Source organism: Elaeis guineensis, chromosome 9, assembly GCF_000442705.2.
Source record: "Elaeis guineensis isolate ETL-2024a chromosome 9, EG11, whole genome shotgun sequence".
NCBI lineage: Eukaryota > Viridiplantae > Streptophyta > Magnoliopsida > Arecales > Arecaceae > Elaeis > Elaeis guineensis.
Window position 1 is genome coordinate 4,546,950 of NC_026001.2, and position 54,068 is coordinate 4,601,017.

A 54,068-nucleotide genomic window follows, 5' to 3' on the forward strand; every position below is an offset into this window, starting at 1 on the left:
GTCGCCTCCATTTCACTACACCTTGCTTTATACAAACCGGTTTGGTCTGGCTAGCTAATGTAGTAGGCTGCAGTGCTAAATGAGTTTTTTTTTTTTTTTGAAGGGAAAAGGGAGGCAACAGAAAGCTACCCCCTAATTTACTTTGCAACAAGAAACATATACGGATTACATAATATATACAAGAGGGTGCTGCTAAGAAAAAGAAAAAAAAATAGATTCTGAAAGATGATGCCAAGCTTTCAAGTCTCTTCCAAAGGCTCTGTACCTCAAAATATGTCTTAGAAGGACAAAGAATGCTTCAGCTTCTCAAAGCTTGGACCTTTCGTGCTATATGAGTTGAGCTCAAGAAACACAAGATTGGACCTTTCGTGGACTCCATTACACTATCTAAATATCACCCTTCCATTGATGCAACTGTTGGGACAACTGTTACGCGTTAAGTTTGGTATGGAGCATTCATGCCCACTCAAATATAGGAAAAGGAGAGGTAACCAACGAGAGAGACCTCAGCCCAGAAAAGGAGGAACCAGGGATACCCACCATGGTTGAATACTTGAGCACTAACCCAATGGGGACACAAAAAAAGCAGCCATGATTAGAAAAACACCCAATCCCGAATTGATAAATTTGGGCTGGTGGCAGTCGCGTGGAATGCATACTCCCTTCCCATTTACTAATGTAAGCTGTTCATGCATTATCTTTACAAGGTGCTCATCTATTCAGCAATCCATGAACACTTATATATATGGGCAAATTGGCAATTCAAAAAAAGCCTTTTGACCAGAAAAGATAAAAAGAAGGAAACGATAAGAAACCATGTTCTTTAAGCTCCGAATACGTTTATTCTTTTTTGGTTGTTTGCCCCAAAAGATGTTGAGCAACTTGCTACCTGCTCATTTGGTTGTGGCAGATGTAAAGGAGATGAAAACAATCACTTGATATCAATTTCAGAAGGCCACAAATATGTTAAAGCTAAAACATTAATGTTTTGAGAAGAAAAAGAAAATGAAATATGACTTGGTCACTACTCAAATGTTTATTTGATTTGCTTTGCCATGAGTGTGCTGCTCCATCTCACCATTAGTAATGTGATGCTCCTTAGTCGTGCTGGAATTGTTCAGGAAGGAGTTGTTGCTTGCTGCGTTTCCATAGCTGCAGGCATGAAGCCATATTCATAAACCGCCGTTTCTTAACTTTACTAGATTTTTCTTGAATAAAAACAGATAAAGATATGGGTTTTAAGAGCCTATAGGAGTTTAGGGTGTTGGACCATATTTTGTCTACCCAATGACGTGTTCAATTTTCAAAGATGTGGTAGATAACTGCAATCATGACCTAGCGATCTAAGACATACGATCCGAACAACATCATGTGATCCGAATAATGTCACAGACATTGGCATCTAGTCGATTACTTCTGGGAGATCGGTAACTCGACTAGGTCAACATCGTTAGATATATACCGATCCCATACCATTTCTGTTTTAGTTCTCTACATGCCATTCTTCAGTTCGGACACCGCAAGAAGCTTCTTGGCACACGAAATCTACTGAGTTGGCATTCTGTTATAACGGCCTACTACTTCTTCAGACGTGAGCAATAAATTCTGTAATAATCTGCTGATAGCCACTACTCTGGCTCAGACTAACACTAACCGCCTCATAAATTTTTCTATAAAAGGAAACGGTAGGAAAAAAAAGAGGATTTTGGACACTCGACTCTTGTTTTCACTATCTTTCTTTTACTATTCTTTCTTTCCGACACTCTTTGACTTAACCATCGGAGGACCTTCCCACTAGAGAACCTCAACTTTTTCTCCGATGCGTGCAGACTTTTTTGCAGGTTGTTGCAGCTTGGAGTGGTGCCATGTCTACTCCAGTTTGATAGATGATTTACGTCATCCCACCACCTCATCACTTTGTCAGAGAGGAGCAGCAATATAGGGTATCTATCATTTGCTTTTAGGTGTGCAGTTAAAGATGCGAGTTTTTAGATATCTACTTATGCACTTAATGAAAATGAAAAAGGAAATGATATAAAATAGACAATCCACCCGGATTCACTCTCTTTCTCACATATTATCTCATCCATCTGCTACAAATTATTATTATTATTTTGCTATGATGAATGATTCGCACTAGTTTAATATATATATATCCAAAAATATCAGAAAATAAAATATCTTCATAGTCTTTTGGAGCAGACACCAAGTCGGTTTACAACATCTTCCCAGAGTGCTTAATCACGAAGGAGGCTATCCAATCTATGCCACGTTTGTCTTACGATAAATGTGTCTTGTGAAGTAAAATGTCTTGTAGCAAGGGATGATAACCTTCGCTTATACTTTGCCTTTGAATCCATTCATTCATCGTGACAAAGTCACCCACCATAAGGATGAAGTCAGCTCTCAACACTTGTCAGGCATGGTTAATACTCATCCAGGCTGCCCTCAATTCCGCTCTTGAAATGAGGTATCAAAAATTGGACTTCCACTTGCCATTATAAACATGGAGATAGAGCTCTTGATCACAAAATCAATTTGCCTCTGCTCCATCATTTATCACATTGTCATTAAAGTTAATCTTAAGGAAACTCGAGGATGAAAGCTCTTAGGTGAAGAACACTAATCGAGTCGCTACAAGGGCTGAGGAGTCATAGGTGACCCTAACTATCAAAGGCTCTCTAATATCATGTGATTGGTTGATCTTAATGGCCTATACCAGGATCCTCTCTAAGATGAATCTCAGCAGTTGGCTGTTCTCTTCCAAGACCAGGTATTCCAAGCCAATCAAATATAATAGGCCACGTAAGCAGTCCGAATGCCAAAAAAAGTTTGGATGAGGTCCTTCAAAGCTAGTCCTCATGTATGCATGAAAGCATCAACCGAGGTCACCGACTGAATCACCTCCTAAGGAGCATCGGCAAGCCTCTACATTAGCACAACTTTTCTACACTAGAGTAAGACATGAGCAACAGACTCGGCCTCATAAATATGACAAGCTGGTGGGATACCCATACCTTGTTTGCTTGTGATACTTTTGGTCGGTAGGTAGCCTGAGTTAACCTTTCAGATGAATAAGATTGCTTTGGGATGGACATCAAGTCTCTAGATCTAAGCATAGTTATGCCTCTGAGTAGACTCATCTCTAAATAGATCATACAAATCCTACAAATTATTTTTTGTGAGAAAATTCCATCTACCATAAATTATAGTGATATTTTTTCTGTCAGAAAAAAAAAAAGAGAAAAAAATTACTATATTGCCTTAATCATTGGCAAATTTATTGTATTGTCATAATTGCTTGCAAATTCCTCCATTGCAATTATTGAAAATGCAAATCCTTTAAGACTTTACACAGCTCAAAAGCACACGCAAAGGCTAAATTCAATTGCATTTCAAGAAAAATAATATAAATTGATTTTTAGTGATAGCGGACCTAACGTGTAGCGCTCTCCGCACGCGCGCACACGCACATATATATACACACACATACATACATATATACATTATGAAAAAATATTCATTGCAACATCTTGTCAAATTTGTAAACAAATTAATGAAAATTTTTATATTTCATGTATTTTATCGATTTCTGTACCATGTATTATCCCTCTGTATTTTACCCTTCTCCGACTGTTGGTAGTAACGGTCAAGTGGCGGATAATTAACCAAAGGGTTTGATTTTAACTTTCATTCTATCTTTCCTCCGTGGCTCCACTACGGATTGTTAACAGTACGTCCACCAACCACTATATAACACCCATTCAGTCCGTGTGTCTGCCACACTCTCACACCTTCTCCACTCCCTCGTTATACGTTACACCTCCAATTCTTCTTCCTTCTTACCCCTGTATCCCTTCATGGCCCGTAACGACACCAAGCTGACAATTGATGGCATCGAGGACTCCGTACCAAAAGGCGACGACCCGAACAATTCGCAGAGGGGACAGTGGCTTCGAGCTGCCATCCTTGGGGCAAACGACGGCCTGGTCTCCACCGCCTCGTTGATGATGGGAGTTGGAGCTGTGAAACCCGACGCGAAGGCCATGCTGCTCTCGGGCTTTGCAGGCCTTGTGGCCGGGGCATGCAGCATGGCTATCGGAGAATTCGTCTCGGTGTATTCCCAGCTGGACATCGAGGTGGCCCAGATGAAGAGGGAGCAACGGATCAAGGGTGGAGGAGAGGTCGAGCAGGATGGGCTGCCGAGCCCGGTGCAGGCGGCGGCGGCCTCGGCCCTGGCATTCTCGGCGGGGGCGATGGTGCCGCTGCTGGCGGCTGGGTTCATAAGCAGCTATAAGGTGAGGTTGGGGGTGGTGGCGGCGGCGGCAACTGTGGCATTGGTGGTGTTTGGGTCTGTCGGGGCGCTGCTTGGCCGGGCTCCGGTGGTGAGGTCTGCTGTTAGAGTGTTGGTAGGAGGCTGGATGGCCATGGCTGTCACCTTTGCAGTCATGAAGATCTTTGGATCCACTGCAATGTAAAGACCATTAGTGGACCTCTTTCTCTCTATCTATCTATCTCTATCTCTCTCTCCCCAATGAACACGAAGCAGTAGATGCGTTTCTGTAAGTGCGTGGAAAAGAACCAATAGGTATTTATGTTTTCTGCATGAGATGACAGAATGAAAGCTACTTCTTAATTTGTACCAAAAAAAAAAAAAAAAAGAAAAAGCGTCCATTGGATATGCTAAACATGCAAGATATTTTTAAATATGCATGCAAGATTATTTTAACGGGAAGTTGGGGGAGGATATAAATAACGTAGGACCGGATATGATGATTGATGAGTATAGCCCTTCTGCTCGTATGGAATAACTAGAAGGCGGAGGCAGAGGTTTCACTGTTTGGATTCATTCAATCATGTGAACCTGGGCTTCACATCCTGTTACTGTATGGTGGAAGATAGGTGTGCACCGGAGATCCAAAGTGGAATACGGTTTTAATTCACTGTTAAACACGTCCCACTTCATGTCACCAACATCCAAAGGTTGTGCAACCCATGGCCTTCTTTCTAAAAATAAAAAAAGAAACAAAATAATAAAATTATCTCCGAGCATTTTCTTTGATGGTAGCATCTGTTGCTACTTGGGCTAGAGTTTGAAAGTTCGATTTTGGTTGGGATCAGACCTCAAAGGAGTGGGGTGAGTATAAGGTGAAGATTGGTTCCTCCTAATTTTCAAAAAATAAAAGAAGAGAAGCACATCTGGCAGCCATGTTCTCTTATTGGGTGGGGTGGTTGTAAGGTGGATATTGGCCCCTCCCAGTTTCAGGAAAAATTAACAGACAAACAAACAAACAGAAAAGCACATCTAACAGTAATTTTCTCTTAGCCTCGGCTATATATACCAGGTTCAACAGGTTCAAAAATAATAGCATGTCTTAAGTCTAACTGGGTAAATGAGGTTGGCTAGAAATAGAGAGAACTCATTCTCTTGGAATTTGCCCCCCATATGGAGCCTAATTCGAAATACGGGGGTTGGGTTTGAGCCCCGAATTAGGGTTCAATTGATAAGGAAGTGTCTGTCAAACAGGATCAACCATATTGGACCAATTGCGGACACAACGTAAACAGGACGTAGGCATAACCGTGGATTTGAACAGCCAAGTACGTGTCCTCAAAGAGATTTCAGAATCTCCTCAAATGGAAATTAGTCATATTTTCTTAGAGAAGAAGTAATATTTCTCAAGAATTTGATTGTGATGTCGTAGAAACTACCTCATAATACTCAGATTTAAAAGCATCCTATTTCGTTTGACGAGAATTTCTCGCATACAGAACTCTGCAAAAGAAATAGCATGAGCGCCCCCATTGATATATAGGTTGATTAACAAACGGGCAATACATGCTATAATTTCCTATATGCAACATCTGCCCAACCAACAGCTACTATTACAGTAACAATCTCATGAACCCCATGACACAAGTAACTTCAATGCAACTTCATTATATTAGATAACAACCCAAAATAGCTAAAAATAACAGTATATCAAAGGTGCCAAGTCACAGTTATAAAATGTACCACCAAGCTACTGACTTTAAATGACATTTGTCAGCACAAGAACATACATAACTTCACGGAGGAAGTAGACGATGCAATGAGCAAACCTATCATGAACTATATGTTAAATATACATGTCAATTCTGCTATATTTATATTTTCATAAGCTGCTTCAAAATAACAGTGCCAAAAACACCTCAAGTTGTATGCTAGGATTCAGCTTCCTTGGCAAAATCAAACACTCTACATATGTACATGAAGGAATTGGGACGGTTAGCATTATGAAGAATCTCTATCTGCAGACTTGTCTTTACAGTTGTCATCCGATGATTGAGATCCACCTTGTTTAACTAATAATTCTTTCATCTCCTTGTAACTCCTCAGCTCTGCTAATGCGTCTGCTGTAGTCCTTGGCTTAGGGAGCCCTGAAGCTGTAATTCCTGAACTTGAAACAGGGCTTTCAGATTTCTCCACTTCAGCTTCCATGTCTTCTTTATGCTGGATCCTGGGGATCCAAGATTCATCCCTGAAGACTTGAGAAGATCTGACCGAGTTGGAAAGATCTTGCCGCAGAGGTGGTGCAGTGTTGAGCATTCGCACAAGTGCACCAACGACAGCATCTGGAGACCTTGGGACTGGTACCAGGCCTCTGGTTTCCAAATTCAAGCTGACTTGATCCTTGCCTTCAGAAAGCTCCAACCTAGAAGAGGAAAATTGAGGAGTTTCAGATTGTGCATGTACAGATTGATTGTTTGTAAAATGGAATTTATAGGTTACCTTCGAGTGTATAATTTGTATGGTAATTTACATCAAAATCTGAAGTTTTTGCACCAAAACTTCGACAACAAAACCATTGTAGAGAAGAGAATCTTCTCATCAAAATAACCTCCCAAAAAGGCAACAGTACCTGGCCTTTTTGTGTGTGTGAGTTTTTGGGGTTTGGGGGGGAGGGTGGTTATGGGATTGGAAAATTTATACATGTGAAAAATAGTTGTTCAATGGTACCACTACAAACTTCATAATGAATTATCAATCTTGACATCCTTCTTCATGCTTTATATAATGATCAAATGAGTAATCATGTGGTTCTCATTGGATAAGTTGAACAAAGACTTATACAGGATATTTATATCTTCTAACATATAAAAAATTATGCTAGGAGGGTCAAACAGTTGAAGTTAGTCCCTCTGCAGACAAGACACTATGAGATGAGAAAAATTGCGCTGATATTGTTTTGTCTTCAAAATTTTAACTTGTACTTTGCGTCAGAAGAGCTATTTGGCACATGCTCCAAAGCAAGGCTTCCCCAATAGGCTCATTGTTGCTCAAAGGAATAAGTGCAAATAAAATAAATAAATAAAAACTGCAAGATAGGAAATATTTCAATTTTCATGGGACCTTATCAAATTGGTCAAACCAGTTTGGCAGACATTCAATTTCCACAACCAAAACCCTCAACTTATCCTATTGCACAGGCGCACATCTAAATCTTTCTGCACAACACAATCTTACTTAGGGCTGCTTCCTTTATCAGTAAGTTTTTGATAAATCCTTTCTCCCAGGCCTCTATCCTCATCTTTTTATTAAGACCTCCACTCCTCTCTCCTTACCTTAAATTTCAGACCTTCTCGTAAAACAATCCTCCTTTAACCTGTGTTGCACATGCCTTAACATTTCACCTGGTTCTCTTGTTACCAATCTTATATTTGTTCAATGAATTACCCTGAGAGATGCATCAACACTATCATTCCTCCCAGCATATTTCTATCTCAGCATTTTGATTTGCAACCATCCATATTTGCATCTATCATCTCTACTGCTTAATATTCTAATTCATAGAACAATCGTAATCCTAATGTTATTGGAAAAGATTTATTTTGCCTCCTAAAGGTGCTTATAGAATTTATGGAAAGAGATAATTATGTAAAAATATATATGTGGACAGAGGTCTGACTCCACATTCATGGTATACATGATACAAACTATTTCAACAATATCACTCCAAATATATGAAATATAAAAATAATGAATCTGGTAAAACTAAATCTCCAATGATGATGCTGTAATGTTTTGTAGTGTTCTACAATTGCCACGTGCAACCAAGATTGCAAGAAAGTTTTATAAGATATTGAAGGATGAGCTGTTTTATGGATTGAATGTTGGGTAGTAACTAAGGTACATGCATGTAAGGATGCTGCAAATCAGGTTGTTAAGGATGGATACTTGATAAAATCAAGAAGAATGAAACAAGAAACATGAGAAATATATACAGACTGAAAAGTCACTTCAATCAAGGATAGTGAAATTGCTAGAGACATGGATTGTGCCCCCAATGAAATCAAGATGCAGATTGATATTGAACTGTGTTTGAGCTTCCATTGTCAAATCAGATACTTAAATTGCCCGTTCGTATCATCTTTAGCCGTCCCCTTCTCTTTGTTAACACAGTCCTCAATCGTCATCAAGTTGTCCATGAAACGGACATGAAACTCCATTGTAAATGACATACAATTTAAGCAGGTTCACCACTAACCAATTGGTGCAACTCCTTTTTACCCTTGCATGAAGTCATTTCCCGCTCTATGCTTCATAGGATGCCAATCATATCAGAACTCTCAGATTCGTTGTGCTCACCTTGTGGTACAATTTCGTAATGGCTGGAATCCAGATACATATATAACCATGCCCTTGTTAGCATATCAATGTCAAATCAAAATTTCCTCAATTAAAGGAATGCATACATCACATAAAACGGCAAAAACATCTCCCCATTTCATCCACCAACATCTGATTCTATCAAAGCCCTTGTTCACGTAACAATATTTGTTCAAATTAACCTCAAGCCCCAAAGGCATGCATCCACCATATAAAAGCACAAAAACACCTCTCCACTGCATTCATTGAGCTCTGATTCTATCAATTATGTCTTCATCTATCCCTCCATTTTTTCTGTATAATACACTTGAGATAAACAGAAGAGATCATAATGTTGTTTCGCTTAGCTAATGGATAGAGACTGATTTTATAGAGGGCCGTGCTATTGCATGCAAACAATGAATTCAAAAATTGAAAAAGGATCTTAAATAAGATGTCCATCAATAAACAAGAGATATTGGTATGTGGATACATGATCCTTTGCGGTGCGTGTTTTGCAATAACAGTACAATGCTCGATGGCCACCATCAAGAGATGGATGGCTATCAACAGCGATGAGTCATGTATGGCACTTAAGGCCACCCTATTTGATAGCCATCCATTTCCATGATCGGATGATGTGGCGATTATTGAGTGCTATACAGCACCCGATGGTGCAAACCGTGCAGCACGGAGGATCTATGCTTTGGTAAGTGCCCTCCCCAAAAAATTGAAGATTCCTAATTCCTATCATGTGGGAACATGTGAATATTGGATAACAAAAAGATTCAGACATGCATCATAAACTTAATAAATAGGAGAATATTCGGATAGACGCATGGCAGACTTGGAAGGTCAAAGCTATGTGAGTACATTAAAGAAAAAGGGCAGTTGACATGGTATGCTCATGCACAACTAGGTCAAGGAGGCTTGGGCAAGGTCTCAAACTTGTGAATGGTCAGCTAGGGTGAAGTTTAACATGAGCTGGGGGAAAGACACAAAAAGATGTCTGCAAGACATTATTGAATCAGATTAATCCATGTGTGATGAATGGACAATAGCAACTCAGAAGCCAACCAGTCATATAACAAGGAAAATTACCGACCGGCACTGATCATATGTATTATTAAATATGAATATGTCTTCTTGCACTATCATGTCATATTGTTATAGGTGCTCCTTCTCAAGTTCTAAATAAAGGATGCATAACGATGATGCAACATTGCTCCAAGCATTTGCTTTATTTTTCCCAAAATTGTTGATGAGAAATCTTGTAGCTAAGTGCAGCTGGAGCACCCTGTTGTTTTTATGTAAATCATTTGTGGAGGAGCTCAAACAGTTAAGTGGAGGACTCCAAAGTTATGACTATTAAAAGTGCATAATTAGAAGAAACATACTCAGCAAAGAAAAGAGAGAAGGAAAAGCATCTGCAATTAATTACTGCTTTGGTACTAACAAGTTCCCCTGACTTGGTGGGTCAGCATTATCATATCAAAAGTAAGGTTTCAGAATGAATATAACAAATTAGACATTACCATCCAAAGATAAACATTAGCTTTATCTGTCAGTCATCTAGAACAGAAAGAGAATATATGAATAAGGTGCTTAATTGGAGCAACTTGGTATAATGATTAATTATATCAAAAGAAACCTGTCTTGGAACTCACATAATATGAAATATAAACAGATGTCTCTTATATGGAGGTCCAAAGTTCATATAGTATCAACTAATGTAGCATTGACAAAAAGACTTGTATTAATCATGCACATTGCAAAATATGATGCAAAACCCAACAGCAAAACTATCAGTCCACAGAAAGCAAATGCACACATAAAAGAAATTTGCATTTAAATCTGACCATTTCAAGCCATAAGAAATCACTCTCAAAACTAACAATATACCAACACTTAAGATACATCAGTAGACAACATCAGAAAAATGACAGATAGCCAACATGTGGCCAGTGATCACGAGAGAGTATAGAAACTAGGAGTACAACAAAGTGTTACAATTCTCTTTTTTTACAAGGGAATCTGTAGGAAAAGTTGTGTAAAATGACGTATCAAACAATAAACATGGCTAAGTGATTTGTTCCAAAGGTTCAAGGCCCAAGCTGTGAAGTTTGGACATAAAAAAGACCATCTCAATTTTTATGGCATTTTCTTGATAATGTTCATTAAATATGCATCAGTGAAAATATAAATTTGGTCCCACTTTATAACACAGAACGAAAAAGCACAGAACTGATATTGTTCAGGTTTAACAAAACTTCTAGTAAAGAAAAGACAGAAGCTCTTGAATCCACCAGAAATCAGAGAAAAGAAAATATTATTAAATCTCTATCTCAATTATAGTAGCCTGCACCAACTCCTCTTACAAGAAAACCATATCTGACTTGATTATAAGCAAACTACTATAGTAGCAATAAATAAATAAATAAAAGACAACCTTATTTGACTAAAACTTTGACTTAATTACCGAACTAAAGAATGCTAAATAAACAAATACAAGGAGACCCAAAGTCTAACAGTTTCAGATAAACGTGCTTCTCAGGTACTTATTTCATCCCTGTTCTGCATCACTTAAGCAAATATAAAACTACAAGAGCTAGCAAATTTTGCAGACCCAACTCAAAAGGCACTTAAGCAAATATAAAACTACAAGAGACAGCAAATTTTGCAGAACCAACTCAAAAGGCCCATGTACAACAAAAGGTTATCACAATTTTCGCCGTAGTGGCTGCAAGAAATCCATCCTAGCACTCACTTACATAGTCAATGTCCGTTGACTAACCAATGCATTTCTCTATGACCATTCCCATTTCTCTATAACCTCCTTATTCATCATACCTTGCAATAAGGTTCGCTGAACTGGTATATACCACCCTATACCAAACAGACTGTATTGTACTAGTACCAAACCAAGACTCGGTACAGGTGTGTATTGAGTCTTGCTGTTTTGGCATGCTGATCCAACCCTAATACCGGGCATATCAACATTGTATCAGCATGGTACCAGTACAAGATCCAATACCACAATGGCGAACCTTGCCTTGAAAGGAGGGCAAAATCACGGACTAAAGATTGCTGAATAATACATCTAGAGGTACAAATTATAAATAACAGAACTCTAAGCTGGAAAAAGCTGTTATAATGTTCATGATCACCTTTAGATAAGCAAGGATCTTGAACTTGGCCTCAACCATTCATCCTTTCCTCTTTCTTCTACACCAACTACAAAACTGAATGAGGGAATAAATGATGCAATCCAATGCTATCATTCCACCAATCAACAATGACGACAAATTTTGATTAAATAATAACTGCACAAGGTCTGATGATTATGATGATGATAATCATGATATGTAACACAAGATTCAAGGTTGTCCACTTCCACATCAACATTTTAATCAAGCTAATTTCTTTCACCTTTGTGGATTCAGTGTTAAGACTCTGGAAGGCTTACCACCAATCGGTTTCAGGTTGAAAAAGATTCAAGTATAGACAATCACATGACCTTATGCTTAAAACTATCCCAGACCCAGCCAAGTCTGGACTTCAACATTTCTGTTTAGCATTATGAACGCCATAGTAAAGAGGTTAATATTTTATGATTTTTTTAACTCATGACAACTGCCAAATTATTCACTTTCACCAAGCATCTATGTCGTCAAGCTGATTGCAGTAGCATGGATAATTTGGTCATCAAAATACATAATTAACATGCTTGGGGTTTTCACTAGTAAAGATTCAAACTAATGCACATTAGCAGTCAGGATTTCCAAAGAGTATATTAGTAGCCCTCCTATGATGGATCATAGTGCAGTTATGCAGTGTTTGAATCACATGCAAGTCAAGCTAATGGAAGGACCTAAGCTAGTCGAGGGAATTACATGGTATCTTATGACCACATACTAATCATGACCACAAGGTCTATGATTAGGATAACTGCCAAAGAACTGCTCCTGACCAACCATGTGCAGTCTAATCTGGCTGAGAGGCCACAGATTGAATAAAATGGTGTCCAGTCCCTAGCTTAAAATGTATAAGATACACCTGCACTTGCATTAATAAGGAAGATCAAAGCTTCGCCATAATGCAGCGATGCAACAAATATTTGTGCAACATATGATTTAACTTTCGATCTTCCAAACAAAAATAAAATCATTTGCACTACATTTTGAGAGATAATAGCAGACTTAGAGAGCTTCATGGCACAGATGTTTTGTACGATAAGTGGAAGAAATAAACCATTTTTGATAACTGAAGTTTCCAAGCAGCAGGTTGCAGCATCTAGAAAAGCTGAAGTTGGATCACTGATATGCAAAGATACAGATTTGCCAACTCACATGCATGAAACTAGCATATTATCCATTGAGTGAAGAACCAAAGCAAGAAAACAGCCTCTTATGCCAGCAAGAACAATTATGCATCCTATAAAATCAACTGAATCATAGATACGCAGAAACAAAACTAAAATCTAGTCTAACTTGATAATCATAATGTTTACAATGATGTACAGTACATTAGAACACATTTTTGCATCATGTTTAAAACATCAAATGATAGGTCACATTAGCAATAAAAAATCACGTAATGGAACAATACCTGTTGCATGACTCTGTCGTATCTTCGTCATCAGCAAATGGATAATCAAATTCAGAATCATCAAACCCATCCAGGAGAGACAACCTACTAGAACTTCTAGACAAAGGGATGCATGTTGAACTGCACTTGAGTCCAGGTAAGGTTCCAGCTTCATCTTTCCCAAAAGAAAATGCCTACAATAGAAACACCAGAACTTCACTTAAAAGCCAAAATTAAGATTGCAATTTTGCTTCCATTTAAATATTTAATAGTTTTAGAATTTAAATCCAAATTTCCTGTGCTAAGGTGAAATATAAGATACTACCTTTGCCGATGATATGCCAGTCTGAAAGTCCCCCAAGCTCAATGGATCCTTCTTGGTTTGTAGCTTACCTTCAGGGGAAGAAGTCCGAGATGCAGAGGTATTTTGAGCTCTGAGGAGATCAGTTTGAGAAGAATACCCAGGCCTTGTAGGCTTAGAAGAAGATGGAGGCAGGGCCTGATCAAGTAAGCCACAATTTCTTCCATGCCTGGATGAAGGAATACTGACCGGAGCACTCCCAGAGCGTAGGAGAGAATTTGGTAAATGGCCACCATAAAAATGGGTTGGTGTAAAAGGGGAAGATGCAGCCGAAAATGGAAATGATGATAAGTAATCTTCAAAACTTGTGTTTTTCTTACGGGCTGCTAAAGCATTGCGCGGGATTGAGATTGCTGAACGAGGCTGATCATGCAGGTGATGAGGAGGGAGGTGTACAGTAGGGTTATAATGCACAGCTTGAGAATCAGAGTATGTAGGTGATGGAGAGGGAGATCCCGAAGGCATGCCTCCATGGTCATTGCTCCAACTATGTCGCCGTGCCAGTCCTGCTGAAGGGAGTGACTGGAATCTCTTAAAAGGATCAGTTGTTGGACTACCAACATAATCCATTATAAACTGTGTAGACAAGGGTGTAGAAGGCTCTGAACTCACATCTTCCAATATTGGGAGGTATGAGACACACAGACACAATCTGCCACATGGAGTGTCAATTGGCACAAAACTAAATTGGTTCATCTCAGCATCCTCTGCCTGAGTAAAAGGCTCAATAAAAAAATTGATTCTGTGGGAAAGGCTAAGCGGGCGGATTCGGCCTGAGGAATTGAGTTCACGGAAAAGTTTGTATGCAGGTAACAGCCTAACAAACAGATACAAAGACCGAAGCATTACGGTAGTTCTCTTGTATGTTTTCTTGTACAAAGTTGGGATTTCAGAAGAGTGATGAGACACACCGCTACTTTTCCTACTACCCAAGTACATTTCCTTTCCAAAGTTGCTGTTCTTTCGACTCTCATACTGAACAATCCATCTCTCTATGATCTTCTCACTTCTAGTTCCAAGCTCATCCTGCCTGGGACTCATTGGGAACTTATCCTTCCCCGAGGGATTCCGCAGCAGGCACCTACCAGGAGACAGGCGAGTCATATCCATGGTTGAGGATTGACGGACCAAGAGCACATCAACAACCAATGGTTCAAGATTGCTCTGCCGCCAGAGGTCAAAATTCTCAAGTGCCGCCGGGCAGCCTCGTAAAGCCAAATTGAACCACTTATCCCTCGGCCGGCTGCTCGATGATGAGGAAGAGGAGGAAGGTGAGGAGGCAAAATGATCCAAACTATAATTACGAGAGGAGACAAAAGGAGACCTCGACTCAAGTATGATATGGAGGCTCTTGGCAAAGAATTCGGTGATCACTTGCTCGATTATTGGAGGTTCAGAGTAGGAATTGCATGGAGATGAAGCCATATCGTACCAGAGATTCAAAAACAGCTCCGAATCTATGAACTCTATAAATTTCAAATTCGATCCTTCTGGACGCAAGCAATAAGATCATCACAACTTGAAGTAGAATACAAAGTTAATACCTTTCAAGTAATTCGAGTTCTTGCAGCTATGAATCAAGAGAAAAGAGTTGCATGGATTTTTCAAGATTACCAGCTCAAAAATCTAGGGTTTTAGAAGGAACCACACTCGTGATTCCGCAGTAAAAGCTAGAATCCCCACAAAAACGAAGAACCAACTCAAATCAAACCCTCTGAACATAAAAAAAGAACAGAGCACGCGAATTTGATCATGCGATTAAAAAACAATCAAAGAATACACGCTCAAGAACCTTGTAATTAACAAAAAGAAAATCCAAAAAAGGCGGATTCAGAAGCTAAGTTGTAACAACTGGAGAAAGTTTCAGTAGTCTCGAAGGGGTGAAGATCGAGAGAAAGGGACTACCTCGAAGAATTCTATACACTTCGGTGTTTGAAATCTCGGAGCCGTTGGAATCGAAGTCTTTATAGATTGATTTCCCCCCTTTTATTTTCCAAAATCGGGAAACCTAGGTCGATGGATTTCGGCGCAGAAGGGGCAGGAGAGCTCCAATGATGCCGGATATGCCACGACCTATTTATAGGAATTACGGATGGGCCCCGGCGTTCGGCCAGGCGAGGAGGAGTAGAATGGGTGGGGCTGGAAGTGGAAAGCTTCGGCTTCACTTGGGATGCCATTTATTAATGTGCCATGCTGCACAAGCAAAGAGTTTATTAATGTCGACATAATAAATTAATTTATAAATAACGCTTTCATTATAAGATCTAGAATGTTCATCTTTTTCTTTTTTTTTTTTTTTAGACTTGTGTATCAAATAGTGAAGTTAATATATGACTTATTTTTGATGTATAATTACTCTCTCTCTCTCTCTCTCACACACACACACACACAATATATATATATATATATATATATATATATATATATATATATATATATATATATATCTTTTTCTCTCTCTCTCTCTCTCTCTCTCTCTCTCTCTCTCTCTATATATATATATATATATATGAGATTTTGCTATACATATGCTAATGAAAAATTAGATGAAAAATGTCAATCATTGATGTGAAAGATTTGATATCTTTTTATTTAAAAAATAAAATTATTGTTTGCCCAAACAACCTTGAAGATATTCTAAACCATGATTCTTTAAAAAATATCAATAACAAAATCATACTCGGATCGTCAAAGCTCTTCATATATTAAATCAAGTTTAGATTCCTTCCACAAACATTCTTAATAAATGCAGCACCAAAGCCCTTCACGTATGGTGCAAGTTTATTCCATATATAAATGTATATAAAATATATTTGTTGTGTTTTTATGCTTTGTTTTATGCTTCATCTCTTTATTATTATTTAAAATTTATTGGGTTATAGGTGAATATCCTCGATCACTGTCATCATTTAGACCTTTCATCGATTAAAATAGAGTTTGTTATGAAGTAGGATTAGGGATGCCATAGAACATATGCAACTAGAAACGCTAACATCTTTTACCCATTAATACGGCCCAGCCAAAAACTAGCTCAACCCAACAAGCAATGGGCCAGGCATAGCCCAAATTTAATACTCTTTCTTGGGAACATAAGGTAATTGTCATCATCTTATTATTCATTATTCATTATCCCTTCACTCCTTTGTTTACTAATTAGTTTTGGTAAAGGGCTCATGCGCTACATGACGGGGGATAGCTTTCTCTGAAGACCTCTAATCCATAAAAGCAAGATTTGAGCACAAGTCTTTGGTACAACTAGCAATAGACTCTACTAGCTTGGTGAGGTAACATTTAGTTTCAGCTTCCGTTTAGTGTCGCCTAAATGATTTTCTCCTGGAATACATCATCAACCAATCCCTCTTATAAGTACATCAAAGGCAAGTAGGTACTTAAGCTTCCATCAAGGGATGGGTAGATGATTATTCCTTTATTTTGACATTTTCCATGTAAAATTGGTGTTGCATAAATCAGGTATCTTTTTCTTTTTTTCTTTCAATGGCAATGCAATTGCAAATTTTGTCATCTCTATATGAGAGATGCAACTCAAAAATTGATTAGTAACTATACACTTTGGGACCTATCAATAATTTCCTCTTCAATTTTTTGTGATCTTTTAGGACTTGGACAATTGTTGTACAATTGACAGGGATGCAGAGTGAAGCAAGAACCTAAAATTTATCATTGTTCAGAAACTGAGACAACGTACAGCAGAACTCCAAGATATGTCACTCTTCTTCATGGAAAGAGAGTATAAATTCATGTTCTAGAATAAACTGTTGGCACTCCACATATTGACGTCTGCACAAATGTAAACCTTGCATTCTTAGCTTCTTCATTAACTTCTAGAGAAGGCCCATTGTAACTACATGTGTTCTATTTCTTTTTATGACAACAAGATGACTGCTAGGTCAGCTCTAGATCTGATGGCATGTAAGAAGAATACTGAAACTGAGGGTTTGAAATGTTGTAAAACAAGAGGATGCAACTACGCTGCATTTGGCGAATTTCTGAGGCTTCTTAAATCTCTCGCCATTCTATCAACTTTCCCCACATTAACTATTAATAAGAAGCTTTTCTCTAACCATAAGGCAGTAAGCTGCATAGTTTCTGATTTTTTTTTTTTTTCCTGTAGATCATAATAACCTAGAGTCAAGGTTGAACCATCAGAAGGTGGTGGAAGTTAAATTTGAAGAGCTGTTCAGAGCACATTCCATTTTGAAACAGAATCTGCTTAGATTTCAGATAATGATAGTCATGTGTAAACATAGATATAGATATAGATACTGATACATATCAACCCTTATTGCATTAATCTGAAGCTGGGTGTACTGGTCCCTCTTCACCCAGTACTACTAATTTAGGCTTAAGTCTTTGAAATAGCATGCTTTTCAAACTATGTTTCTATAACTCCATCCTGGTTTTTGTTGATCTTCCTTCTCCTTTATGATCCTTCAATCCCTATTTGGCACTTATCAAAATAGTTGTTCTGGCCTACACTGTACATGTGCAAAGGATGCTAGATGTTCTCTCTCATTCCTCTGCATGTCCCACTTTTAAGTTTTAAGCTTCACATGATCATATCAATTTGAACTGGATCTCTGGAGTTTTATTGGACATCCTTGACATCCTTCTTGTTGGATCAGAATATTGGTTGGACAGAGGAAGCAGTATATATATATATATATATATATATATATAAAGCTGGTCATATAATGGTACAATAAAATTTTCTTGAATTCCTGAGCCATTCAATAATTTCATCACCCCGTGATAGCATCTCAACTTCATTTTGCTCTGGTGACCTAAAGATGCAGCAAGTATGGGGCTCTATTTATCAGACACGGGATCCTTTAGGTCAATGAAGTTGATAGATTGGTGCTAAAGTATGCCACCATGCTATCATGAGACCGTTACAGTTAAGATAAGACTGTGGCACTTTGGTGAGAAAGGACCACTGAAATTTGGATATTCGATGATGACATCTTGAATTAGTTAGTGTCACGCCCCGAACCCAACATCCGGGTCGGATACGTAATGGCCGCATACTCTTTAGAGCAAGCCCTAAAGAATATGTGAGGCCAAATTAAATCGTTACAACTTTAACATCCATAATAATTTATTTCAACAATAAATTATAAAATTTTTTCTCTCTCCTCTCTCTACCTTCTCTCTCTATATTTTCTCTCTCTAGATTCTCTCTCTAGACTTTTCTCTCTCTTTATGGATTTTGTCTCTCTAGGATCTTTTCTTCCTCTCTGATTGCATCATGAACCATAGGATAAAACTGAGATGAAAATAAGATGATCTGAGATTGCTCCGAAATTCGTGCGGTAGATCTGATCCCAGTCCGATCCTATTCGAAATTTGTAACACTTGATTCATATTGAGTCATCCTGATAGGACCTCTGATGATCTCGACCATGATTGCCTCATCGGAAGGATACGAAGGTTTCTCTCTCCACTTTCTCTCTCTACTTTCTCTCTCTAGAATTTTTTCTCTCTTCATGGATTTTCTTTCTCTAGAAGTCTTTTGGATCAGTGAAAAATTCAGATACTTAGATAAATCCTAATTTTGATTAATCCTAAGAGAAGTCCTTGATTTGTGTTATTAGGATCGATTATCAGTAATTTTCTCCATATATGAATTTTTATATTTGATCAGGATCATGAAGAGATATGATTGTCTGCATAAGATGTCGAGTGGAACATCTTGTTTGTGAAATTTATAAATCAAAGAAGAACATTGATTTCTGTGCTTGGATCAGTCACCGGTAAAGGTAAGAATCCCTGTACATGATCACTATTATATATATGTTATTTTACTGTTGGTCTTGCATCGTTGGTTTTGCATCATCGGATTTGAAATTGATGAATTTATTATACTTGAGATACTGTTATTTGATTTTGAGCATAAGTATGTATGTCAATATATATATGTATCAGAGATTGATGGTATGATTATATGGATATGACATATCTGAATTGATCATAATGTAAGTCAGAATTGATTTGATGAAATCAACACATAATGATTTAATGAAAAGAAAGAGATATATGGTATGGACTAGTCTTGTCATGTGGAACAGCCCGCCAGGAGCTTATGCCTGGGACAACCCCCACTGGCTTACAGGTGGATCAGCCGGCCAGGAGCTCATGCCTGGGACAGCTCGTCAGGAGCTTATGCCTGGGACAGCCTCTCATGGGCTTTCGTACGTGGGACAGCCGGCCAGGAGCTCATCTTGGGACAGTCTTGAAAGACTTTTTAAATGGATTCGATTCGGATGATGACTGAGGTATAGAATTGGATAGTCCAGAACCAGAAAGAAAAGGTTAAAAATCATGTGATTATGAAAGGAGAAATGAAAGATAAGACATGAAATAATTGTTGAACAAAAGTGTTTCACCTGTTAACATATGATGATGCATCTATTTTGACAAGACAGAAAATTTATGAATGTTTGCATTATTCTGGACATTGAACATGAGATTTTATATTTTATTGCTTATTCTTATTTTCAGACTATATTACTATATCAGTGTGATATGGGAATTCTTACTGGGCTGTAAAGCTCACACCCCTTCATCTTTCTTTTTTCTTCTCAGAGTTACAGGATGACTTAAATTGGCTATGGCTTGGATTTACGGGTGAGCAGAAGGATAAATAGAGTGTCATAGTATCTGATCAGAGAATTGAAGAAATTTAAATTGTAATTATGCAAGATTTTATGAATTATATTTGAAATTAATTGTTATGGATGTTAAAGTTGTAATATTTATTTTGGCCTTGCATATTCTTTAGGGTTTGCTCTAAGGAGTGTGCGGCCATCACGTATCCGATCCGGATGTTGGGTTTGGGGTGTGACAGTTAGCTAAAGCAATAAAAGATGATTAAAACAGCAGGTCCTGGATAACAAATTTCCATGGACACCGGCAAAATGAATCTTGTCCTAGACAGTCAATTTGTGCTTATTGTGTATGTCAAAACTGGTGTGAACTAAAGGCTACCGACATCCAGTTAAATTTTACAACTCATGAAAAAAAAATCCTTGCATGGATAATGAAGCCATTCTTCAAAAAGGAATTCTGAGACTATATTAACTCAAAACATATTATATGATAATTTGTAATTTTCTTGGCATCCACATGAAAGGAACTTTATTATATTTTAAACACATTTGTTCTGCTTCTTTACATGAATCTTTTTTTCTACCGTGTTTTAAATGGTTGGAAGTCTAATTGTGTTCCGTTCTCATCTCCTACAATCCTGGATTTCTTTGAAACTTGGGACTGGAAGCCGACTCTGGATGTACCAAGGGCATGACAACCATGTTCTAATATTCATGACATCTTTGGCTATGACATTCTTTTTTGTGTGTATGGATCAGAATAGCCGTCATATATGTTGCCTACCATCATAAAAGGATGGTAGGATTGCGTGCTCGCGACCATATAAATCTCTGGCATACATCCATTTATAATTCATTTGATATTTCTGGAATTTCCTGTCCTAAAAATTCTAGCCTTTTGAGTTATCAATTTTCTTTTTGTCAAATCACTCAGTATAAATGCTTAATATGTTTGGAATTTGAAAGCAACCATTCAGCCGACAGTAAAGGATTATGAGCACATTTCTTGCATCCAGTCCTTCGATATTCCTATGCTGAAAAGAACAAAATGATGTTTGTAATTCGTCTTCATGTTTTTTTTTTTTTTTTTTTTGGAGTAATATGGGAAGCAAAATGCCACACAATTTTATTCATAAAAGAATATTTACCAAAGAGGATAACATTAAGAAGTCACAGCTGAGAATAGAACAAAAGATATAAGGTGTAAATGAGAATACAGAGGCTCATTCAAAACGGAACAAGAGATAAGTTTTGAACTTCAGAAATTTCAAGCATTGGGGGAATAACAAAGGAAGGTCGAAGCATCTCAAATTCTGTTTCATGGTCCCAGAGAGCCAGGTCCCATTCTGATTGCTGCCGGTCCTGGGCGTCCTGCAGTAGGTTAGAGAAAGAAGGCTTCTCCATAAGTTCTGATGACAAACCCATTTTAGGAGGACAGAGAAAGGTGAAACAATTGCAGAGCCTTTTGAAGAACAGTGTAAACAGAACAATTTTTCCTGAGAAATATTCTTGCATTTCCCTCACGACAAACTGCTGCGATCAACTGATCTGCTGCTTTTCTTGCTGAAGATTGCAAATTTCTGTTTCTCCATTTGGTCCATAGATGATGCAAATTTGAAGGCCAACTCCTGAGGTTCAACTGTATTTTGATAGAATTCCAGGTACCCCGGGTGAAAGAACACTTTGGGAATAGATGAGACCCCGATTCCTGTACATAACCACATAGCAAGAGCTTAATAGGAATCCTTTTTTTTGCAAGGTTATCCCTGGCTCGCATTCTGTTTCTTAGAGCCAACCAAAGCAAATTATTTTGTAATAAGGGCAGATAAGGCCGCCATTGGGGAGATGAAGTGGTAGTAAGAGTCCATAGTGAAAGTGCTGGTCTGAGTGAGCATCCAGGATGGCACATCACCAAGTCTAGATGGTCTAATGTTACAGAGGAAATCCCAAAGAACTTCCAGTTGAGATCCCTCAGATGAGGTTACCCCCTCCAGTAACAAAATAATAAGAACAACTTTTGTGAATCTACCGAGCCTTGCGTAGTCCAAAACTGGAGTAATAGATGCAGGAGGTCGAAGGCCAATTCTCGCTAACAATTCTATTACATTTACTCTCCCCCTAACTTGTTTTTGGTTGACCGAATGGTGGATTTTTCTGTGCTGGAGTAATGAAAGATATGCAAGCATTTAGCTAGGTTGCAAGATGTCAAAAGCAACTGAAGACTCGAGTACTCGAATCTTTTATCAAAAAAGGAACCAAAAAAACAAAAAAATGGAAATCCTCAAATCTAGAAAACTTGTTTGTTAGGCAAAGGACACTGGACTCAAGCATCTGAAGTTCATGCTAACTCGTTTGGTGCAACGTGAGTTGAACAATATCAAGTCTGTAGAGGGACAGCATCAAAAGCTTTTAACTTTTACAAGTAGGCAGCAACTCTTAGATAATCCTATTGTATCATGGTGTATATATATATAACAAAATCTTAATGAAGATCTTCAGAATCTAAGCCAAAAGGCCCTAAAGATGTACTCGAGAGAACACATGCTTGCATGCCACGAGTTTCCCACTAAAGGACAAATGGATCCAAGCCTATGAGTTAAACAACAGGTAGCTCCCACTTGCGTGTCTTACTTATGATAAGGGTTGTGCTACCTTATATGATTGTGATCTCTGCAGCAAACCATCTCCAGCTAAGCGGATAGACTTGAATGGTCATCAGACCGTTCTATCTGAGAGTTTTGTGCTTTTATTCTGTTCTTTAGTTTACTTTATACTGAACGACTAGTTCAGTGGCCGTTGCTGCAATTTGGAGCTACACGTAAGACTAAGTAGTCCCTCTACAACCTGATTAATACTGCAGCAACACTTGATTTGGGTCGAAGAGACTATGAAGTCCTTTGGATCCAAGCTCATATCATGGTTGCCGTTGCTGCAATTCTTCTCTAAGTTCTTGTCCAAATAATGCAAAGGACTAGGGACCAAGGATCAAGAGAGATTAATACTTTCTAGCATCAGAAAAATACAGCATCATATTGATGCACAACATAACATTAAGATCAATGCTCTATAAAACTTTCGTATGCATGGACAGCAACCATGGGGAATCGATTTGAACCAGTCAAGTAGGCATGGGTCTAGCTTATAGCTTGCTCTGGCCAGCTCCCACCAGATAAGAAACTGAGTGATAGTTGGATGACTAATTCAATACCTATCTATCTATTTATTTATCTAGCTCGAAATCTTCTAGACATGAATTCATAGCCATGGATCAGCTCAAATTATGTTCAACCAAATCCAACCTGACTAGCCCCCATCAATGGAAATATCCAATGTTATGACACGTTTTCACACAGAGATGGAGAATCTAGAGCTTGATGCTGTGATCCATCGTGAGTCGTGACGCCACCAGTGAAGTTTGATGTCGGGCACTTGGCCAAAAGGTCACGTGCGCCCGTTGGAGCCAGCACTACCAGCAAAGCTTTTCCCCTACATCCCACTAATGGCACTTTCCAACTCAAACCCAGATAGGACTCTTGTGGGATGGGGCCCCAGCTTTCCAATCAAATGATAACACGTACATAATTATTGCGCTCTCTGCAATTCATTCGTGACACGTGGTACTGTCTGCTGCTTTAATGGGGGGAGGTCCCACGGGCAAAAGCCATTGGATATGGGGGATGAGCTCTGTAGCGGAGGCTGTAAACTATGCTCCCTTTCTTTTGGTGCTTATAAACAATGACCCCTTTAAGGATATGTGCTTCTTTAGCTTGGGTGTGAGGTTGATCTCTTTGAATATTCGGAAAATAAGTTTTATAGTATATAGTATATTGCACTAAGATACAGTGTGCCACAGTTGTTATTATTTTTACAAAGTCACCTTACAGATCCAAAAGACCCAGGTAGATCAAGTTTGCTGGAATTATGCACGGCAGATAAATACAAGTATGAATATATAAACAATTATCTTTACACAATTATAATTTATATAGATAAGGGAGACAAGATTTGATGGCTATAATTATACTCATGCATACATGCATATAAAGAATACACGTACACTTACTAAAATTATTATGACATCAACACCCTCTAAAGCACCTAAAAATGATACTACCACTTGCGTCCTTGTAAGCTGAATATTAGCTTCCGTTTTTCTAGCACCACCATGATAAAGGAAAAGTAGGGGGAAAGGAGAAAGAATGAGAACTCTTGCATTTGAGAAACCCTACCATAACAGGAAAAAAAAAATCCCAAAAAAAAAAAGAAAAGAAAAATCATATTACTATTGTAAAACTTCCTTATTAGTTATTACTGTATTTTTGAATTATCTATTAACTTCATACAAGCTGACAGAGATGGAAAATAGGAAATTTCAAACTGTATTATCTAATCTTTTTGTGAGATGTAAATTGTTTAAATGCTTGTCTAGCGGATAAGACCTACTATTTTTTTTGTGTTTGTGTGCACTAACCATGAATCATACAGCAATGTAAAGGATAACCTTCTCTGTGGCTTCTATACTACATTAATATCAAAGAATTTTTCTTTAAAAAGGGAGAAAAGAAAACCTATCACAATAACAATAAAACTCTCAGCCTCCACAAAAGTTTTTTGTACTTAAAATTGAGAAAACTACACCAAGAAGTATTACCAGCAACCTAGCTAATAGCTTTCAAAAGCAATAGTTAGCTTAGTGCTACCCTCCATCCTAGAAGCCACAAAGTTAGTCTAGCTGAAGGTACAAGTTACCCATAACCCACCCACCATAAACTAATATAAAAGCTAAGCCACTTTTATCAATCCCCTCTATATATATATTAATACCCCATTTGAACAAGTCCACCAGAACTCGTCTCCAAATTACCACCCTTTCACTAAAACCCCACAACCATGCCTTCTACTTCCACTTCTCCACCCATCATCCAATCTCTGATCATAGACATCTACTATAGAAGATTTCTGCTCCAAACTCCCCTCTACAAACAACCCACTCAACTAAGACCATCTTTGACCGGTCCGGCTGGTTCTGAGCCGGATTCCGGCATGCCGGGAACTAGCTTCGATGGCAACGTCGTCATGATCCTCGCCGTCCTCCTATGTGCTTTAATTTGTGCACTAGGACTCAAGTCCATCGTCCGATGTGCACTACGGTGCTCGACCAGGATGGCGGTCGACGCCGAGCCGAACCCGGTGGCCCGGTTCGCTCAGACCGGCATGAGGAGGAAGGCACTCCGGGCCATGCCCACCCTGGTCTACTCGGCCGGTCTCAAGCTCCATCGAGCTAACCCAGAGTGCGCCATCTGTCTCTCGGATTTCGTGCCCGGGGAACGGGTCCGTGTCCTACCCAAGTGCAACCATGGCTTCCATATTGGGTGCATCGACCGGTGGCTCATGGCTCGGTCATCGTGCCCAACCTGCCGGCGATGTTTGTTTGGTTCGAGCCCGAAGTCCCCGGGTTGCGCCGCGATGAACCGTCCGGCTCCTGTGCCAGTTCAGTCGGTCCTGGTACCCTTGGAACCAGAAGGTTTGGTTACCAATTATGAATCATAGCATGGGAATTATTAGTTAGAGTCAAAACTTTTTTTGAGCAAATCAGTGCTGTTAAATACTAGAATTTACTTCAGTGTCCAAATGTAGGCAAATTGTATATACTTGGCCACTGAAAAGTTTTAGTTATGTTCGTCAAAATATTATATGTCAAGAGAGAAGTGTGGTTCTAAATTTTTAGATGACTTGCAACTTGCGGTCTTATTTTCCTACATTATGTTGTTTTTTAATCTAATTTTCTTTTAGATGTACTTAAAATGTGGAGGTGTGGTTTGATATTCCAGTACCTTGTTCCTACCTTTGGCTACAATGGAAATAGCCACAGCTGGTAGCATGTTTTCCTATTTAATTAGCTACCCCCCACACGAGAATTGTGGTGGGTATCACAAACCTTATGAATGTTGAGAAATTCTTGAATGATTTTCCACTGGCACTACTTGTCCATCACAAATCTTTCTGCCTAATGTCTTCCACTGCATCCAATACCCCAACTAAGGCAGCATCAAAAGCATTAAGCTCTTGGCCCCCACAAAGTCACACAGCGTATTGTAGCATTAGTAGTAGCGGTGGAGATATTTAGCTGAATTCTAGCTATCAAATAAGAGCGGCAACAGAGAAACTAATTGGGGTCTCCTGAGCCAATGAAGTTAGAGATGAATGCGAATCTGAAGTGAAGGCCACTACGCACCTCTGAAGGTGGCATCTTGAAAGGGATTTATCTGAATCTCTTCCACCAAACGATAGCTTAAGAGATTTACCATCAACCAACCCTCAGAGACTTGAGTGGAAGAATGACACAGCACCGCGTTCTAATAAACTAATGGTATTTTTCCTCTTTTTTTTCCTTTCTTTTGACGTTTTTATTTTTTTAAAGCAAAAGGAAGTTCAATCCAGCACGTAAAAGTAAATGGTCATTATCAAATTAGTGACTCAACACATCCCGTGACACTGGGATTCAACGGCTGAAAGAAGAGGATATACGGATACCAATTCATCAGTAATGTATCCAGTTCTTAAGGCTATAGCTGGTCCACAAGCATGAAATCCTGTCACCTTCAAAGAAACCAATTAATGAGCTGATGGGTCCTCTACAAGGCTTTCCTTGTTGGACTAGAAAAATATCAGAACTAAAATGCTCAAATATCATGCATCGAGTGAGATGTTGCGACTAATATTGCTTCTCAAAACAAATTACAGAGCAACAAATTCAAATAACGCCTATCTAAAGCTGGACGCCTCATCTTGGTGAACGGGAAGCCTCCATTGGGATAGCTCAAACAACAGGTTGAGGAACCGCACGCCGGCCCCAGAGCATGACAGGCTTTTGACTCAGATACACCTTCATCACCATCCTACAGGCCATGTAGGTGAGCGAAGGATTTGGCATTACATGAATCCCTCCGTAAAGCAGAGATGGTGGGATGAGTAGCCTGCTATGCATGCTCCTCATTTGTGCAGGCGTCCAACCGAAATTCTAGCATCACATGTGAATTTTGCTAGTCATCTTCCCATTCCTGCAGGACATATAAGGTATAACCAACTTCTGGTCTTGCAAGTAATCTTTCTATGAATTCATCTTCAGACTTGTTTCCAACCAGAACCTTACATGCACACTTTCAGCAATATTGCTCAACTCTTCAAACAAAATATAATTAGTAAATGTGATTGCAAGCATGTCTAGATCAGCATCATGGTAAGTTAAAACATAGATACTGAATTAGCAAGCTAGAATATTGAACCTTCCACTTTTAGGCGCAATTGATTGGGCCTGTAACACTCCCACAATCATCTAAGAAGCTGACATTTTTTAGAGTGGACGTGCCGATATTGACACAATCCAACAACCACTCTGAATATCTTATCTCATGAAAAATCGACAGGCTCTACTCACACCTGTTTTATGGAACCTTCATTCACAAGATTTAATTAAGTTTCAAACAGAAAAGCTTGTAAGAAGGCGGAGGATTTCTGAAGCAAATAGCATATCGTCCTTCCCATTATAGACAAAATTATCAGGATGTTCTTCGTGTACAGAATACTTTTTTAAGGTGAGCATAACACATTAATGCATATTTCCACTGCAATCACATCGGCCACAATTAACAGTACTATTGACATTTGAGCAGTTTAATATGGAGACCGTCATTAGTGGTAACAATTGACTAACAAATAACCTGTTGTACAAAATCTTTTAAGCAAGAATAAGCAAGAATAGGACCTTACAAACATGCATAGTTCAGGCATGTGGTGGCCAGAAGATGAGTTTATTTGAGGTTAATGAAAAAAGAAGCAGCACAAATTTTCATCCACCAAATGTAGCATCCCTTTATCATTTTAGTTTATCAAAAAGCTTCTCAGCAACCTGCATCAACCACAAATATTCAACATAAAGCAATCTCTCTATAAATTAAAATGCATAATGAAGTTAGTACATTGCATTTTGCTGTGATATTATACTATGTGAAAAATAGAAAACAAAGAGGAGATTTACTTACACATTTATCAATGCATTTCCAATAGTCAAAGTATTGGCCAGTGCAGTGCTTGTGCCCAGTTTCATCATCCTTGATTCTCTTGACACACTCCTGTATATCATGAGAATAATTTAAACAATAATTCTAGACAAAATTGTGTTAAATAGGAAATAAGCAAAGGGATAAAGATTCATGACTGTATAAATCTTAAGAAAACTGCTTTTGAATCACAGGATCGGTAAAATCCTGGAAATGGCATAGAGCAAGGGGAATTTTAACCCTTATGCCAAAGTAAAAAGCTGATGATGAACCTCAAAAATCAGATTCAAGCATCATAAAAATTTTAAACTATAACACAGGCATGTGTGAGAGGCTTTCAATAGAAGGGAAGGGAGAAGCACAGGAATTGCCTAACAAGGTTTCCTTCATGTATGGTGGGTCAGTCAATCAGTGGACTTTGGTTACAAGTCTATGTGAAAAACAAAAAAGTCAATTTTTTTAAACACTGATGCAAGTGGAGATTATAAAAATGAAAATGATTAGATTTGCAAGTATATTATTAGTACAAATAGCATGCGAGCAAAAAGAGATAATAGTGTTGATAATCTTTCACCAACCATGTAATCTATTCATCACAATATTAAATCATCTAAATTCTTAGAATTACACCAGAAAATACATCCAGTTTCTAGTCAGACATCAACTTTCAAAGGAACAAATCAATTTTCATTGTTTTCATTTTAATATCACAGTTCAGTTAATAATAATTTCTTTAGATTAATAATTATCATGAAGTTTTCCATCATTTCAGTACAGATGCAGTAAAAGAATATAAAAAATGTGCGCTAGAATCTACAAAAGAAGAAACTACTGGTCATGAAGCATCCACAAACTAGGAGAACAGGAAAACTCCCAGCTAGTGGAAATCAAGTTATGCTGATGCTGGAAGAAGCTGAAGGCTTTCATGATCAAGGACAAGGACACTAATAGCACATGCAACAAAATCATTAAAATTTATAAGCATTATGCTTGGGATTGGTGGACATAGATTTGAAGAAAAATGATGAGGAGAAAAATGAGCAGGCACAGGCAATAAGAAGCTGAAAAGAAAAACTATGGCTGCAAAATTTAAAGCCAGCATAAGCTACCTTCCTTGAAAACAAATCAAATTGAAGCTAATGAAAGCAACAATAGACCTGGATTATTGCTAAGGAAAACCAGAAAATACAATAACTAAGAATTAATTTGACGGAGTCCCAACTGATACCTAAACCACTTCTGGTACACATCAACAACTAGAACAGCATGAGATCTTGTCTCTAACACTTATATCAATTGGTATGAAGATTTCAAAAAAAAAAAAACATTTCCTAAATAAATAAGTGATTGCATATAGCAGGGCTTGATCCTGTCTTACATTGAAAATATTGTTCTAAAGATGAGAGCATTTTTTTTTTTTTTTGTTAAAAAAAGACAAGGAACAGCAATTATCATTTTTGTCCTGATTAAACACAATTAGAACAGGATTCAAGTCATGCAATTTCACCAATTTATGTCAGGCATCACGATACAAATATTAAGCAGGCAAGCTGTACCCCAGAAGTGTGATGCTAGCCAGCTCAATGCTTTTAAGTTCTGTGAACCAAAGACAACTTGCCATTTTATTTTATGCATCACCGGCAACTTCCAACCTAAAATTATCAGCAAAAATATAACAGCCAAGTATATGCTCGATAGATCATTTAATGGCAATGGAAATGGAACATGCTGCATCAACCATATATGGTTTTTCTCAAATCCTGCTCTTTGAAGGTGCCAGCCTATCAAGTTTGGGGATTAAGGGATCAAATCCCACCTTTGTATTGGGACCAAATGACATGGAATTGAATCCCACCTTCACCAAGGCTTGGGGATGAGAGGGAGAACTACCCCCTCTACAGAGGCCCTTCTGTCCAACAAAAAAAGGCCTGCCCTTTCCATTTTTGTTTCTTTTCTTGCATATTTTGTATCCCCTCGAGTTGGCAAGACCAAAATCACTATATAACGCTCATGTGATCATTTAGTAGAAACACCAATGAGCAGATCAAAGTTAGAGTGAATTTCACGCAAATTTCAATTTCTGTCCAATAATTATTAAAGTAGCTTACCTTTTGCCTTTTATTCTTAATATCTGTTGCTCTTAGGGTTTCATTCTTGGGTCCAAAGGAAATGCTTAGTCAGCTAATGGATAAGCTGTTCCTAAAATTACAAGGATTCGGGCAGGCCACAAGGATCAACCTGTGTTCAGAAAGTATTTGGCAATTGCCCCCTTTGGATTTTACGCTCCTTACTTAGTATGGCCCGGTTAGTTAATAGCACTTGCTGCCAACCACACGCCCCCCCCAACACACACGCATGCGAAAAAAAGGAAAAAAAAAAGACTTTGGCGTTAATTACCGGAAAAGACAAGTCTTGTGGACCGATACTAAAATTGTAACAAAGTTTCTCCCTATAATCATGGAATGTGTTTTTACTGATGATCCTGTGGTCCTTCAGATTGATTCTTCACCTTATATTTGAAATTGAAATATTTGGATTTATGCTAATTGTGACTGCAGACTCTCTTTTTTCTTTTTTTTTCAAAAGATGAGCTCCAGACTCGTTCAATAATAGCCATCTATCTAGAGGAACATAGATAGATGTCTACATACAAGGAATCGCATGAAAGTTTCCTTTAGGTTTAGCACAGAGGTGGGAAAAGGGGGAAAAACCTGTTTGTCAAACTCCCATGTCATGACGAGAAAATTTGTTGATAGCACCCTCCCAAGCCACAACACCAGGGAAGGGACAATAGTGGTGTGCTTCCATCATAGCACATCATGACATGAAATTTAAACTACCAAGCTCATCATTCCCAAATCCGATGCCATACATGCTCAGCTGGCAGCAGGAAGATAAATAGTCCTCCTAATTACCATCTAGAAGGCATGTATTTTTTTTCTCTGTTTTTTTAACCATCTAATCTTTATTTTCACATATCCTATCCCTTAGTAGAAATGTTGTAAATTGAAATCCTGCTCAGGATCTTACTACTGTTTTTATGAAGAAAATAAATCCTTACATATTAACTAAGGAAGCATATAGAACTATAGAAGCATTAAAACAATGGGTTACCTCTTCATCTAAACTTTACTTTTAGTTGGTATTTTTCTCTTTGAATCTACTTGAATATATGTATAGGAAGCTGACTGAGCTGTTACTTGCCATTGAGAGGAACATATTTTGGGTTGGGCTTGTTAATTGTGGTTAGTTGGGAACTAGATAGAAAGCCTAAATATCAAAATGGATGGCAATTTAGCTTAAGTTTAAAATGAATTACTGATTACCCTTAATATGCTTTTATTGGATGACTAAGAACATAATTGGTTACTGTCTCCTACAAGTGAAAAGATTATTATTTAACTGAATAAAAACTTGCAACTGAAAAGCATCTTTAAGTACCTTAAAAATGAATTTTCCAGCATATGAGATGATAAGAAGCCCCTGAGTTTTCACAGTTAAAAGACAAATATAGAATGACCAAATCTCAAGAAATGAGGTCACCAATGGCTCATGTAGTTACCAATGACTCAGCATTCTAATGGACAAACACAATTGAGTGGGTGAGACAATAATTGTCATTTTTTCAGACCGCATGCAAAGTTTATTTAAACTTTAAGCATCAGGTGATTATGATAATTGAATGTGCTTAAGTGACTAAAAAAAAACTGACTACTGTCAATTCAGCAACTATAACAACTTGACTTCAATAATATGGCAATACTTTCGAGCAATCCATATTTTGGGCAAGTTTCTTGCACAGCCTATCTTTCTATGACAATAGAAGCATCAAAGGCGATCTAGAAAACAATACTCAAATCAAATTTTTTCTTCCTTTTCTTTTTATTTGCATACTACAGAATCTCTTTTCGAGGTAGCAAAAAGGTAATCTCGTATGACAATGTTGCATAGGGATCTTGGCACCTTTTGCACTATGTTAACTTTATAAGCGGGTGTTCTCATGCGAAACTCACTGACTTTAACTCATCCAATGACTACTACAAAATCATGCACAGTTCACCTTCTAGGAATACCACCCAAGAATGGTCCACCAAATGCTCTAACACTATAATACTGAACCCGTTTAAACAACAGCAACCTTTGCTTGATGCTGATGCCATACCATCTCTATAAAATGGAGGCATTCATGATTGTTGGATCCAAGATCCTGTGAACATCCTGTCATAATCTATTAGAGAAAAAACTTGATCTCATTCAAGAACATCTGCTCATCAAGATGCAAATTCTACTAGGCATGCTTATGTTCAACCATCTTCCATCCTGCATATTGTAACAATAAATAAGCAGAGTCACAATTGTTAGATTCCTACTGGATTGCAAAGCTCCACATGCTCAAGAGCCCCTTGAGGGAAGGCTAGCACTCTGTGTGCCAGAGATGAGGAAAATTAAAAAGCTTCATCATGTACTTTAAGATATCAGCAATTCTAGACAGTGTGCAACATGACAAGCAGTTGTTACCGGATTGATTTAATGATCATATAGCAAGGGTAGTCAATGGACAAAAAAATGCATTTACTTGGCCAGTGGAAAATTACTTGATCCAAGTCAATGATCTAGTATCATTGATGGTACAGTCTAGTTGAAAACCTTATCATTTGATGTTATGAGTGAGAAAGAAAATAGAACCAAAGGTCAATCAAATGTACATTATTTTCTATCATGTATTTTAATTATGATTTGGTACTTGAAGTGCCAAATTATCAGCTATATTTAGCAATCATGTAAGCTGCATGGCAGTAGCCATCAGATAGAACATCCCACTGCTAACTGACAGTTAGTAGGCAAGGCAGCACTAAGATTGCCTGGTAGCCATTGAGTAGAAAACTTGGGGTGTCGAAGCAGTTTCAGATATGTGAAATTACAACCACACTTAATTGCAATGAGCTTTATAAGTATCATGGCATTGCAAAGTACCGGTTCACTTCATAGGGAATAGAGTTGCATAAATGAAACAGTTAGGAGCAAAACCAAGTGGATCTCACATACAAGAACCTTGACCATGTCTTTGGGTACTGATCCTTCTTTATTGGCATATTGAATGTTTGCTTTCCGATAACATTATTTATGTCAAAGTAACTTGTTTAATAAGTCCAAGGAACTATGACAATGCAGAATAAAGATGTTCTCAAACGCACTCATCAGAAGTTTATTTCAATGAATCTACATATTTATATAGTCGGAACTAAGAAATAGAAGCACCATGCTTTAGCTCCAACAAATGCATAAACAAGACCAATTGAAACAACTGAAAAGGAGAAACTATCTCATACTCATAGAGAGCTATTTAAGAAAATATCATCTATTACCCGATATTCATATAAAGCTTTTACACATCTAGGCTGGCAACGTTCCTCAAGATACTTCTTTGGATCAACAAGCTCCTCATCTGCCCTGAACATACACCAAAAAAAAAAAGGCAACATATCAATACAAAGCACAAAAAGAAGTAGGCGTACATGCATTCGTGCTGAATGATCATACGATATATAACAATTCTTATCACAGCTATACAAAGCTACCTCTATGGATTTATTTACAGAATTTAACTGCTACCTTAGGGTGCCTTCAAAGGAAAGGAACAATAATTTGCCAGGTCTGAGATGTTTGCAGTCATCTAATTATAACTAGTTTAGTCAAAAGCCATGGCCAGTTTAAAGCAATATCTAATGGTTGCTGGAGGAAGCCATGAGTTCATTAAGTACAACAGCAAGAGAGATCAACTCCAGAACATGAACGCACAAGAATCAATCCCATCTGATCCTCTATGCTTGAGTCAACCTATAAAGAGTTCTCATGACATCGAATACTTCCTTTCAGATTCATGCAACAATAGAAGATCCTCGTTGTCAGTTCTCATGTCCGAGGTGTACATTAGATTCGCTTGTGCTGAATCTCTAATCGCAATAGATCAGAATTCACAAATCGCATCCTATAATAACTACTGAATTCATGATAGTTGTCTTTTGTTTGATCTAAATTCAATTGGCTATTCTAACCATGGCTATAGGTTCAAGAAAATGACTGGAAAAATATATGCTCGAAAAATTTTTTAAAAAAAATCAATCAACAATGGAAAATACGCGGCCAAATTTTATTATAAAACATGAGCTAGATTTATACACTCACATGGAGAACAAACTCGAGAACTGGCTATTGATTCAGAGACCCCTCCTGAAAATTCAAGCAAAAAAATTCACTTACTTTACGGCCTAAACATCAAAATCTATGATAATTTCGCAAAAAAATAAAAATAAAAAAAAAACACTCGATCTGCACAAATCTGAGGTCGCCGGAATCACGATCCGCGGAAAGAAAGGGTGTGAGGGATTTAGATCGTGGATCGGGCTGATCCGATCCATCGATTCGTGGAATGCTTACCTTTTCGGCTGTATCTTTAGACGGGAAGCTTTGGGCGCGGACTTTTTGGACGGCTCCTGGGCTTCTGGGAGGGGAGGCGCCGAGAAGAACCCTAGAAAGCGCGAGCGATTTCTTTTTCCCGTTTGGGCGTTCCAATTCAGCGGTGCTCCATCTGGACCGTCCAATCCGTGGGTTTTCAGATCTGTAAGGACACCGTGCGGCCGCAGGAAGGCGGAGCGGACCAAGCCGACTTATCTTTTAACTTTTTGGCAAACTAGCTTTATCAAATCCTATTAGAGTGGCGAGATTGATTGCCACTAATTTTGGAAAAATCCTTTTTTTTGGCTCATGCTTCGAAATCTTACAATTCAAGAGTAAGAAAACAAAAAAATCATTTGATTGAATATCCAAAATTTATTTTCTTATGCTTTTATACGCAACCATAGTTACTGTACTCGAAAAGTTTGAAGTGTAGTTGCCATCTATTCGGAGAGTAAGGAATTGGGAGTTCATTTCATTCATTTTTTTCTAATATGTCTTGTAAGATTCAGCATTATACACATGGGATGCAGAAAGCATCGCATGGATGCTTTCGACATTTTCATTTGGCCCAAACTTCAATAAAAGATGGATGTATTGAACAATATCTCACTTACACATAATGTGTGAAAGACTTGAAGGCCACCTTACATAACGAACTTCGAACCTTTATTATTCTATATAAATAAGAGATGCTTGGGTGGTGACAATTAAATGCTTCTTAAAATCTTTTCTTTCTTATGGAGCTCGGTTCCCTCGCTCATGCCATGTTCAATCTAATGCATGCATTCTTCAATTAGGCCTGATAAGTCATAGGCATTCCATGAATTTATACATGCTATGCACATCACATGAAATGGCTTTGCAGGACTTGGAATTCAAGAATTTCAACTAGGTTCATCATGGTTCGAATACAAGCAGCACTAACTCAAGCTTTGTATGACTAGCATATGCTGTATGATTTTTGATTCATTGCTAAATTGATTATATCATTCAAGGTTTTTTTCTTTTTGATCCAATCTGTATAAATCGATAGAAAAGGAACATCGAATCGGGTTTGGTTATTGACAGGGTGAGCATGTTAGCTCTTTCAATATATTCATATAAACCAAATCAATAAGAGTTCAGTTCATCAATTATAACAAACGAAACAAAATTAGTTATATTATTTCTTGGTAGAACATGATTAGTTATATTGTGTTGGAGTAGTTTGTTTGTAGGTTACTCCTTTTTTTCCCTTTGTTTGACTTCAAGATTTGGCATATTATGGGCTGGGGTGTATAGACCCAGTTAATATGAATTTGACTTAAAAACAACTTGTACATCACGCAACAATGTAAACTCTATGAAAAAATACAATAAGTATGTTAAGTAGGAATCATAGTCTTTTTTTTGATAAGAAATACAATCATAGTCTGTTGAGAAGCTACACGGACAATACATTCTTGCTCTTTAGCCTCTCTTCCATGAAGTTTCAACATGTCTTTTATGAGAATACATAATGAAGTTGATATAATTATCATCACTCAAAACCCAATCTAAAAGGTGGATAAGTTGACGAGCAATGTTGCTGTATTTTATTGGGTTGTGTTGGAAGAAATGATATGTAATTATAGAAAATGATCAGAGGATTATCTAAATGTATTCGGTTCAGGACCCTCCATGCTTAAGCCAAACAAAGTTTCAAAATGAAAAAAGAAAGATGAAAAGAGATTGAAGTATGCAAATGTGATTTGTGCATTAACTGTTGAGTACTTTTCACATCCCTTACTCAGGATGGCTAGGATATAGGAAGTTGAAGGATGTGGAGACTTCGCTTCCTTCAATCTCTCATACATGAACCATTTATTTTAGAATTGTAGGGATGCAGCTAAGCTCTCTTTTGCTAAATATGTTAAGTCATTAGATAACATAATCCTATATTCTGTGCTTTTGTCGAGACTAGGCTTTTTATGCATTTCTTGCCTCGTTTTCAACACATTTTGGGTCCCTCTTGGAAGTACTATATGGCTCCTTCCAGTAGGCTTCCTGGTGGAACTATAGTTAGTTGAAAAAAAATTTTGGGTCAGGTCACCTTTCTTCATGTTGATCGCCAAATTTGTTTTGGTCTTATTACTCTTGATCAAGGTCCAAGTTGGATTGTTGCTATTGTCTATGCTAGCACTTGTGGAATTCAAAGACGTATTATATGGGATCTTATTTCTAGAGCCTTGCAAATTCAGCTTTTTTTACTATTGATCGGAGATTTTAATGTTATCTTAGTAGAAGATAACAGAGAAGGTAAATATTTTAAAGTTGATAGAGATATTAGAGAATTTAAGTCTTTTATTCAGAATACTGGTTTAATTGATCGAGGATTTGATGATCGTAAATATACTTGGTGCAATAATAGGATGGGATTGGCTAGAGTATGAAAAAAAATTGATCGAACATTTGCCTTTGAAAGATTGTTTGACCTGTATCCTGAATCTCATATTGCTCATCTCATAAGATTTGTTTCAGATCATTGTCCTCTTCTTCTCTCCGTTGCTGCTAAATGGTGTAGACGTTCTTCTCCATTTAGATTGGAGAAATTTTAGATGATGTACGGTGAAATAAGAGAAATGGTTGCAGATGCTTGGTCCACTGATATCCAACGCTCCCCCACTGATGGGCTTTCTTTGCTCTTTGACAATGTAAGGAACGAGGTGGGCTATTGGAACATGAAGAAGATTGGTAATCTGTTTCGAACTACTGATTTTCTAAATTCTCATGTACTTTCTCTTTAAGAGCTTGAAGCTCAACATGGGGGTCTTTCCCATGATCAATATTTTTTCTTGTTTTCATACATATTGGTAATCTTGAGCTTAAAGCTCAAGGATCTTTCGTAAAACTCTGTGCATGTAAGAAATCTTTTGGTAGCAGAAGTCTCGCATTTAGTGGCTCGAAGAGGGAGATGCTTACACTCGTTTCTTTCATAGATCCACCTTACTAAAGCATCAACAAAATAGGATTTATTAGTTGAAAATTGGTGCTGGGAATATTGTTGACACCGAACAAGATATTCAGCATCTTCTTGTGCAACATTTTAAAGCTAGGTAGAATATTGAATGGCTGCCTCATAGCACATCCATCCCTCAATTGTCTCATACTTTATCAACGGATAGCAATGCTGAGTTAATTGCTGATATTACTCAAGCTCAAATCGAGGCAGCTATATTTTTCTTTCATCCAGATAAATCGTCAGGTCCTGATGGTTGTCAATCCTTTTTCTTTCAAGCATTTTGAGATCCAATCAAGCAAGATATTATTACAGCTATTTAAATTTTCTTTGAAACCACTACTATGCCATCTTCTTAGAAGCAAACATATATAGCACTTGTTCTAAAAATCTCTAGCCCTTTTCAGGCCCATAAGTCTTACTAATACTATTTATAAAATTGCTGCTAAAATCTTGATTAACTGTGTGTCCAAGATTATGCCTAATCTGATTTCTTCTCCTCAAGCTGTCTTTGTTCCTGGAAACAACATTATGGATAATACATTGCTAGCTCAAGAGTTGATGCATTCTTTTTCAAGAGCTTCTCCTTCTCATAGTCTTATATTTCTTAAGATTGACATGGAAAAAGCTTTTGATCGATTTCAAAGAAGTTATCTACTTCATCTACTCCAAGATTTTGAATTTAATGATAAAGTCGTGGCTTAAATCCTTGCTTGTGTAGTACATCCTCAGTTTGCTTCACTCATAAATAGATCCCCCTCTGAATAGTTCTCGATTTCCTGTGGATTATGTCAAGGATGCCCTTTATCCCTGTTGGGGGATACCGACCGACCGACCGACCGACTATCGGAGGGCCCGACCGGCTGGCGGCCCGACCGACCGACCGACTATCGGAGGGCCCGACCGGCTGGCGGCCCGACCACCGACCGACCGACCGACTATCGGAGGGCCCGACCAGCTGGCGGCCCGACCGACTAACCGACGGCCCGACGAACGACTCTGACTGGCCGATCGTAAGTCGGGCGACAGGCCAACGGACGCCATCAGCGGCTAACCGCGGCCATTCCACGGTCCATTCCCGACCGACTGAACCCAGAGGTCCGGTAGCCGACCCACTTGAAGCTCGCCGACCGACGGAGGAGTCCGACGCCACTCTGCTGGCCACCGACCTTGGGTCGGCCGACTCCACCAACCGCCGTACGGCCGCCAGACGTTGTCAGCTCTGACACGGACATGCGGCACAGTTACCTAGGGGCATTGTCCCACCGAGAGCCGGGTCAACCCTGGTGATTAGACGGCTACACGGCGACATGACGTTTTCACGGCGGCTCTGACAGCCTACAGTGAGTTGACAGTTCCTCACTTGTCCGCGCCATTAATGATGGCGCCATGCCACGCTCCACTATATATACCGGGGAAGGCAACAGTGCAAGGGATCGATCCGCCCGTCTCTCCCACATACGCAGGCTCGCTCCTCTCTCTTCCTCTCCCTCTCTCCTTCTCAGAGCTCTTTGTCTGCATTTCACTGTTGCCCAGTCACCTCTCTGACTTGACCGTCGGAGGGTCCCCGCCGGAGCCGCCTCCGGTCAGTGCGGACTTCCTTTTGCAGGTGCACGCTTCCCGACGATCGGGCGACGAGGCGATTGGCCGCAACAGATTGGCGCGCCAGGAAGGGGACAGCATGACAAAGACAAGAGCTCAACGATCGAGAGTCACTGGGTCGGCAAGGCGCTCTTCCTGCCGGGAAGAGGCCTCTCCACCACCACCGGCGGCGGAGCCTAGCTCTCCGCACCTTGCAGTGACCACGGAGGCCCAGATTGCGGCCATCGTACGGCAGATGACCGTATTGACCGACGCAGTCAAAAGCCTCCAGCAACAACCGGCGGCCCGACCTATGCCTTCCAGGAGCAGCCGCCGACAGCCGCGCCGACCCCTGTCGCCTCCATGCGAGCGCTCTCAACAGCGCTCCCACGGAGAAGAGGAGGGGCGACCACGGTGCGACGACCGACGGTCTCAGCGGCCCTCTCCTTCCCCGTTGGAACGGGCGAGGAAGGGAAAGCGGCCGCGCACACCATCGACCTCTCTTTCAGAATCCTCCGGAGGCTCCACTCCTGGGGTCTCTCAGCATCGACGAGCGGACGACTACGAGCGACGGTTCGAGGAGATCGACCGCCGGCTCGCCCAACTGCAGATGGACGGCCAGAAGTCTTCGAACGACGTCGACTTCCAGACCGCCCAGCCTCTCTCTCGACTGGTCCTCGATGAGCCGATTTCCAGTCGATTCAAAATGCCGAACGTGGAGCCATACGACGGCTCCACCGACCCAGTCGACCACCTCGAGAGCTATAAAGCTCTCATGACAATTCAAGGGGCAACCGACGCTCTTTTTTGCATCGGCTTCCCCGCCACACTTCGCAAGGCTGCCAGGGCTTGGTACTCCGATCTTCGATCGGGCAGTATCCATTCCTTCGCGCAGCTCGAGCACTCGTTCGTGGCCCATTTCAGCACCAGCCGAAAGCCGCCGCGAACGTCGGATAGCCTTTTCTCCCTCAAGCAGGGGGAAAACGAGACGCTCCGACACTTCGTGGCGCGATTCAACGCGGCCACGCTCGAGGTCCGGGACCTCAACGAAGACATGGCGGTTTCGGCCATGAAGCGGGGCCTGAGGTCGTCCCGATTTACTTATTCTCTGGACAAGACCCTCCCCCGAACGTACGCCGAGCTACTGGAGCGCGCATACAAGTATATGCGCGCGGACGAAGGAGCGTCCGACCGACGCCTGATCGAGCCCAGGGGTCCGAAGGAGAAGCGAAGAAAAGGTCGGGAGCCCGCCGAACCAAGCAGGCCCCCGACCGATAGTCGGCTTTCTCCACCCCGACAGATCCAAAAATCACCCCGCTGACAGACTCCGAGGTCGGTGCGTCCCAGGTATGACTCCTACACTCCTCTCTCCGCTCCCCGTGCGCAGATCTTGATGGAGATCGAAGGAGAAGAATACCTGCGACGGCCTCCGCCTCTGAAGGCAAAGGGCCTCGACCATCGGAAGTACTGCCGGTTCCATCGGAGCCACGGCCACGACACCGAGCGATGCATCCAGTTGAAGGATGAGATCGAAAATCTCATCCGCCGAGGGTATCTCGGCAGGTTTCGAAAGGGTCCGCCGACCCGATCGACTGCCGATCGACGCCCCCAGCCGACTGAAGAGGCACCGACTAACCAGCCGACGGCTGGAGTCATCAACATGATCTCCAAGCGGCTGGGATCGGGGACGTCTACAGGGGGGGAGCCGACGAAAAAGCCGCGCCCGGACGACGTGATTACCTTCTCAGAAGACGACGTTCGGGGCATCCAGACTCCCCACGACGACGCTGTTGTTGTGTCGGCGACAATAGCCAATTATGATGTAAAACGAATTTTTGTTGATAATGGAAGTTCGACAAATATTTTGTTTTACTCGACCTTCTCCCGAATGCGACTACCGACTGATCGACTTAGTAGGGTCTCCACGCCCTTGATCGGCTTTGCCGGAGACACCGTCACGACAGAAGGAGAAATCACCCTGCCCGTGACGGTCGGTATCGAACCACGGCAAAGAACGGTCTCCCTCATTTTCGCGGTCGTCCAAGTTCCTTCGGCCTACAATGCCATACTCGGGCGACCCGGACTGAACGCCCTCAGGGCGATCGTCTCGACGTACCATCTCCTTGTTCGATTCCTGACCAAAAATGGAGTCGGAGAGATGCGCGGAGATCAACAGCTCGCCCGACGATGCTTCCAAATCTCCGCCCAAAGCGACGAGACGAAGGATCCCCTGACAATCGACAAACTGGATCAACGGGAGGAGGAAGAGCGGGGTTCGCCGGCCGAGCAGCTCGAGGCGATCCCGATAGGAGAAAATCCTGACAGAAAAGTTTGGATCGGGTCTCAATTGCCCGACACCGAACGCCACCGACTGGCGGAGCTGCTGACGGCCAATGCCGACATATTCGCATGGTCGGCAGCAGATATGTCGGGCATCCCTCCAGAAACGATTACTCACCGACTCAACATCGACCCGACAATGAAGCCGGTGAGGCAGAAGAAAAGGTCCTTCACCCCAGAAAGGCAGAAGGCCATTGACGAAGAAGTGGACAAGCTGCTCGAAGCAGGCTTCATTCGGGAATCCACGTATCCCGATTGGCTTGCCAATGTCGTCATGGTCAAGAAAGCCAGCGGGAAATGGAGGATCTGCATCGACTATACCGACCTCAACCGAGCGTGCCCGAAGGATAGCTTTCCACTCCCGAAGATCGACCAGCTGGTGGATGCGACGTCCGGATTTCGACTGCTCAGCTTCATGGACGCCTTCGCCGGGTACAATCAGATCCGGATGGCGCCTGAAGACGAGGAGCACACCGCGTTCGTGACCCCCAAGGGCCTCTACTGTTATCGGGTGATGCCCTTTGGATTGAAGAATGCCGGCGCCACCTACCAGCGACTCGTCAATAAGGTCTTCAAAGACCAGATTGGGCGTAACATGGAGGTGTACGTGGACGACATGCTGGTAAAGAGCACGCAGATCCCGGACCATGTTCAGGATCTTGAGGAGACCTTCCGCACCCTTCGACGACACCGAATGAAGCTCAACCCGACCAAATGCGCCTTCGGGGTGACCTCGGGGAAGTTCCTCGGATTCCTCGTTTCTCAGAGAGGGATCGAGGCCAACCCTGAGAAAATAAAGGCGATCCTCGACATGCGTCATCCGAACACCAAAAAGGAGGTCCAACAACTGAACGGAAGAATCGTCGCTCTTAGCCGATTCATTTCCCGATCAGCTGAAAGGTGCCTCCCGTTCTTCAAGACCCTGCGCCAGGCGAACGGTTTCTCTTGGTCGGATGAGTGCGAACAGGCCTTTGAAGACCTGAAAAGGTACTTGGCTTCCCCGCCACTGCTCGTGAAGCCGCAGGTCGGGGAGACCTTGTATCTCTACTTGGCCACATCTTCTGAGGCGATCAGCTCGGTGCTCGTTCGGGAAAACGAGTGCCGAACCCATCAGCCCATCTACTACACCAGCAAAGTCCTCCACGGCGCCGAAGCCAGATACTCGGAGACGAAAAAGATGGTTTTCGCCCTGACCGTCTCCGCGCAACGGCTCCGACCATACTTTCAGGCCCACGCCATCGTGGTACTCACCAACCAGCCCCTGAGGGCCGTACTGCGCCGACCCGACACATCCGGACGACTCGCTAAGTGGGCAATGAAGCTTAGCGAGTTCGACATTCAGTACCGACCGAGGCCTGCCTTGAAGGCTCAGGTCTTGGCCGACTTCATCGCTGAATGCCCGACGACCGACCGAAGGTCGGGAGCTGAAGGCCCGGGACGAGATTCGGTCTCTGAGCCAGACCCGATCTCCACCTGGGTACTTCACATCGACGGAGCCTCCAACGCTCAGGGAAGCGGGGCCGGGCTCCTGCTCACAAACTCGGATGGGGTAGTCACCGAATACGCCCTCCGGTTCGACTTCAAGGCCTCCAACAATCAAGCCGAATACGAGGCACTCCTCGCGGGCTTGAGGATGGCGAAGGAACTGGGCGTCGACAGCCTCCGGTCATTCTCCGACTCTCAGCTGATCGTGGGGCAGGTCAAGGGCGACTTTGAGGCGCGAGATCCGACCATGATCAAGTATCTTCAGAAGGTAAAGGATCTCGTGGCCCGCTTCGGGCATTTCGAGATCTCCCACATCCCCAGGACGGAGAACGCCCGTGCCGACGCTCTCTCCAGATTGGCAACGTCGGCCTATGATTCTTTGGGTCGGACGTTTGTCGAAAACCTCCAACAGCCGAGCATCGATCGGGTCGAAGAAGTACAGCAGCTAACGTCTGAACCAAGTTGGATGGACCCGATCATCCAGTACCTGTCCGAGGGGACCAGTCCCGAAGATCCCGCGGAGGCCAAGCTACTCCGATGGTCGGCGTCACAATATGTGATCATGGACGGCCGACTCTACAAGATGTCGTTCTCCCTCCCTCTGCTCAGGTGCTTGGGACCGACCGACGCTGACTACGCCCTCCGAGAGGTTCACGAAGGAATTTGTGGGAATCACTTGGGGGGCAAGTCCTTAGCCTTCAAGGTCTTACGACAGGGCTACTACTGGCCGACCATGAGGAAGGATGCGGCAGAGTTGGTCCGAAGGTGCGAGCCATGTCAGAAGTATGCCAATATTCAGCACCAACCGGCCAGCCAAATCACTCCCATTGTCGCTCCATGGCCCTTCGCTCAGTGGGGAGTCAATATTCTCGGCCCCTTCCCACCGGCGTCGGGCCAAAGGAAGTTCATCGTTGTCGCCATCGACTACTTCACGAAGTGGGTCGAGGCCGAGCCCTTGGCGCAGATCACCGAGCGGAAGATGGAGGACTTCGTCCAAAAGTCCATCATCTTCAGGTTCGGATTGCCGCACACCATCATCACCGACAACGGACGGTAATTCGACAACCAAGACTTCAAGGACTTCTGCGCCAGGTTCCACATTCGTCATCGACTAACTTCAGTCGGGCACCCACAATCCAACGGCGAGGTTGAGGTGACGAACCGAACCCTGCTCCATGGACTCAAGACCCGACTGAACGAAGCCAAGGGCCTCTGGGTCGACGAGCTGGGCTCCGTCCTGTGGGCTTACCGAACGACCCCCCGCGTCCCAACCGGAGAGTCGCCGTTCAGTTTGGCCTACGGGATAGAAGCCATGATCCCGTTCGAGATTGGCCTGCCATCTTCAAGGGTCGAGCAGTACCGCGAGCCGGACAACTCCGAAAGCCGGAGGGCCGACCTAGATCTTCTCCCCGAACTGCGAGATGAGGCTCAAATCCGAATGGCCTCATACCGACAGAGGGTCGCCCGGTACTACAACGCCAAGGTCAGACCAAAGCTCTTTAAACCTGACGACCTAGTCTTGAGGAAGGCGGAGGTGTCGAAGCCCTTGGACCAAGGGAAGTTGGCTCCCAACTGGGAAGGACCCTACAAGGTTGCTGACACCTTCGGGCCGAGGGCCTACCGACTGGAGACCCTTGAGGGGAAACCCATTCCCCGGACTTGGAACGCCGACAACTTGAAGCTGTATTACCAGTGAATTCTGTAATTCAATCGTTGGAATACAAGTTCAGTTTGAAAAATCGGAGTTCTAACCCTTCGACTACTGATCGGCGCTCAGCCCCGACGCATCGACGCGGACCTGGCACCGACGACACATCGGCCCCTTACACGGACCGATGCATCTACGATGACGGGAGTTCATACTCCTTCTACGGTCGAATTTTCGGGCAGAATCCATCGGCCGACTGGCCGATCGGGCCCCGACCGAAGAAAGGCTAAAAGCCCACGCGGCTATTGCCGCGACTTCCGACCAGGCTACGGCCGGTCGAGGGATATTCGGCTTACCACCATCTATCACATGATGCGACCTTAGTCGCACCCACTACTCGCCGACCGACCTACGGCCGGCCGAACGGCACTCGGCTTGCCACCGTCTGTCGAAGGACATGAAACCCGACGCAAGAGCATGGGGACCCGACTTACTATCATGCCCCCGACACTGCGCCGGATGGTGACCAACTAAGTGCATCTACGGAGGTCCGGCTGCCGAACCTTTACTAGGTTCGGTCGGCTCCCTACTTGACAGATGCGCCCGAATGGCGACTACAATTATTAGAGAAGTCGGGACACAAGCTACTTCGGGACTGTGCAAGCCGGTTAAGTCCTACCGACTTACCCGAGTTGGCGACTTCTCTAAGTTGGTGACTAGGGTTCGACATTACAGCGATAAGAAACATTACAAACAAGAAGGAAAAGAGAAGACAATTTCATTCATTGATTAAAAGAAATTACAAAGTCGGGCCGAAGCCGATTACATGTATTTTCAAGAAGAAACAAAAGGAAGACAGTCGGCTGGACCGATCATTCGTCCTGGATAATCTCTTCGACCGACGGAGGATCGGGAAGAATCGGCGTCTCGACCATGAGCGGCGCTGGGTCGACGGCAGAAGGATGTCCTTCAGTCGGCAAGGGACCTCCGGTCGGCTCCTGCTCCGGGACGGCTTCCTCCGCCGGGATGACGCCTCCCGACGGGTGGTCGGCCTCCTCTTCGGTTCCCTCCTCTTCGGCGAGTAGCGGGGCGACTCGACTGACGTCCACCTCCGGGTACAAGGCATGGACGGCATCCCGACCGTCCTCGAACCCGACCCGGTAGAAGGCGAAGCCCGACTCGAGCATCTCCTCCTTGTACCGGTCGGAGGCCCGGAAGTCCTCAACCGCACGATCGGCCGACTCCCTCGCCGACCGTACCTCGTCCTCAGTATGGGCCAGCTCCTCCCTCGCCAACTCCGCCTCGGCCCTGGCAATTTCGGCGTCGATTTGGGCGATGGACAAATCCTCTTCGGTTTTCGCGAGCTTCCCCAGGCTAGCCCGAAGTTGCTCGCGTTCCCTTGGAGTTCGGAGGTGGCACTGTCCCGTTCGCGTCGAAGACGACGCACGACCCGACCTTTGTGCTTGGCCTCCTTCTTGGCCGACTTCAGTTCGGCCATAAGCCGGGAGACCTCGTCCGTCAACTTGGCCTCCCGGTCGACCGACTCCTGCAGTTGGTCGACCAGCATCGCTCTTTCGGCCTCGGCCGCCGCCGACCTTTCCTTGAAGGCTGCCCGAACGTCACCGAACCTTCGGTATCCGGCCTCCAACTCGGACATGGTGAAGATCAACTGCCGACGGGAAAAAGCTTGTCAGAATTATGTGGCAAGCGAAAATTCTTCTAAGGAAAAAGGTGACGCGAAGCTTACCTCCACCATCGACGGGTAGAACCGCGACAGCATCTCGGTCACCTGCCGAGACCGCAACGACTGAACGTCGGTAGGGAGGAGGATCCCCTGGCACAACCTCTCGCAAGGTTGTGGTCGGCCAAGGCCGACGCACCCTCAGGGTAGTATGCGCTGGGGGGCATTGATCTCTCCTCCTCCGAGGCTCCATCGGGCTTTCCCCCGATCAGCTGCCCGACCGACGGGGCTGGCAGCGATGGGACGCTGGAGTTCGACCCGGCGCCCCCCGTTGCGCCAGCGGACGCCTCCGGACGATGTTCGCTTCCCGAACGACATCCGGCTCCACCCCGGCGGCGAAACCGCCGACACTCCTTCGGCCACTTCCTCGGTCGGCTCCTCCAACCACCGTACGGCCGCCAGACGTTGTCAGCTCTGACACGGACATGCGGCACAGTTACCTAGGGGCATTGTCCCGCCGAGAGCCGGGTCAACCCTGGTGATTAGACGGCTACACGGCGACATGACGTTTTCACGGCGGCTCTGACAGCCTACAGTGAGTTGACAGTTCCTCACTTGTCCGCGCCATTAATGATGGCGCCATACCGCGCTCCACTATATATACCGGGAAGGCAACAGTGCAAGGATCGATCCGCTCCGTCTCTCCCAAAAACACAGGCTCGCTTCTCTCTCTCTCGAGCTCTCCGTCTATATTTCACTGTTGTCCAGTCACCTCTCTGACTTGACCGTCGGAGGGTCCCCGCCGGAGCCGCCTCCGGTCAGTGCGGACTTCCTTTTGCAGGTGCACGCTTCCCGGCGATCGGGCGACGAGGCGATTGGCCGCAACAGGACTCATCACAGTAAGGCTAATGCAGGATCTGAATTCTCAAACCCAAAATAACCACTTAAAAACTACCAGAAACAACGAGGCAAACTACCTATTGCCCGTAGAAAAGCGTAAACAAGCATATATAACTGCCACACTTCGAAGTGGAAGGTGATCAATATATATATATATAGATAGATATAGATATAGATATTACACCATGCTTGATACATGAACTTAATTACCACTAAACACATTTGTATTTATATACTTACATCACCCAAGGAAGTTCCCTCTCTCTGTCCTCTTATCAACCTTACTTTAAATTATATTCCACTACTTTTATCTCTTTTTCTGGTAAGGTGTCCCAAGGAAACAGAGAGGTAGACAAAAGCCATGACATCAAATTAACAATCGGGTTCTTTGATGGTCATCTGTCATGAATTCCGCTCTTAATCCTTAATCCTCGCAAAGCAAAAGCTTAAACCCTGGCTTAACCAACGTAGACGAGCTACGGTTTGGTGGGTGCACAAATTTGCAACTCGGGCACGTTAGAGTGGCCTTGCACATCACGACCAGCATATGGCACCGCATGCACACAGTAGCCACCATCTCGGCCGGTTGATCAGCATCAAGGGATATCCAGGATAAGGACTTCAACATGCTGCCAGAATTATCCTTGGGATTGCACCAATTGCCACAAGAGTCCTGCTTTGCTCTATCTTCTCCATTGATGTGGCTTCTCGGGGGCTCAAACGTGAGGTTGAGCTCGAGGTCCAGGCTCGGACATGAAGTCAGTGGCTCTGCACTTCCTCTAGGATCTTTGGAGCTCCTCTTGTGTGTCCTGATGCTATCTAAGTGTTTCTGGCCTGACTGCAATGCAAGAAATGATTACTGCAACTGTTAGTACAGCTTCCAAGCAAGCTTAATTATAAAAATATATATATTACAGAATTTATAATTTTAGTTTTATAAAGTTGAATAAATTAAACTTCTCCAAATTAATATCCAGGAGGGATAGAATTATTAGTCTACCTTGCCATCAAGGCATCGTTGGCGCCACTCTAATGGCAAGGGAGTGTCCAGATGGAGCTCGAGGTCGGGCTTCGTATCCTTGGACTTTAACAAGTTGATCTCCTTTGCAAAGAAGTCGTCACTCTCTTCGCCGGCTCCCTCTTCCTTTTCTTCGATAGCTGGTTCTCGAGGTTAAGGCATAAGTTTTCCTCTGGGGAAAGGGCTCTTGCAAGGACACCATAGCTTCTGATCAACAGAACCGAGCACTTCCGTTTCCAAGCTCTATCTCTCTTTCTCTTCTGTTGCGTGTAAACTTCACCCTTCTCTCTGTGCATCTGATGGTGGATTTTGGACTGCTTTATAGGCTAGATTAAAAGGCTCATTTAAGAGCAGGGAACTGCAAGCAAGGTTCCGATAGAGAAAGCCATAAGAACACTGGAGAGGGCCCACAATCCCCACCATGGCACGTATCCACTTTTACCCACTAAGATCCAGTCACCACCACTTTCTACATCACTTCATATGTTTCTCAAAGTTTAATGGACTGTCTAGTTTCTCGTCACACCACGTCACAAACCACAAACAGCAACAAAGGAAGTAGCGAATCTATAATATGCTGCGCTTCACTGCAGATTGGCCCGTTTAACCACAGCCATTTGATCAATGCCCTTTGGGTACACGAAAGGAATCAGATGGGGATGTTGAGATTACGGGAGAGAGAGATGAATTAAAGAGGGGAGAGAAGTTGGTGAGAGAGGGTGCAAGATTAAAAGGCAGCACTAAAATAAAGGGCAAGGCTATACGGTTGAGGATGGATTGAATGCGCTCGCTCTTCCATTGACTCCAACTTCCGCATTTGAATCACCTCAAGAAAAATTTAAAGCACCCCAACACCCTCTGTAAACCCTAATTTAAAACAAGCACACCCCATGAAATAAATAGACACCCTCCACTTCTCCTAATCCAGCGCTTCTTAAATTTCTTAGATCAAATTTCGAAATTACCCTATTTAATTCACATAAAATTAATGCTCGTGCCATTGATGGCCTTGTCCGATTTTTACTTTTCAAATCTTGCTACCATTGTTTGGTGGATAAATATGATAGAAAAATTATTCAACTTTTAGTTGATTAACTTATACATATTCTTATATATGTAAATCATTTTTACATAATAGCAGCGATCGATAAAATAGAAAAGAAAAAGCTTACTCATCTAAGAGGTAGATGAGTCCTTTATCCATAAGAAATAATATTTTTATTTTATTTTTAAGATAATCTCAACTATAATATTAATAGAATATAATAAAAAATATTATTAGAAATATGAATAGATTTTAGCAATTTATTTAGAAAGTAGTATTGCAAAAGAATATTGATAATAAATTTCAGAAATATTTTTTAATATATAAAAATTATTTTTTTTATCTAAATATTTTTTTAAAAAAATACTTATACGGTAAAATATAAATTATCGAGTAAGTCTTTTATCCTTCAAAAAAACAGGCCCTATATCTTACCTATTAGTTATGGTTGCTGCAAGGGGTTGGATTTGAATAACTTGGTGGCAGCCATGCGAGTCTCCATTCCTCAGGGAGACGTACAACCATATGGAGGCATTATGATTAACTAAATTCTAGCATGTATATTGCACATGACAGGAAAGATGAATGTGTGTGATTGTTCTTTTGAATTAATGGTTGAGATGGTAATTTCTTTCGAGATAGAGAACTGATTTTCCAAGGTGAATTTTATGTTTGATTTCTTTGCATGGTGAACCCCTTTTTTTTTCTTCTTCTGATGAAAGGCATGGTGACCTCATTAGAATGCTAGAATCTGATTAATGATTTTGTTGCACTGGCACTGTTCCTTTCTTTCTCACACATCATCAAGTGTGGGAGAGGTCAATGTTCATTCTTACATTGCCAAAAGTCGTCTTCATGTATAATAATAGTTTATATTCATATCCATGGCTTGATGATGGAAGGAGTTTTGTCAACAAACACAAATATGCACTTGGGTTTAGATTGAAAATGTAGACCAAACACTTTGATTGGACCGACTTTAGATTTGGTAGAACTGGCTACCACCAATGTAACCAAACCGAACTTGACAGTAAATTTGGGTCATCTATGAAATTGGTTGAAATGTTGACCCAAAATTACTTGAACCTATTAAGCAAATGACTTTAGAACATGAGACCGGTTTAATATAAGTTAGTCGAGACCTCGAGATAGGAGGTCATGTTAGATGCAAAGTCTGGCTAATTAATTTGAATCATAAGTAAAAAACGGTTGGGAATTTGATCATGAACTTAGGAAGCAAAGGAATTGTTTTTCCTTTTGATCACTTGAATCAAGTAAATAACATTTATGTAGAATCAATGCAATTCGAGTTAATCAAGAACATGCCTAATGCAGCTACGACCATTTTTAACTTGTTTGGTCGGGAAATTTGTTGCTGTTTTGACGCATGCACAAGATTTCATGAATTTATTGATTGTATTTCTGTAAATTATCGCTGATGGGAACCAGCTAAAACCCAACTCTTGTTCCAAAGATAGTGTGAAAAGCTCGGAGCAAGTTAAGCTCTATCCAGCAAAGTGCTAATATTCTGAGTTACCAAGTTGTCCTTGTTACCTACAACTGGAAGGTGGCATTGAAGTATGGCAAATATTTTGAATTTGTTTGGTTTGCGGAAAGAATTTTTTTTTTAAAAAAAATGAAGTTATTTTTTAAAAAATTACTTCTTTAAAATAGGATTTTGATATATTTGGTTGATCGTGAGAAAGCGACTTATTGGACAGTAATTTATATTTAGTTGAACATCTATTTTTTTAAAAAAAACTATGTAAAATACCTATTATACCCTTAATAGATACAAAACCATACATTTTTTCTCTAAATTTATATAAATATAAATATTATATTTATATTAATATAAATATAATATTAATATATTATAAAATAAATATAAGATCATAATAATTTATTATATAATATAATACTATATATTAATATTATATTAATATAATATTAATATTTAATATAATAAATATATTAATAAGATATAATATAATATTAAATATAATATAATATTAATATAAATATCAATATATAAATATTAATATTATTTTAATATTAATAAAAATATCATATTAGTGTAAATATTAAAATAATATTAAAAATATAATAAATTTTATAATATTGATATTAATATATATTCATATAAATATTAGGATAATACTAATATAATATTATATCACTATTCAATATTTCATCCTAATCATCCATTGATATTTTAAAAAAATTTAACTATTGATCTTAAAAGAATATTTTGAGAAAGAAAAAAGTATTACCACTTTCTATTCTATGAAAAGTGCCAAAATCTATCTCCCTTATGAATTTTCACTTTTCATAAAATGTGAGAAATGATTTGAAAGAATTTTTTTTTACTCTCTCTTTTTTTAAAACTCTAACCAAACAAGAAGCCTTTTCTCTAATTTTCAGAAGCTACCTCTTCTTCCCTTCGCTTCCGTTAACCAAACTTGAAATAAAAATCTAAGACTTTCTTTGTTATGAACCACTAAAGGTTATTTAACACTCAAATCCTTTATACAGGGATTTACATGATTTTTAAAGGGCATTATAGAGTGCAGGTAATAATTCTCTTTCATGATATTTGTTTTTTTTTTTTTATAGTACTTTCATAATATCTGTCTCAAAGAACAAAGCAGGCATAAGATTTTTTTTTTTTTTTGAAGAAAAAAACAGGCATGAGATTTGAGATAAACTTTATGCATGCCATACAACTACTTAAAAGCATGTACAATCAAGGAGAAAAAGTTGCCATAAAAGCTATCGTTTTTGCTTTATTTTGAAATTTGAATAAAAGCATCCTTGATCAAATGCTATTCCGGATGTCATAGCCAAATGAAAAATAAAAATAATTTTTGCATAACCACTGCGAAACTTAAACAACAGTTTTGCCGCGTGAAAGGAAGGGGCATATCTGGAATTGCGTATCGGAGCCAAGCTCGAGGATATCGATCATCCCAAGTGCAGAAGCGGAGGCGAGCTCCCCAACATTAAAAGCTGGAAGAAGACGGATGACTCAAGGGTTCGAGTCCACTGCCGCCATTAACTCCACGTGAATGCCTACTTTTAAGAGCCTTCCTCTTCCTCAACGGTCATCGCTCCTCCTCTCGCCACCGCTCGTCTCCTTAAATGCCAACGCCCCACCATCAACACCCTCTCTCTCTCTCTCTCTCGTATGATGATGTATGATGATGCTATGTCATTGCTCTTTGGCCGTTACCGTTGAAAGTCTTATCCATTGCGCGGCATCCGGGAGTAAATGTTGGCAAGCAACCCAATGCTTGAAGGAGGGTCATTGGGAGTTCCTTCTGTCACAGTCTCACGGTCCAAAAATTTAAGCTGTCAGGAGGAGGACCGATGCAGGCTAATAAATCATAAGGCACCGGCTTTATTAATTATTGTGGAGCTATGATAATTTTCTCCACCTAATTTTCTAGCACCCTTGTCATGCACGATTGATTCTTGCTTTGAAAGAGGAAGGCCCACTAATAACCCTGGTCCTACTCAACCTATGTATCTTCTATGTAACTAAAAAAGATTGCAGCATAGAGACTTATAGCTCAAAAACTTTAAGCAATTGGGAGTGGGACACACTCAAGTTGTAAATATGGCATCTTTTTTTGTTAGTCAATATGGGACTATGATATCTTGGAAAGGAACCTGATTCTTCAATTTAAAGGTTGGGATGGCTTTCCTTAAAATTAGTTGACTCGCATTGTGTTGGGCACATCTGGCACGGTTGGCACTGGAACTGTTTATTTTCGATCAAGATGAGGAGGTGTAATTCTAAATCCTTTTTACCATTGGGTTTGAATTCTGCTGACAACAAGGCAAAATCCAAATGATGATGATGATAAAAGTTTTCCTTGGTATTTAGCTAGTATCGAATGACTAAATCTTGTAGTTAGAGTTTGATCTTGCTACAAGATCCAAATTTTAATCGTTGATTAGTTAGCTTCTTTGATTCTGAGAATGCCACATAATCATTTCAAAAATATTTTAGTTAGGCTTTATGAGAATTGGTGGTTGATATGCCCAAAATAGCGGATGTTGTGTGAGAACACAAAATTAGTTGTAGCCTGGCAGTCAAAATTCTCTTCGAAATTTCATTAGCTGAGAAACAATTCAATGTTTTAACATTATGTGGCATTTTTGCACTTCTTTGATATGACTAATTCTTCTATTAGTCTTTGGGAAATATTACACCACCTAGAATCAGAGAACAAACATGAAGAGCTTTCAAGACTTGCTCAGGGAGTTCTTGAAGAAAACTTAGAGTAATACTATTATATTATTTTTATGTAATTTGTTATAAGTAAGAAGTATATCATTAATTACATATTGATTGTAAATCAAAGGGGCTATGATTTATATCGGAAGGACCACTTATTTCACGTGAAGTGTCTTATGGATTGGAATCCAAAGGGATAATTGTGAGATCTATAGGCCATAATGAATAATATTTCATATGCTGAGCCATGAGCCCTTAATCTCAACAATAATATACCAGATAGAGGATCACCCTATAATTGTGAGGCTCCTCCAGTCCATACTCAGTTTGTAGTAAAATAAGGAGGATATCTCTGTTCGTACGTACAAAATCTCTCTGACTAAGAGACTATATTGTGGTGTAGAAGGGAAAACATCATTAGTCTCACA

General features: G+C 41.0%; 4 protein-coding genes and 1 pseudogene across 5 annotated transcripts; 2 read left to right on the forward strand and 3 right to left on the reverse strand.

The window, feature by feature from the left end:
* The first annotated feature begins 3,771 nt into the window (after positions 1-3,771).
* Positions 3,772-4,628, forward strand: LOC105052016 (vacuolar iron transporter homolog 4). Its single transcript, XM_010932698.3, has one exon. The coding sequence runs from the start codon at positions 3,861-3,863 to the stop codon at positions 4,476-4,478; it is 618 nt and encodes a 205-aa protein (XP_010931000.1). The 5' UTR covers positions 3,772-3,860; the 3' UTR covers positions 4,479-4,628.
* Positions 4,629-5,925: 1,297 nt separating this feature from the next.
* On the reverse strand, positions 5,926-15,724 carry LOC105052015 (autophagy-related protein 13b). Of its 2 annotated transcripts, none has more exons than XM_010932695.3 (4): positions 15,483-15,724; positions 13,542-15,067; positions 13,238-13,410; positions 5,926-6,695 (listed from the first exon to the last, which is right to left on the reverse strand). In XM_010932695.3, exons 2-4 carry the CDS (start codon positions 15,000-15,002, stop codon positions 6,275-6,277), a joined length of 2,055 nt encoding a protein of 684 aa, XP_010930997.1. In that variant the 5' UTR covers positions 15,003-15,067; positions 15,483-15,724; the 3' UTR covers positions 5,926-6,274. The 2 variants fall into 2 exon arrangements, with proteins under 2 accessions (XP_010930997.1, XP_010930998.1); XM_010932696.4 differs by adding an exon at positions 11,797-11,871 and having other exon boundaries at positions 6,559-6,695; positions 13,542-15,724.
* Positions 15,725-25,062: 9,338 nt separating this feature from the next.
* On the forward strand, positions 25,063-25,893 carry LOC105052014 (RING-H2 finger protein ATL72). The gene has a single exon (XM_010932693.4). The coding sequence runs from the start codon at positions 25,094-25,096 to the stop codon at positions 25,751-25,753; it is 660 nt and encodes a 219-aa protein (XP_010930995.1). The 5' UTR covers positions 25,063-25,093; the 3' UTR covers positions 25,754-25,893.
* Positions 25,894-27,842: 1,949 nt separating this feature from the next.
* On the reverse strand, positions 27,843-34,933 carry LOC109506230 (cytochrome b-c1 complex subunit 6-1, mitochondrial). The gene is made up of 5 exons (XM_019852633.3): positions 34,702-34,933; positions 34,450-34,494; positions 33,630-33,714; positions 28,246-28,335; positions 27,843-28,112 (listed from the first exon to the last, which is right to left on the reverse strand). Coding segments are annotated over exons 2-5 (210 nt in total). The 5' UTR covers positions 34,452-34,494; positions 34,702-34,933; the 3' UTR covers positions 27,843-28,079.
* Positions 34,934-47,471: 12,538 nt separating this feature from the next.
* Positions 47,472-48,648, reverse strand: LOC140851651 (uncharacterized; annotated as a pseudogene).
* Between the last annotated feature and the right edge of the window lie 5,420 nt (positions 48,649-54,068).

Coding starts and splice junctions, on each gene's coding strand:
- LOC105052016 (XM_010932698.3), top strand. CDS start 3,861: ATGGCCCGTAACGACACCAAGCTGACAATTGATGGCATCGAGGACTCC.
- LOC105052015 (XM_010932695.3), bottom strand. CDS start 15,002: ATGGCTTCATCTCCATGCAATTCCTACTCTGAACCTCCAATAATCGAG. Junction 13,411..13,541: donor CTGGCATATCATCGGCAAAG/GTAGTATCTTAT, acceptor TTTCTATTGTAG/GCATTTTCTTTTGGGAAAGA. Junction 6,696..13,237: donor ACGACAGAGTCATGCAACAG/GTATTGTTCCAT, acceptor TTCCTCTTCTAG/GTTGGAGCTTTCTGAAGGCA.
- LOC105052014 (XM_010932693.4), top strand. CDS start 25,094: ATGCCTTCTACTTCCACTTCTCCACCCATCATCCAATCTCTGATCATA.
- LOC109506230 (XM_019852633.3), bottom strand. Junction 28,336..33,629: donor AAGCTTTATATGAATATCGG/GTAATAGATGAT, acceptor CATGATATACAG/GAGTGTGTCAAGAGAATCAA. Junction 28,113..28,245: donor GGAAATGCATTGATAAATGT/GTAAGTAAATCT, acceptor TGGTTGATGCAG/GTTGCTGAGAAGCTTTTTGA.